This window comes from Dendrobium catenatum, unplaced genomic scaffold, assembly GCF_001605985.2.
Source record: "Dendrobium catenatum unplaced genomic scaffold, ASM160598v2 fragScaff_scaffold_231, whole genome shotgun sequence".
Classification (NCBI taxonomy): Eukaryota; Viridiplantae; Streptophyta; class Magnoliopsida; order Asparagales; family Orchidaceae; genus Dendrobium; species Dendrobium catenatum.
This window is the reverse complement of record NW_021318693.1, coordinates 3,849,289-3,921,377: the sequence shown is the minus strand read 5'-3', so window position 1 is coordinate 3,921,377 and position 72,089 is coordinate 3,849,289. Positions and strand designations below refer to the sequence as shown.

The window sequence follows — 72,089 nt, the reverse complement described above, 5'->3', positions numbered from 1 at the left end:
CCGACAAAATCAACGGCTGTAATTGGTGGCCGTTGCTTTTGGGCGGTTCAGTTCCGACTCTCCGAGTCCACTAATCCGCTAAATAACCGTTCAAACTCCACGCCGTTATATAATTTTGCTCTCTGATATGGACAGAGAAGAGAGAGCAGAGAGAAACTTGAAAAAAAAGAATGGATAGATGGTGTGATCAGAGGAACATGGAGTTCAGAAGAAGATGCAAAGCTCAAGGAACCTGGTAGAGCCAGCACGGCCCGCGTAATTGGTCAGTGATTTGCAAGGAGATCCCGGCCGCTCCGGCAAGTCGTGTCGGTTGCGTTGGTGCAAATCAGCTGAGCCCCGACGTCGAGCACCGCCGTTCAACGTGGAGGAGAACAATATATATAGCTCGGGCCCAGGAAACGCTAATGGGAACAAATGGGCGACTATCGCTCGCCTTCTACCTGTCGTACTGATAACGCATTAAAAGAATCCACTGGAACTGCACGCTGCGCCGTCTTAAGCGCACTTTCAGCTTCTTCATTATCTGATTTGGAGTAGAAGTTGATGAGAAAAAAAGAGCGCGAGGGAAAAATGTGAATGATGGAGAAAGATCAGGATCGATAACAATTCTTTCTCTGAGTTTGCCCGGAGAGGAGGAGGAGTGGTGGTGAGTGGTTTGAAAGGGGGAGGAAGAAAAAAGATTCAGGAGATGGGTTTTTTGGACGTAGTGACGAGAAGGTAGGAGGAAAAGTTGAACTTTTTTTTTTTTTCAAATGTAAAAGTCTTTCTTTTAAATTAATTCTGGTGGTTTGACTTCTCTCTCAATTTATTTTGTGATTTTTTTTTTTGGGATTTATTTTATTGTCTTCGTAATGATGATTTTAGTAATTGGCAGGAGAAATTATTATTTTTTTAGGAGATATTTGAATAGGAAAATGTGGCTTTCATTGATTGGAAAAAAAACTCTTTTTATTGTGGTAAAGATGTATTGAAGGACAAAATTAACAATATTAATGGATATTATTGGATTTAATATTCAATTTTCACCTCTTTTTCTTACTTGGGCGCCATTTTTTCTTTATAAATGTCATAAAAAACTTTAGTTTGATAAAATATTTTTCAACTTCGAGAGAGAAATTGGGTTTATCGAGGGGTTCTCTGCTACGGTTTCGCATCCTGGCCGTCTTTCATGCTTTCCTCGTCGACCACCTTCAGGATCTCTTAGTTCGTCATCTTCGTGCTTCTCAGTAAATTAAGTTATCTAAACTTCTTGCGGTTGGTTAATTTCTCTTTCAAGTTGGTCAGTAGCAGCTGGTTGCTTTGTTTGCTGTGGTATTTACAATTTTGGGATTTTTTTTCCTCATTTCTTGATTTTTGTCGAAGTGATGGCTACCTTCCCTAGCTCTTAAGAGATCTAATCTAGGTTTTCTTGATGGTACCTCAAACTCTAAGAGAGGCTCTCGCTAGATCCTCTTCTTCTTCTACTTTTCTGGACTAAAAGCAACCACTCATCATGGTTATTGTCTTCTCTCGGATTTCCGAAAGAGTAAGTTCAAGCTTTGGCAATTTCTCTTGTTAGAAAAAGTTCCCTTTTCGCCGTCCTCTCTGGATGCAATTTGAAAACTTTTTTACTTAAAATTATCTAGGGATTTATCTATAACTTCTTTTTACCCTAAACATGTGTAATCAAGCTATTAAACGATATAGATACAGTTAATTTTTTCTCATTGGGCTTATTATGTTCAATTGCTACATGAAGCCTTATTAAATGTTTCACTAATAACTGTCGATATCTCTATTTTAGTAATCTCATATCATACCCATTTGTCTATCTTTTTTCTGAACCTTAGACCATATTTCTTTTTCACAATGTATATTCATATGTTTGGATTTCTCTTTAGCAGGTCTCCTTTATATTGAACAACAACTGTGCTGGGTCCAGACCCATCAGTTGCATGCTCGTATTCTTATGAAACTTAAGTATAAAAAAAAAAAAAAATTCAGTGTGGCTTGGACCAAGAGAATTCAAACATGTTTCAAAAAAGTTATTATAATGTTTCCCTTAATCTCTGAGCACTGTAAAAACTATTGGAGCATGATAAGGCAGACAATTGAGAAAACCTAATATTAGATTGATAAAGGTAAAAATATTACTAATAATGAAAAGTATCTTCTATTAATACTCCCTTCCACATGAATGTTTCAAACTTTGAACAATCCCCTAGTTCTAAAGAGCAATTTTGATGGGCTTCACCTAATATTCACGATTCCCTGGTGAATTCTTCTAGTGGAATTAATTGAATGAGAATGAGATTTGAGTGGAGCGAATGCGTATGAAAAATGAGCATACATGCTGAGCTTTCTGGGTTGTATTCCTTTAGGTTGGCAATGCGACTCCCTTTATCTTCAATTAAGGATAATCAGGCACTCATATCTGCTCATAGCCGCAAGTGAGAGCCTCCTAAAATTTAAACTAGATAGGAAGGGGAGGTTCACTCTGATGTGGATCAAAATATATTGTTTTCAAAGAACAGATCTTAACTTTCGAATATTTGTTCATGTAAATCCCTCTAATTATTGGTGATTTGTAAAAAGTTCTTTACTTGCTCTCTTTTATTTTTTTTGATGTGTCAGTAGGTTCTTTATCCTTTCCTGAATACAATGTAAAACCACATTAATAAGCACATGAGCCCAACAAGTAACTTAAAATCAATGCAAGATAAAAGGGATAATATGCTATAATATCATGTGAAAAAAATATATGTATCAATTGTTTATACTGGGTTATTTGTATCAATTTAGCTTTCTATAGTTTCAATCACATCTCAATCTTATTAACATCATCAGTTAGTCTAGTAGTAACACTAAATAATACTAACAATAATATTCAAATGAATATAACAAAAATATATTATCGTTAGTCACAATATTCATAAATTATCGATAATCAGAGTATTTATATATTCAATAAGCATATCTTAATTAGTATCTTTCTCCTGCACTAAGTGACTCTCAATGAAACTTCCCTTATAACTCCCAATTAAATACTTCTTTTTACTCCCATTGAATCATACGATATGTTTGCCCAACTCCTTATAACTCATATTCAATCTCCAACTCCTTATGACTCACAACTGATGAAATCACATGAATTAATAGGGCATCACGTGGTGTTACTATATCATGTATCTGAAATCATTCATTTTTCATCAAAATCTTGATTCAAATGATTTTAAATATATAATAATACAAACTTGTACAGTGATATATGAATAAAATAAAATCAGCAATAGGAATGATGCTAAATATGTGGGCAAATTTTTTAAAATAATTACTCAGTTAATCATAATAAACTAACTTAGCACACTAAGCAATAAAAAAATTAAATTTACAACTAGGCAAGGTCGTCCATTGATGGCGACTGTTAAGTTTCTAAAATATTAAAAAAAAGATTTTCGAGAAGTAACGTTGAGAAAGCGAATTAACTAAAAAGTGTATGAGAAATATAAAGTAGGAGAATATTCATGTATGTTAGAAGTAGTTACAAATGTTTAAATGTAAATATTTTTTTTCTTATTTTTAATAAATATTTAGAATGAATTTTTTTATGAGTTATTATGTGTAAAAAAAATTCACAATTTAATTTATCATAATCAATTTAAAAATACATATTTTTATGTGTTTTTTATTCATAATGTATCATTATTATTTTTTAAATTTATCTTATTTAAGGAAATAATATTTTATATAATATTTATCTTATTTTTTCATTTGTTAATAAATGAATAATTCATATACTATCTTTATAGACTAAAATATAGTTTAATAAATATAACGTAATTTTTTAGTAAAATTTTATTTTTAAAAAAGATAAATATTTATTTAAATATATTTAATTTCTTCAATACAGTAATATAAAAAAAATAATTACTATGACATACTTATGAATAAAACACTAATTTTTTTTTATAAATTATTTATTAAAAATAAAAAATTTATTGTGCATTTAAGATTTTAATTAAAATAAAAAAATTCTAATGTACCTCCTCTCCAACCAACACATAAAAAGAAGGAGAAGTTTTGAATTTTTTTATTTTATTTCTCTCTATGTCAACATTCAATTTATTCTCTTTAGTTCTTATTTCCTCTCTCTTACTTTCTCTCTCCTTTTTTTTTTAATTTTTATTTAAAGTTGAGCGCAAGTCGGCCCATTGAATGGGACGACTTTGCCCTATTTCTAAAATTTGACTGTTTGTTTGGTGGTTTAATACCTAATTAAATTATAATAATGATAATTGTATGTTTAAATTATCCAATATTCAATTTTAATTAATAAAAGGAAAAATTAAAAAGTATCTTTGTAAATTAAGTATTATTCATGAATGCAAAGAAAAAATTTCCGATCAACATTAGACTTTGTTTTGGGATGGCTTTTTTACTGCTTTCTCAAAGTATTTTTTTAGTATAAAATTTTTTAATTTAAGAAGCATGTAAAAAATTTGTCACACAATGAAGCTTAAGTGAAATAATTATTTTCTTGTCTTTTTAATTGTTAGATTGGGGAAGAGTAAAAAGCTAAGTGTATGGCCAAGATTATGAATAAACCAAACTATTGATGAATTTGTAATTTTTTACCTTTTTTTTTTTCTTTTTTCTTTTCACTTATATTCATGACATTCAAATAGAGCTTATGATGAACTTAATTATTAATGTTGTCCTATTTGATTAAACATCCATATTAATTTCAACCAATTCAATGAATCATAAATGTGGACAATAAAGGGTTAACATATTCTAAATGCAAATTTAGGCTTCATTTGGAATACTTTGTAAATTGTTTTAAAAAGTGCTTTTTAGTATAATTTATATACAAATTATATTTTGTACTAGAACTGCTTTAAGAAGCAGCAAAAAGCTATTCATCAAACTAAACTTTAATTCAAAATAAATTTTATAGCCATATAAAATTTATGTTGAGATAATATATACTGTTGATTAATTATAATAGAATAGGCCTCATCTAAAATATATTTAAATAACTATAATGTATCTTGATAAATTGAAATAATGGGATATCAGCTAAAATTGAGTGATAAAAATTCTCTATTTTAGGCTTCGTTTTGGGACGATTTTCTTACTTCTTTTTTAAAAATAGCTATTTGGTTACTAAAAATTTTAATTTTTATCTAAAAAACTGCTAGTTAAAAAAGCAATAAAAAAGTGCGTCTCAAACGAAGCCTTAAATCAACTCAATTATTAACTATTAGAAATTTTTTTTACTTACTTTTTGTATCAGTATATCTCGACATAATTAAACACTTTAATACTCACAATATTTTTCTATAGTAATAATAAAATTGGATTAATTATTGATATAATACCAACAAAAACAAATATCATTTAAGAATCCTTCTTTCCCTAATTCTAAACATTCTATTTTAAATATTTTCTTTATTATTTTATTTTTTAGTTAATTTTTAGCAAATAGCTAACTAATTAAATCTGTTTTTTTATATTAAAAAGCTGCTTTAAAAAGAAGTAAGGAAAAAAAAAAACTCCCAAACAAAACCTTAATATATTATTTTGAGATACTTTCTTACCGCTTTTAAAACAATTTTTTTAGTTTAAAAAAAATTAAAAAAATATTTGTTACTTCCATAAAATCAACTTGTCAAATACAAGCTATAATAAAAGGGAAATGGCCACCTTTTATTAAGATATAAAATGTATATAATTGGCAAAGCAGCCTGCTATGTAAATGTCAAAACAGGATAAACAAAGCTTGGGCTATTAAGGCCTGCCTTTAAAAGAATCAAAAGATATTACAGTCAGATCCAATCTATGGTAGGATGAAAGAAAGCTAAAAGTCAAAAGAAAAGTCCCTTGTCACTGTTAAGTAGGCCATTTAGGGACCCTAAAAGAATCTATAGCAACTCACAGGTTTTTTAAGCTGCCAGTGCCAGTAATGGTTAAGGAACTGCCTATTTGAACAGAAACGTACAAGCTTGTCCTGGAATCTCATATCATTATGTGAACTTCAGAGAGATCATCCATAGGAATTTTCAAGCCCCTGAAAATCTTTCCTGACTCAATGTGTTTCCTTCTTTCTCAATTTAACCATGAAGCAATATCTTGGACCTTGCCACCAAAAATCAACAACATCATATCAGGAATTTTGAAGGTGACTCAAGTCAATGAGGAATCATTTTCATTGGCTTGATTTCAGTCAAATCCTCTTTCTTGCTTAACATCTCTACTAGTTCCTGAATCCTGCTCTGCCTGGATATATCAGGGTCTTGCTATGAAGAACATGACTGAAGCAGAATAATTGTGGTTGTCTTGACCTTTGGCTTTGTCTTTGTTCTTACCTTTCCCCCTTCCGAGTCATGGACGTCGAAGGCCTACCGATTCTTGGTGTGGAATTCTTGAGGCTGCAGTCTCTGTTGTATCCCCTTACGTCCCGGTCTCTCTCGCTTCCGCTTTCCTTTTGCGCAGCCGCTCGCTAAAGAACTTCAAGACCTGGGAAGTTCGCGCCACGAGGACGCAAATGTATTGGCGCAACAACATCATCAAGCAACACTTCCCTTCTTTTTAATGTGATTTGAATCCAGGGTTTCTTCGTTGCTGCAATGGATGTTCTATGGAGGATTTATTGATGGTGCCAGCATATGGAAGATTTACATGAGCATCCACCCCTCTGGCAATCTGTAGGCTTAAATGGGATGTGCATTGGTAAAGTTCAGCGTTCATTCTACTAAAAGTTGCACAAATCATATTCCCTTAAACTATAAAAACAAACTATTCAACAGTTTCAAAAAACAGAAAAAGATTGTAGAACTGCCAAATTTGTGAAAACAAAAAGAAGGCTCACGCAATCAGCAGGAAGGTCTGTAACGTTCAGAATGGCCACTTAATGAGAAGATGCAAGAAAGGAAGAATGTCCCTGAAACAGGCTCATGAAAGCAACTAAATACCCGTTCTCTCGAAACTTCTTACATCGTTGTTAATGTTCCGTTTAATGAAAGCCAGAGGCAGCATGTCTGCGAAATTTGTCCAATTCTGCTTCAGAAAGCACGTAGACCCCAGCAAAGACTGTCTTGGCCAAAGCAACAATGTTACCATAAATAAAAAAAATAACTATATTATCGTGAAACAATAGCATAATCTCATTCCCAATATAAATCAGCTAAAATAGCTCTTTTGTTTAGTAGATCTAGAAAAATGATGTCAATTTCCAAGAAAAAGACTACCTTTTTCATGAATTAAAAGGGCCAAAGTGCATATTTCAGAAAGGGTATGGGAAACCAGGAGTGAAAACATTTGAAGTTTTCTGAGAAGGAAATGAAGGTATAAATCATGAATAATCATATCTTAACTCTGACCGTGAAAATGTATAACACAAGAAGAATATATCTCTATATCATCTGATGATGTACACACAATCTTATACCTCTCAATCAAGACAAATACAGCGAAAACGACTTTAACATAGAAATCCAGGTGCGGATATCCGTGAAGTTCCCTGAAAATAGATCAGGTGGCACTTTTTATTTTCATTTGCGGGGATTTGTGGAAATAGCTCGAAAGGAGTTGTGGCGGTTGGATAGAGGCAGATGTTGAAGCAAAATATGAAGTACTCTGTTTTAGGCAATAAGTAGTCACATCTTCTCAGAGGAAGTTGAAAGGGAGAATAAAAAACTCAAGGTATAAGCAACCACACAGAGTTTTGAAGAAAAGCAATACGAACAACATACAAAGCACGGATTTTTCTGAAAGAAGTCCATAATAGGTCAATATTTTTCCAATGTCAGGAGACCAGAGCACACATGAAAAGGGGAAACCATGTACAGCATTTTCTAATAAATTCCTAATCGTTGGAGTGCCTCTCATTTATTTATCCTCCCAAGAAGTTTGGAATTTGGTAAAAAAATATCTCAAGAAATGAAATGTTCCATAGTAATTAAGCAAGAGTTCCTATGATAGAATTGAAAAGCCGTGATGGAGAAAATTATGAAGATGATACAAATCTTGAGCAAATTTGGAAATATGCTTTCCAACCGTGTAGAACCAATAAATGACTAGGAAAGATAAATTAGTCAACTATTGTAAGTGAAATGTGCCAATGAAATTTCTATCATTTTCACAATAAATTGATATAAATCAGTACAGCAGAACTTTATTATGATGAAAATTTTTTTTTTACATATATTCTGTCATATATGCCATCCAAGTACAAAGACATATCCATTGCCAACGCTCTAAATTCCTGAAGTCAGAAAAGAGAAAAGTGTAAGATTGCAAATAACCATTGGAAGAAGAGTTACAAATGGTGTAAAAAAAATATTGCCGCACTGAGAACAATTGATAAGAAGATATAAAGTCTAGAGTAATTTAAATTTAGTAAAACATGTTCATCTCAAAATAAGCGGATGAAGTCAATGATCAAGCACATTAGGAAAGCCTACCTCTGTTGAAGTTCATTGGCATCCATAACACCCTTCCTCTAGCTTACGGAGCAGGTTTTTCCGATTAGAAAGCCTGTTAATATCAAAAAAATGTTAAAAGTATACATAATGAGAATTAAATACATCAGGGAATTGTTATTTTTTTTCCACTGAATAGTAGGCAAAGTGCGTCCTCACAGCTCACAAATGCGATCATAAAAAAATCAACTAGATTAACAATAAAAAAAAGATGATGGAAAGAAGAATTTGAATGATATATAAAAAAACTGCTGTACAAACTGAAATACATACCTGTTCTGGAGCTTCCTCCTTAGTATGTGGATGCCTTTAGTGATATCTTTCCCCTTCTCCATGAAGTCAAATCAGGCTAAAATGAGAAAGCAAGTGCAGTATTAACAATTACAAAGTTTCTACAAGAGGCAACAAACCAAAGTTTAAAAACATGAATATGAAGCAAATTTAAAAAGTTGTGATCCATTACGCTCATATTTTCCCAAACAAAACTTAATTTTTAATTTATTCCATTAATTAAATAGATTTGTATCCACTTCAAATCTTAATTGCATTAAAAAGTCTGATTTATGTGAGATTATTCAGCACACAATAACGTAATCGCTATTGAAATCTTTGTGCTTATAAATTGAAGCTAACGCAAGGAAAAAGGAACAAAGCACAAATGTTGGGCAACAAATGCCATAAACATAAATAAAATCTGCCATAAGAGAGTAAGAGAATAACAATTTGTAGTCATCAATGAAACAGGCCGCAGAACAACAAAAATAAAATACTGTAACCATAAACCATCCATAAATGAATGCCATATTGGAAATTAGTCATCCTAAAATTTTATAAAAGCTTTATGCCAAAGGAATGTATTGTGTTTGCATTACAATGTTGTTAGAATCGGTCTGGAGGGACTACACCCCTTAATTTTATAATGGAGGCGGACCCATTCTGCCTCAGAACTCCCGCCCCCTTTGGGTGGGGTTCAGCAAGCATTTGGAAGGAGCAATTAAGGCTGGATTAGGAGGGAAAATTCAAGGAAAGGCTGTTTTGGGATTTACATATTGTTTGTTTTAGAGTAGGTTGTTTCCCCTAGGATAGGGTTATGTGTATTTTGCTAAAACTAGATTGTTCTTAAGGCCAGCTAGAGATTTGGGAGAGTCGGATCTTCCTCTCTCCAATGAAGATCCATTGTATCTTATTTGTTTTCTTCAACATGCATCAATTTTTAAAAGGGGTTTTCTTTGATTATTCCTTCTTAAGTTCTTCTTGGGGGATTGTTTTGGGCTGCTTCGAAATTAAATGTCAGCAAAGGAATAGCATAGTTTCTACGAGGACCTTCCATATCAAATTGGTTTAAAAAGCTTTGTCTTTGCGGGAAAAAAAAGATTCATTGCTGATTTATGTTGGCGTTTTGGCCGCCTTCGTATTGATAATTTTTTGTTGTTTGAAACAAACCAGAAATCCGCTATTTTTTAGACGTTTTTGTTGTTTGGAGCCTAGATTCAGGTACCAGATGGCCGGAAGAAAGGTAGAAGTGTTGGAACGGGAGAATCGGAATTTTGAAATCTGAAATTTTCGGATCTCCAAACTTAATTTTAGATTTCAAAAGTCAAATTGTTCACGCCTTTCCATGAGAAAATCTATGGGAAATTTTCCACCCCATCATGGACGAAATGTTGAAGAAGTTGCTTGAGGGCCAACGTCCAAAAGTGATGTGAATGCAAAGTGATTGTTTACCACAATGATTATAAAGAAAATTAAATTTCAGCTTTACAATTTAACTCAAATATAACGTAATTTTTAGTAAAATTTTATTTTTAAAAAAGATAAATATTTATTTAAAATATAATTTTCTTCAAAACAAGATAAATTTAAAATAATAATAATACATTATGAATAAAAACACATAATTTTTTTTTGTAAATTATTTATTAAAAATAAAAAAAATTATTTGAAATTTAAGATTTTAATAAAAATAAAAAAAAATTCTGATGTACCTCCTCTCCAACACAACACTAAAAAAAGAAGTTTTGAATTTTTTTATTTATCTCTCCTATTTTATTTCTCTATGTCAACATTCAACTTATTCTCTTTAGTTTATTTCTCTCTCTTACTTTCTCTCTCCTAAACTTTTTTTTTTTTTTTTAATTCCATATTTATTGGCTTCTTGTTCTGCTGCCAAAATTTGGAACTCAAATAGAGATCAATAATGGACTTTGCTGCAATACAAGTTTTATAAAGTCATTTAGGATGTTTCATTTCAATTTTATATTTTGTTCTTATTTTCAGTCAGTACATCTCTTGTTGTTAATGTTGAAACCTATGTTATGTTTGATCTTGTTATGAATATTTATACCATAAAATAAAATATCTGTAATATTTAGCTATGCATCAAACATGGGAAGCTAACATCTTAATGAATGATGAATATAGATGGTGTAGGAGCTATGATGTGAGAGTGTTCAAAGACTAACTCTCTTTCATGTACATAACTAACTTGGAAGGAGAAGGAAAAACTGTTAAATTACGTGCGCATAATAAGGTAAGACATAAATGCGAATATATGATGAAAACTCAAGAAAAAAGTCTTCATGTTCTATGATTGAGCAAAGACGAGAGAAATAAAAAAGATTATAGGGTTTTGTTGACTGGTGTAGTAGATTGTGTTCGGTTTCTATCAGACCAAGAGTTATCATTTCATGGGAATGATGAGTCATCCAGATTTGAGAATCGAGGAAATTATTTGGAGCTATTTCATTTTCTTGATAATCATAATGATGAAATTAAGAACATTTTATCCGCACATTATTCAAGCTCATATTTGAAGTTATCTTCACCGAAGGTCCAAGAAGAAATTTGTTCAGCTGGAGCTGCAGAAACTTTGATATCAATCATGAAAGATATTGGTGACTCCTACTATGCCATTTTGGTTGATGAGTCTCGTGATATTTCAACAAATGAACAACTGGTTGTTGCAGTGAGATATATGGATAGTTTATGTCAAGTTGTTGAAAGGTTTTTAGGCATTAAACATGTCGCATCGACTAATGCAATTGCCTTAAAAACTGCCATGGAAGATATGCTTGAATTTTGTTATAAATATATATTTTATCTTTTTATAATTTTGCCCTCCTAAGAATTAAGGCTAACAACGCCCTATTTTTTTTAATTCTTAACATGAACAATATAATATGATTTTGATTGTCTGAGTGTGGCTCCATTATATATATCAATATTATACATAAACTTGTTTCTTATTTTTCATCTAATTTTAACCATTATATTTAAAAAATAATATAAGTTATATGCCTATTGATTATATATAAATTATTTATAAATATGTAAATATTGCATGAAATATTTATATATTATTTAATATTATTTATATACAATGTAACGACTTAATTTTATATTTAATTATATCATTTTTTAGTTTAATTTTTTTATTAACGTGCAATATAAAATATTTCGTTGGCCAAGCAACTTAATAAATGTCGGAGGCCTATAAATAAAAGGCACCGGCCACCGGCACCTCCAAATTCCAACCAAACCAAAGTCGAAGCTACTAGATAGCCCTCCGTCAACTACTGCCCAATGGCAACCGCCAAGCGAGTTCTTTGGCACAGCAAATCGTCCATTTAAGAGCTTTTTCTCCGTATCTCTTCCTTTTTCCCGAGTTTTCTCTTCCGTGAATTCTGATAGAAGGAATCGAGGAAGGCAGCCTTTCTCCATCGCTCAACCACCGCAATCTTCTCTGGCTCATATTTCTTCTTTGGCTTCGTTTGAGGATGAGGGGATCGAACTCGAAGCCACGGGCGTCGGAGAACGGGAACGGCGAGGCTGCGGACTGGGAGCTGAGGCCCGGAGGGATGCTGGTGCAGAAGAGGGAAGATGAGTTTGACTCTGCGGTTCCATTGATCAGGATTAAGGTCTATCATGACTCGTATCAGCATGACGTTACCGTCCCGGCCCAATCCACTTTCGGTAATTTCTCATTTCTCTCGAAGCCTCAGGCCTTGTCGTTCTTCAAGTCAACCAAGCGAGTTGTTGTGTTTTGATTACGGTTTCATTGTGAATCGCGTGTATCGGGCGATTCGATTGAGGTTGTTAAAAATGGCCAAAAGACGGTATATAATATAAACTGTCTTTGGACTTTGAAGACTTTAGGTTTTCCTTTTCGTTGGCCAACTTCTTAATCTGATTTTATAATTGAGAAATTAGGTTTTCCTTTCTTGTTAGTATGTATTTGGGCTGAAAATTGTGTGGCGGGCATGGTTTGTTTATGTTTCCATTTCTTTGTTATTTTATGTTTTCTTTGTAGATACATGCTTGATTTTGTGTGATGGAATGTGTTTTTTTGCCTTGTGAATGGATTAACTAGAAGTTAATTAGTGCGATTTGTGTGATCTAAAGGGGAACTGAAGAGAGTTCTTGGTCAAGTGACTGGTCTCGCACCTGAAGAGCAGAGGCTACTTTTCCGGGGGAAGGAGAAGGAAGATCATGAGTACTTGCACATGGCTGGAGTTAAGGACATGTCGAAGGTGGTTCTATTGGAGGATCCTGCAAGCAGGGAGAGGAAGATTGAACAGATGCAACGGAATCAAGGAATTGCTAAGGCATGTGAAGCTGTTGCAGTTGTAAGGGATGAAGTGGACAAGCTTATTGAGAAGGTGTACACCTTCTGTTGATTTTTAAAAGAAGAGCTATTACATATCACTTGTAATTTTATTTAATGTGATTTTTTTTTTTTCCTTTTGGTGCAGGTTAATGCCTTGGAATCTTCTTTGCGCAGGGGTACAAAGGTACCAGACCAAGAGTTTGTGGTTTTAACCGAGTTACTTATGAGGCAGTTGCTCAAATTGGACAGCATTGAGGCAGAGGGTGAAGCCAGAGTGCAAAGGAGAAGTGAGGTATGCTATTTTTATTGTAGGAAAAAACCAATTTCATTTTATTTCTTAAAATTGTGGATCCTGATATTATTAAATAATATCACATGTATTGAGTAAGTAATATTTTTATATCCTGCAGCTATTAGATAACAACATTTTTTTTTTCAAAATGAATCTACATTTTGGTTCAGAAAATGGATCGCTTAAATGTCAAAATAGTGGATTAGAATACTTTTATTTATATGATTGCATATATTCGTTGTTAGCATGTGTTGTGAGTATTATGATGACTTGGGCTTTCATAACGAAAACAATATGAAATGAAGCAAACAAGGACGACAGGTGACTTTTTTTTATGAATGAACTATAATGATGCTCATATTTGAAACGGCTGAATATAGGCTCATAAGTTACTTTCCTTTATATTCCTTTCTTCATAATACACCCGCTTACTAATTCTATCCTCTAAATATTCTTGATTGATACTTTGCTATGCCATTCAATTGCATGATTATTTATTCTGTCTGATCCTATTATTCTCTCTATTTAAATCATGATTGGATCTAGCTTTATCTTCTACCTCGTAATTCTAGTTTCAAGGTGCCTTTCCAAAGTTTCCATATCCAACAAGCTCCAAAAGGAATTCTTTTTTTTAATCAATCTTTATTTAGAAAGTATATATATATATATATTATATATTTATATATATATATATATATATTTATATATTATATATAATAATTCTAATGATACTTTTGCATCCTATCCTACAATTTGATTCAGCATTTTATAGCAAAGAGTACGAAGGATGGATATTGTTTGTACTTTGTACTAATGGAGAACCATAGATTATTCAGGTCTAATGATTCAACTACATGCAGGAGGATAAGTATGAAAAGAAATTTGATACTTACATGTATTATTCTAGTTGAGGGATCAAAGGCACATGTTGAGGTTTTTTTTTGTTTGTGGGGGGGGGGGGGGGGGGGGGGGTGGGGATTGAGCATAGTGGGAATTTGAAAAGCAAATCAAAATGATCAAACATTACACTAACTAGATAATGTTGTGTATATGGGTGATCAAGCAATTAATACTTACCAAGTGATTTATCAAGCTCTAAGGAGAATGATGAAGACCTCACTCGACAATACTATCATAATAAACTTATATGCGTAATATGCAACCTACAGTGCACAAGAAACTACAGTGTTAATAAAAGATAAGCTATTTATGAGTAATGTGATTAAGTAATCATGAATATATTTAATATTAATCAAATTAGTTATGATTATCATTCAATTAATCACTCACAACAATTGTTTACAAGATATTTAATTGTGAGATAGGAGATGTACAATGTGTGAGAGAGATTATAATAATGCAAAACAAATATATAAGTATATGTGCATAATTTGTGATAATGATGGAACACATAATGCTAAGAATGTGTGTGATAATCTAAAAGCTAATCTAAATATAAACTTTAGACTTAGGCAAGTGATCACATTCATTAACATATTTAAGTCATATAAGCATATAAATTGAATAAATGTGAAGTATATGTAAACTATACTAAGTGAAATAAACAAATACATGTAAATTTTTCTATAGAGGAAAGAGAGAATGATTTTTGTGTATTCAACCAACTCCTACGTCTGCACTCATGCCACAGCATTGTTTAAGGATTCAATAAACCACAAACACAGATGAAGAATGGTCAAGGTTAAACAATTGGCTAAATAAGCCTCGAGGTATTTTCATCCGTTAGGCGAGCGTAAGCCTCGGGCGGTGTGAGGCCGTAAGCCTCACGGCGAGGTTGCTATAAATGAGAATTTAAGGGTTTATGCAGTTAAATAATAGTAAATTTTTATCATATAATAAAAATATTAAATGACAAGTTGATAATTTAAGTGGAAAGTAAGGAAATAGTTGCAATAAAATCTTGTCCCAAAGTACAGAACCACATAATAAAGTCTATCAAACACTCCCAAAGAGTACAGATAAGAAAGAAATATTAAAAAATCATTCCCATTCACTAAAGGATCTTTCAAGGAAATCTTCTTCTTCAATTATATATAGGAATGTTATATCTTCCATCATCTTCCAATGTTACTCACTTTTTTCTTCCTATTCAATAAGAGATGATTATTGTCATGTTAATTGCCACTTGATATGTATAATATATTATATATAATATATATATAATTATATTATAGTATAATCGTAATATGCATCTAAGAAGTTATGGAATACCTTTAGTTGCTTGTTGTGCTGCAGAACTAGTGGATGTGCCCACTTGATCTACTTCGCCCCTCAAGACGTCCACACTTAGATCTTCTAGTTACAGGTCTAATAATGACAAATCTGTCTGAATATGGTACTCTTTTTCAAAGAAGCTGTAATTTCCTCCTTCACCTTATTCGGAACATTCGCACAATGTGCTACATTCTTATATGAGCCGGATAAGTGTTCCTTCATGCAAGTTACTCCTCCCTTCACCACATTATCACAAAAATTATATTTTAAATACACGTCTTCTCGCCGCCTCTTATATCAAATTGCACACTGTATTTTCGAAAAGGGTCACGTCGCAATGACGTATTTGTCTTTTCCTTGCCCCATAACCATGTTTCCTAAAACACAAATGCAAAATAAAATACAAAAACATAAAAATAATAAACATGAATATGAAATAATATTGTCCAAGAGACAAGAATTCACATTTAAAGTCCTCACCCCTTCCTCCTCTCCTATAGAGTCCAATGTCTCCCAATCAAAGCATGCACTCATGAAGTAGTAGACTAACACTAACAACTATTACTAAAGATGATGAATACAATAATATGCTGGGCTGCCGGGGGTCCAAGGGGGCGCTGCCCCCTGGCGGGGTTCGACCTAGTGGTACCGAGCATGTATGGAAAATTCGTAAGTACTTTGTATGGAAAGATACCTAACGGTACCGAGCATGTACCTAGCGGTAACGAGCATGTACATAGCAGTATCAAGAACTATGACCCTAGCTTTCCTATAAGTTGAAAAATCAAACCCTAAACTTAAAAAAAAAAAAAATCCTAAGAACACTTGAAGAAGTGATGTAGAGGGCGGCCGGAAACAAAGGACTCACCGGCGAGAGGCGACGCCGGTGGGAGAGGCGGCGGAAACATGCAGGAGAGCCGGATTGGGCATCTGCATGCTTCCTGCGCGGCTTTGGTTGACGTCTTCGGTCAGGTAAGTGGGTCTTCAGTCGGGTAAGTGGGTATAAGGAAGAATTTAAGAGGTTTTTAAGTAAGTGGGCCCCCATATTAGAGGCGTACGCCTCAAAGGAAATTGCGCAATAACTCTAGTGAGGCGCGCCTCACTCCACCTGAGGCATACGCCTCATGATGCCTGAGAATTGCCTAGGCTTTGAGGCTATTTTGGAGCAAATTGCGCAAAGGCGCGCCTTGGATTGCGCAATTTTAAACTATAGAAGAAGTATAGAAAGATCAATTTGAATATTATTTATTTCACATGCTAAATTTCTAAAATTTTGCAAAGATTAATTGGTATTCCGTATTCTTCTTGATGTATATATTTTTTTATTTATATTTATTTATTATTATTATTTTATTCTTCTTGATACATATTAGTTAAGTTAAAGATACTTAGGTTTATTGTTTAAATTAATTGATTTTTGGTTCATCTAAAATTAAACCAAATTGATCAAACTAAAGATTGGTTTTGTTTAATTTAGTTTAAAAAAAATAGTTTGTTTGGTTTTGTTTTATGAGTTTTAAAACCATTTGGTTTAGCTAAGTCGTCAACTAAACTAACTGAACCATCAAAAACAACCAAATGCACACTCTTCCTTACGAGGAACAGTTATAGTGTAGTCTTAATGTAGATGTTATGACATAGGTCTTGCAGGTGACTATTGTGATGCTGGTCTTGCAAGTAATGACTGCAATGTAAGCCCTATATGGTACAACTATGACACATCTTTTGTTCGATCACTATTGTGCAAGTCATGTTGTGCTGCAAAACTTGTTGCAACACAAATCTTATTGTAGTGCAAGTCTTGTTGCATTGCAAGTGGGGGCTGCTCGGAGGCTTTAACATAGAATCCATACAACCTTCTAATACTAAAAAATTACCCTAAGATAATTGAATGATGGTCATTTATAATTTTTATGAAGGCCTTCTTAATATTTGTCCGAAATATTCACATAGTTATTAATAATAAATGGCGTAGATCATCATGATATTTACCCTTTGGCTGACTTGACCGGCATACTCCTAAACTAAGGCTAATTCTAGTGGCTAGTAATGGTCTAGTGGAGATTATCGCACTAGTATCTCCAATCTCAATTATGAATAAACGATATCATAAATTTCATTGCTATGAGCTCATAGGTGGGTGATAGGTTGAACTTTTGATTGTCGGATTGGCAAGGATTTTTACAAAATTCATCGCCTTTAATTTTGGGTTGCCAGAAAATGGTGACAATGCCCTACTATTTGATAATAAGCTCTATTAAAAGGTGATATTAAGCTCTATTAAAAGGTTGGCATGAAATTTGATTGTGTTAGGGCTAAAGAAACCATCGTGGCATGGAGTTTGTTGGAGCATGAATCTCAACATTCTTGATCATACAAGCAAGATTAATCCATAGGTGTTAGTTTTGAAGAACACATCAATTGAAACATAATTTTTTGATATTTTATAAAAAGTTCAAATACTTCCTTTTTCAAATAAGAATTATAATGTATCATATTTGCAAGATTCGGGGAGATTGAAATAGTGTCCAATGTGAACCACTCAACCACAACTACTATCTATCTAGGATGTTCCTCTTGGAATTGTGGGTTGAGTGGCCTTAAATTAACCCCTTTTTCTATATGGCAATTCACCAAATTTTGAGCTAATAAAAAAAGTCTTGCAATGATTTGATAATTTTGAAAGCCCAAATGGTGTTGATAAATGATTTCAACCAGCTTTCTTTACGTGGATCTACATAAAGGATGACCTAAATGCTATTTTAAAGCTCTAAAATGATCTCGTGATGACTTTTATTTAGTTAGGAATTAAAATTTATTTCAATGTCATGATTTGGCCTATCTAAACTATTTAAAATAGCTTAGGAAAAGTTTTGGACCTATCTTGGCCCAAGCCTACAAGGTTGGGCTCACTCGGCTTAAATTTTATCACATATAAGAGATTAAGGACCAGGTATGTCTCCTTTAAAAGGCAAGTTTTTGGCTCCTTCCACAACCAATTCATCATGGCTTATTGCTGAAGACATTAAATGGGTTAATCCAATTGGAGGCGAGCCCTAGACTTACTCTAATTGGAGGCACAACATACCATCTCTATGAGCTATTTCTACCATGTAATACCCCAATTAGAGGTACTAAACACGATTTAGAGGTGGTTGTAAATACCTGATAAGCCTGGTACTTATAATTTTCATTTTGTCTAATGACTCCAAAATCCAAAACAATAATAATATTTTAATATATACTATATAATACATTTAAGTTATATATATATATATATATATATTTAAGTATATATATATATATATATATATTGATCAAGGCCCTTCTTCCACTTCATTTTTTTGCACTTACATCTAGTCATCCATTGAATGAAGCCAACTCTAGCCATGAACTTCTCTCAATTGACATTGCCTCTAGCTCCAATCATTGGCCACTATTACAAATCATCAGTAGCTCTCCATCCATGCCACTAAACTTCTATGTCCATGAAGACAACTCTAACCATGAACTCCTCTCCATTGACATTGCATCTAGCTCCAATCGTTGGCCACTACCACAAACCATCAGTAGCTCTCCAACCATGCCACTAAACTTCTCTGTCCTTGATCTCCTTCTGGCACCACTTTGATGCCTGCCTGCCTCCATTAAGAACTCAGTTTTGTCATTGACCACTTCAAATCATGCAGGGAAGCTTCCTTCCATTTTCCCCACCAATCTCCAGCTTTGTTTGCCTGCTCACACGCAACTGGCCTCCTGTGATGATTGTCATCAATCATCTCCTCTTGAACTGAAAGAGGCACTTCTTAACCCTAGATCAGTTACATTAGCAATAGTTTCAATATGGTAATATGGTATTATAGATGGAGATGTGGTGGTTAGTGTGATTTAGCTTAGGTGTGAATTTGATTAACTTGTTTTAGCAAATTTTTTTGCTCTAGTTTTGAATAATATTTGTGCTAGGGGTGTGCATTTGTTTGATAAATCTGAAAATTTAGTTATTGGTTTTAAATTTTGACATTTTTTTATTTTTTCAGATTTTGCTTTTCTAAAACCGATCAAACCAAAAAATGAATTATATTATTTTCAAATATTTAATCAATAAAGTCATATAAATAAACAATTGACAAAGATCAATGTAGATACTATTTATTCCACTTTCCAAACTATAAATTTAACCAGATTACTTAGTATTCTTCATAATATACGTTATTTAAATTAAAGATAGTCATGCTCATTTCTGAAGTTAAATACATTTTGATTCATTTAAAGCCAAATTTAACTATTCTAACTAAAGTTCCGTTCAATTTATTTTTGTTTGAAAAATAATTTGGTTGGTTTAATTTTTTAAATTTACAACCCAAAACAATTCGTTTTGCTAATTAGTAAATCAAATAATCCAAATCAATCAAATGCATACTCTTAAGTTGTATCAAAATCTCTTTCTCTTCCAAATTTTATCAAAGACTTAAGGATATTGTATCTTGACTTTGAAGTCAAATTATAGGGGGAATTAAAGATCCATATCTAATACATCGAAGGCTTACATTACAACTCACTCTCAAGACTTGTGTTGTAGCTACCTCTCTTAAGCATTATTGCCCTGCAGGTAGCAAGAGCCACACTGCAACTCTGAATACTCTCCAACTCCTATAGTATTTACAACCAATTAGCTTGAGGGGCGGCTTGGTGTTGACTTTTTTTTTTGTCCATGGCATCTTGTATGAAAGTCCATGGCATTTTGTCCATGGTGTTGATATTTAGGTCAATTAAGACAAACTCACACACATCACATACGTGAGACTCGAACTAAAGACCTCTTGGTTGATAGCCAAAGCTCCCAACTAACAAACCAAAATGAGTTGCATGCACAACGATTTTTCACTGTAGTGTTCTGAACGGTTTTTCACTGCGGTGTTCTATTGAAGTTGGTCATAACACATCTAATGTCATCACCACCAGCCTTTCAATAACATTGAGAGTACAAAAATCGTAGAGTGTGCATTTATGCTCAATAAAGTTGTTATTTATGATACATCGACACTTTTTTAAGGAGGTATGTAATGTTCGACCCGTGTTGGATGCAGACATGAATCTGACACAACACTAACATGTGTTAGACATGATGAAAATACTCAATGCGCAATGTCATCTCAACATGATGCATGTTTGATGCCATCTCAACATTGATAATCAACACCATCTCAATATTTATGTGCAACATAATCTTAACATTGACACCCTACGCCTTTAATATCTATCCCCACAATTACACCCCTATACCATCTCGAAATCTTATATTTGTCCAATGTCATCTCAACATTGACGCCTAGCGACATCTTGACCGCAATGCCCAATGAACGATATCAACCACCACTATCGATAGTGTTGTCGTCTCCTCTCTTGACTTCTGGCTCTCAACATCTTAATCTTAATCATTTAAAGCACAAATTTTAGTTAAATGACTTAAAATTTCTTTATTATTTTTAATATTCAGCTTATTTAATTTTCACGCACTATTTTTATGATATAAAAATTACAATACCGTGCCATACCTGTTTGTCCTATATTTTCAATAATTGTCATGTCACATATTCGTGCCCTGTCTTGTAATTAGGATATACTGATCTAATTTTAATTATAATAATTTTAAAAAGTTAATCTGTCAAAATTTTATTATATTTAATATAAATATCTTAACATTTTCTTATTTTATGGTACATTTCAGAGTGAAGATCTATAATATATTCAAATGTGATTTAATTTTCCTCTGGACTGTAAAATTCGTGCCGACTCATTTTTATGCATTACAAATTGTCATCAGGTTCGCCGCATACAGCATTACGTGGAGTTGCTTGATGCGCTAAAAGTGGCAGCCCGAAATCCAAATCCCTTAAGCAACAGCAGCAATGGAACCACAGTTACCAAACAATGGCAGACATTCGACTCAGGTATGGGGAGCCTAACTCCACCCGCAGCTAATCCATTTACCCAAATAAATAATGAATGGGAAAAGTTCGAGTAGAACAAACAAAGCATATCAGTAGAGAGATTATTCTGTGCGGCGTCCGAACGCGTCCGGAAGTCAATCCGGACTCATCATATCATCCAATACACCGTGTATTGAATGACGTGGCGCGTCCGGACGCCGCACCTAATAATTTTTCGTATCAGTGACATGAATGCTACCAGCCTTTCTTTCTAAGTTTTCGTATAGAGTAACCTATCCTTTTGAGAGCCCCCAGTGCTACTTGTATATTATGTTGGCCTTATCGAACTATTAGTTATCCTTAAACAATTTTATCATAACATGACTGAATATTTCAGTATGTTACAGAGAAGTTAGCTCTCTTTTTCAGTTTTTGATTGTGCATCTTATGATGTGTTGTTGTCTAAGGATTCATTTAGGATGATTGTAGCTTTTTATAAAAATGATTGTAAAGCTATTGTGAAAGCTGCTATAGAAAGCAACTTTTTAGTATAAAATTTTTTTGAAATTATTGAAAAAGTAATGATCAAATTAAAATTTTAGTTGCAGCTTGAAAAGCAAAAGAATGAAAAAGCTGTTACAAATGAAGCCTAAATTGATAATTATCTGCACTTATGATCCATTAGCCTTAAAAAAAAAGAAAAAAAAAAAAAAAATCCATTAGCCTTTGTGACTTGGACAGCTTCATTCCAGCTTACAGTAAGTTAAGGGTCTGCTAAATTCATTTTGTTTTATGAAAATTTAAGGTTAATGAAATTATATGTGAAAATTTTAAAATGTCTTTAATGAAAGAATTACTGAGGACTTTTTGTCAAGCTAGAAAACCCTTTTCTTGCAAAAGGGTATATAATCTAGTTTAAATTTTGAAGCGTTGGGGCATCTCTAACCGAAAATCTCATTTTTCACTTCAAAATGTCGTGAAACTAAAAAATGCCATAATTTATCTCCAATCGAACGTCATTTTTTTTTCTGTAATAGTCATTATCTTCTTTCGCGCGTTTCTTCGGCAAGTTCAGTAGAGATCAAAAAATGATGAAGATGAACAGTGCAACGTTAATATTGGCGTCGCACTGTTCATCCACGATAAAATGATGTAAGAATTATCACTCTGTTGGAACGACAAGCCGTTCCATTGGAGATGTTCTTACGAACTATATTAGCTAATAATTGTAATCTGAGAATGTCGTCAATTTTTTGCAAATCATATAACAAAATAAATAAATATTACTAGTAAATGAATATTTTATTTAAAATATGCTCCTAATTTTTTTATTTTATTAAATATATTAGTCTGCAATCAAAAATTTTTCGATCTGCTCGATGTACATATATATGAGGATAGATATAATTTTGTAGTAAATTAATACGTTAGAGATATTATTCTGAGTCATATTATTATTAACCCCAGCTCTACAAAAATTTGAAAATAAATTTTTTCTAAATTTTTATTAAATTAATTTTAAACTTAATCTTAAAATTAAATCCTAATACCCCACCGGGCTTAGGTGGGTTGGTGGGCGTGCTTGGTTGGGAACCCCCCATCCCAAGTTTAAATTTCCTCTCATACGGCACGACTCCGTAAGTGGAGAGAAAAGAACTGTGCCCTGCACCTGTGGGGTTGGTTACTGGTAAACTCGCCGAGAGATTAGTGGACATCGCCAAGTGCTTCAAAAGCTGACATAGCAGCAGGCCGATATCCCCGTTCAAAAAAAAAAATCCTAATCTCAATCTAATATAGAAATTTATTTATCAATAATATGCAGGTGAAACAAATTGAGCCTTCTAAATTTAAATTTTTTATCAAAGGCTCAAAGCCAATATTCATAAAGGTTGATAATAAACTTTTTCCAAATCTATCACATAATCACATGTTACATTAATTATCTTAGCTTATTAAAAAAAAAAAAAGCAGCTCAAATTTAATTGAAGTAAAATATATTCAATCTCAAAATTTTAAAAACTATGCAGCTAAGCAAACTGATGTCTACTGAATTTACTTGGATATTACAAAACGTAGCAGATGGTGTCACAGAGATGCATGGAATTTTTAATCTTGCCTTTCAACCTTACAAATTTGACTGAAACTTAAATGGTTAAGCAGTTCAGAATCCAAATTCATTATATATGCATATATATGTACCAAAATATAAATTTAGGCTTTGTTTGGGACGGCTTCTTATTGCTTTTTAAAGCAGCTTATTAGTATAAAAATTAAAATTTTTGTACTAAAAAATTGCTTTAAGCAGAAGTAAGAAAGACATCCCAAACAAAATCTTAAGCTTCATTTAAAACAACTTTCTTATAACTTAAAATAGCTTTCTAATATAAAAATTTTACTTTTTATATAAAAAACTGCTTTAAGTAGTAAGAAATCCGTCACAAATAAAACCTTAATGTAAATGTGATAAAAATTAATCAAATGTTACAAGCAAGGCAATCATCCTTTAAAAAATACCTGCCTTTAGAGACTTGCTGCAACATTATGGTAATTCCAGAACCAAACATCTCAATAAGTTATCAAACCATAAATATATGATGTCATTATCTGTCACTAATTAATGTAAATGATATAAATATTTCCTAACCCATTACAAGAAAAAAGATTAAAATTTCATGCATAAATGGCCACAACTCAGTTCTAAAAAAACCTGCAACTCCCTCTACAAACAGAATAACAGAAACAAAATTGCACCCTGGGGCTTAAGTGAAGGCTAAACAAAGTATAGTTGGCTTTGTTGATGGTGTATTTCAGGAAGACTCATTGTCAGAGAGTTTCAATGCTTCTCTATAAACTTCAAAATCATCAGAGCTCCACCTGCAAATGAGATGGAGATGAAAAGTAGCCATTTTGATCCCAAGCAACCTCTGCAAACAAAAAAATGCCTTTAGATTCAAGAAAAATTATTATGTGCGGAGACCGGACGCAGAACGCTGTCTGGAGACCAATTAGAATGCGTCATGTCAGCAGTACTGAGCCGCGGTACCGAGCAAGGAGTAACGTGGCGCATTCTAATTGGTCTCCGGACGGCATTCGGCATCTGCACAGAATAATAAGTCCAGTAATTGTGGTGTGTGTTTTATGATGACAATTGCGCTCAACTAAGAAAATACAATGTCCCAAACATGGTGAAAATTAAAAATTAAACCTATGGCTTCAATTGTCATCTAAAATAGTTATTGTAGTGGGCAAGCAATTTGAACATTGATGGATAAAGAACAAGAAAGGAAATAACTACAAAATCTCAAAATTTTCATCTAAAGTTTCGTTTGGGACGGCTTTCTTACTGCTTCTTATAGCAGTTTTTTAGTAAAAAATAAGCAATAAGAAAGCCGTCTCAAACGAAGCCTAAAATAGCTCCATGAGTAAGAGTGTAAGGGGCGAGCAATTTAAAAATTGATGGATAAAAAAAACTAAGGAATAGATAAATTCATGCACCCTCATCAAATGCAGAAATATAATTTTAAGTGAGAGAAGGCAAAAGAGCTTCTCTCAAGTTTAGAGAAAGCAAAACTTCTATAATATGCATAATTGAAGGAAATTTTAAATGTAAAACTTTACAATTATATAATTATGTAGCCCTTCTTGATTCCATCACTGCCCCTTAGCTCTAAATAGTGGCCAAATTAGAATTAGGGAGGGGGTTGAGTACAACCATTGCTCCCTTCAATTTGGGACAAATCTTTTTTATAATCATAGAAGGCATAGAAGCTATGCCCATAAATCTTTTTAGAGCAATTAATGGTATGGAAACTTCGCACTCTCTCAATTTAGTAAAAATCTTTTTACCCTTTCTCATTTTAAATCTTGGCTTCATGAAGCAAAATAAAGATATAAAAACAAAAATCTTAAACATAGAGCCATTGATATCTTGGCCATCGACATACCAATGTACGAGCAGATTCAGGAGATAAGTGCTGCCCTTCTTCACAAACAATGTAGTCAGAAACCAATTCTATAACTCCTGCAATTTAATTATTTATGAGGGCTTCTACTTCAATAAGTGAAAAACTTGTACCTCAGAAAGAAGATTGGTACAAAAAAATGTTGAAAGTTCAGAGTTCAGACCTTTGTTCAAGCGAATTGGCAGACCTAGTTTTCTAAGAAATGGTTCCATCTCATGACTGAAATGCTCCAAAGGACCCTCTTTCAGTTCCACCTGAAAGAAACAAATAAAAATACACAACACTAGAAATTAACAACGAGATGGAAATTACATGCAGAACACGGCTGTCATAATTTTCATTAAAGTTTCATTTGGGACTTTTCTCATTACTTCTTAAAGCAATTTTCTAGTACAAAAATTTTAATTTTTATACTAAAAAACTGCTTTAATAATCAGCAAGAAAGCCGTCCCAAACGAAGCTTAAATTAAGTGCAAAGTTCAAAGTAGGTTAGAATTATTACTAGCTCTAGAAGAGGTGAAGGGTATCTCAGAATAATTCTTCTCCATGCTTCTACAACATTCTTATTGTTGATTGCATACATGGTTAAACGTTTTACTTGTAAAGAACCACAATATTTAGCCCAACACTGTACTTACTTGGCTTGACACAATTGAGCAAGCACAGAATGTTATGTCTTATCTTCAAATTCATGAGATTAATTAAATTGGAGATTCTCTTCTAATGAATGCATAAACGTCAATGTAAACTGCTAAATAAAAGAGTTTACTGGTCAAAATTGGAGGTTCTCTTTGATGAATGAATAAACGTCAATGTAAACTGCTAAATAAAAAATGTTTACTGGTCAAGATATTAGCACTCCCAAGATTGGTTCTTGAGGGATAACAGCATATCTACAACCTTCAACGTCACAAGAATTCACCCTAGCATGAGCAAGAAAATGTTCAAGGCTTCAAGGATGACCCTTCTTCAACTTGGGAAAATTTTTTTGTAATTTAGAAGTGTTACCTGCAAAATTTTCATCATTGTAAAAAAATTATTTTTAAGATTTTTCTATAGGGTAGTTATAGTGGAGTCCTGAACTCTGCCACGATTGATAAATCAAAGCTCCAATATCATTATCTGCAGCCTAACTAGGGGCTGTGCAACAATTTCAACAAGCGAGAAAACACTTGGTGATAATGGAAGGGGCTGCTATGTTTACCAAGAACTATATGAAATCCACATCCAATTGTTTGGGTGTTCCTGTTTCTTTTTTCCATCTTCATTGCAAGATTCTTGAAGATCTACATTTGTTTAGAAGGGAAAGTGTCTTTCTCGGGTGGCTAGTAGATAGAGAGCCATAACATGGAAGAACAACAAAAATTGAAAGGAAATAACAGTTGCTCTAGTGTTGTTTTTTTTTTTTTTTTTTTTATTGAAGAAAGCACGATTGAAGAGAAGCACGATAATAGAAAAAATTGATGCAACGGGACTTATGAAGGATCGACAGTGCAGGAAACCCTTCAAGACTGCAATCTTCTTAAGCCAAGAAAAATTTATCATTAGATTCTTTGTCATCTTATTTTCTTTATTAGTTTTCCTATTTTCTTAAGCAATGATCCACCGACCTTTTCTTCATGAATTTCACTGCAGGCTACTGGAAACTCTGACAAACCTCTGAATATTGGCAACAACCATATGGAAGTCGATGGCAGAAGCTTGCAACCACAATCATGAAGCTCTCAAGCAAGGAGCTAGTGTGTAGGGAGAGGTTCTATCAAGTTGTGCATTCGTTGACATTTCCTTGGCATTCTCCCTTAAGCTTGAACACTAGAAGGACAACTAGAACAATACAAAAAGGAAAATTGACCAACCAATTTTTGGCAAAAAATTCAATTCCAGTTGGAAAAATTATATGGGAAAGGTGGGGTTCCTGAACTAGTTATTTCTTTTCAAAGTTTTTGGTAATCTTTATTTCATTATTTGGCCTAAGTCAATTAGTTTCTTAAGGTTCTTGGAGACATTTAGTCTTGTCAAGTTTAATTAATTATAAAGTGTCTTGAATATCACTTAGTGACATCTAAAAGCGGGAGTATAGAATGGATTATGTAGATCATGACTTGCAAAAAGTTGCTAAATCAAATCCCAATGAAAAAGAGAGCAATTTGAAACTAAATTAATCATAAAATAAAACCTTTTCAGTTGCAATGCTGCCTGCCCTAGAAAAGTCATGCTCTTCAAATTGTTTAAACAACCTGAAAATGGCAGAAAAGGTAATAAGCAACAAGGTACACAAATTGGAGCATACATGAAGTTAAAAAATAGTTAGCTGGCAGAATTTCAATGTAACCTACATGCAAACATTTCAACAATAACTTACAAGCACATTTTAAAAATAGCACATGCTCTCCCATAAAATTTTTCATCCTACCAAATGCCCTCAATGTAAACAAAAGAAACAGTTTAAAAAATTTTGGTCTTCTAAATTAGAAATTTGTCCCATTACATCCTATGAATTATTTATCCAATAATCTGAAACCTTCCCAATAAATTCTTCATTCAGAAGGCCCCACTTTAGTGAACCATAGAAATACAAGTTAACATATTGAATTTCAACTGCAAGTTAAAAAGGTAATAAGTAGTTTGAATTTAAAATAAGGATGGTACGTAAAATTATTCAAATTGGAAGCCAACGAGATGAATTTCAAATTCTATTTGAGTTCTACAGTAAGGGATAAAAGAAGAGAATGAATAAGTCTAGGAAAATTTTGAAAAAATGGGCCTATGAATTATTATCAATTGTCATTGCAAGGAATATTTTCTATTTACTTGTACTATTGATTTTGATTTGATGAGGCCGATGATAATGATGAATTGCAATTCACTAAAAAAGGGGCAAATGAACAAGCAGGTAAAAAGCCTTTAAGACAGGGCTTATGGAAGCCAACAATACAAAGAAAGTCCTCGGATAATCCAAAATGGCTTATTTGTATTAACATTTGCTTATCCTTTTTGTTCTGCTCATGTGTAGTCCAAAAAGTTTAATAAAAAATAAATTTATATCACTCAGTCTAAATAGCACACTTAAAGCATGCTTGAGATTGGTGCTATTAATGACATTGAAGGATAAGAAGCAATGAAGCACTGACATATAATAGACAAAAGGAAAGAGAGGATTTGGTATCACTCAAGGCAGACTTAGAATGCCTGAAATATTCCAAAAGAAGGGGCAGTGCATGTAAGCCTACTTTTCTATATAAGAGAGCAGTTGAAATAGTTCTCACAATCACCTTAAATAATACACTGAAGAGAGCACAATAAAATCCGTAGGGTAATCTGTAACATCTCCCTTGACAATGAGACTCCTTGATTAACTCCATTGATTTAATCCACTTTTAGAAGTTGATTCTTCAATGTTTTATCAAGCTAAAAAAATACAATATATATATATATATATAAAAGGCTAAAAAATGCGTTAAAAAAAAACTAAAAAAATGCACCTTATAAATGAGTATCACAAACAACATGGACACTAAGGAAGGATTTACACAGCCTTATCCATCATTCATATGACCTCCAGATTATAATGATCAGACTTTTATTTTGATAAATTTCATGTTCTGGAAAATATTTTGATTATTATTATGTTTTTTTAGTTAGTAATTGTTAACTTCATGCTAAAAGGAATGTTGTTATCCGTTATCATTGACTTAGTTCCAAATTGCAAAGCAAGCTCTTATTCTTAGTAGCATATTTAATTACTCACTTGATTTCATATTCATATATGCCTATTAGTTTTTGCTTGTTTTAGTTCTCACTTATTTAAAAACTTCTAATTTTATTCCTGAAAAATGAAAATTCAATTAAATTTAATGATAAACAAATTTTGATTTTAAGTAGCATACGAGTTAAATTGTGCATATTTTATATTATGTAAGCATACTATTTTTTTGTTTGTTTCTCATTTAATTAGAAATATTTGATTTAATTAATGAATGATGCTTTATTTAATTTTGAGGACCATCTGATGCACATTCAGTGTAAACAAACTTATGTAACTTGGGCTGACCCCATGAGCCCTCTCCAATGGCTTGTGATCATAATTGATATAAGATCTTATTCAGGCTAATTAGAGATGTGTTAGGCGATCACTGGCTCTTGTTATTCAGTTTGACATTTATACATAGTTGTTGCTCGTAGTATGTCTAGCTCAAGTTAGAAACTTTGATTCATGCTTTGTCTATAAATTTTTACTTGATATAAATTGTTAAATAGGCATCATGATTACATTTACATGATAAGATTAACATGTTTTTTTTTTTCAATTGGTTTCTTGATTTAGAATTTAATCTAAAAAAATATTGGTTTAAGATTTTAACGGTCAACAATTGAATTTCTTATTTTGATATTAGTGATAAGATTCTTATGTCAAACATACTTTCATTAAATTATTTTATCTTTTACATGCTATTTTTTAGGAATATTAAATTTAAGGGGAGATTAGTCACTATTTTGTTGATATAACTAATCATTGAATTCAATGTGAACTCTTTTGATGATATCAGAATGAGAAAATTATTGAGTTAGCATATATAACAAGTGCAGTAGGGTAAACACATGAATTTAAGGGGAGGAATAGAATATATTTTACGCATCTAAAGATAAGAAGTTCAGTTTCAATAGTAAGTTTTTATCCTTGCACTCCAAAATCAATTGGCATCATAAAATAGGATGCATTGTTTACTCATGAAGCCATGGCTTGAGATATTAGAGATTGATTGTAAAATTTAATAGGCGTTGGCCATTTAGTCCCCACTAAAGTGTTACTTCCCTTTGGTTTGATATTTTTTACCTTGAATTTGGTTTGGGGTTGCCTAGCCTGCCAAGTTTAGGTGTTCGGATGTACTCGCCTATTAAAGAAAGTGTGTATGTTGTGAATGTTTATGCACTTAATCATAAGAGAAAGTTGTTGGGCTTGTGCTAGTAAATTGATTTAGTGAAACACTAATCTAGAAGGGTATTAGATGTAGAATGGTTGAGTGTTGAACTATATTAAAAATCTATTGTGCACTATTTGACATATTTGTTTATAGCTTAGATTTATTTCCTTGAATATCTGCTTAAATGCTTGGACTTAGAATGTTTTAGTGGCGAAGGATATTCATTTTCTTATGCTCGTGTATGACAGCTTAATTAACATTATGCTCTCACATTGCATAAATCAATTTACTTCACCATATTTCTATTGTGGACAAATGTTTTGTGGCTTTTCTGATTAGCATATTAATAAATTTTACTTTTGTTGTCAATTCATATTAATCAAACTAGTTTTAATACTCACTTATTATATTTATTAATTATTATACAAAATAATTCACTTGTGTGGTGTTACACATTTAGGCTGTTTTGATTGAAATGTGCGTGCTAATACATTTGAGTGTAATATTATTTAAATTATAGTTAACACTTAAACACTCATTGTATTGGCTAATTACATCTTGTATATCTTACTTCCAACAATTATACACATGTTTATGTATTTATATAATACAACTAATTGTTAAATTATTGCTTCAGAGTGAACTTATTTATGAGGTTTTTGAATTGGAGAATTTTGAAAGAAGTTCAAAAGAGCCCATACACATCCAATGCTCCTCCCCCTGGTGTGACACTGTGACCTACCCCAAAACTTCGAATGCAGCATTAACAATGAAGTAGCATTCATGTTTTACAAATTACAGATAAATTCGGACTTTTTCCTAGACCTTTGAACATCAAAATCAAGGTTTTTCTCTTGCCCACATTGCAAAGAAAGATAGGATTTGGTAGAAATAGAAATAGCAAGATCTCTATTGAATGATTCACTTATTACGATAAATCAAAAAGCAAACAATGAGATACCCACTAACAGCATTTAAATTATCATAGTACTTGTAAGTTCTGGTAGCAAAATACAGTTAGGTAAATTTCCTGAGAAGGGCGTAGAACTTAAAATTGAGCAAGTTTTACAGTAATAACTTTAAAAAACAACAATAAGCATCCCTAGATATATACTAAAACCTGAATGTATAAGGCATCATCAAGCACCAAAGCAATACCTCTCAACCTCCTCCTTTGGAAGCTTAGTAAAAAACAGTCCAGAATCACCATGGAGGAACTGTTGAAAACAGTAAAAGATAAGTCGATTATCAATAGAGAAAAATATTGGCAGAAGGACAGGATTGTTCTACACCTTGGCAAGCTTGTGAATGCCAGGCTTAACCTCATCAGCTGCAGAGCGGCCCAAAGAAACTTGCATGACTTTGTTGGATCCAAGAAAAAATCTGCCAAAGCATGGCATTCAGCTGCCATTATGTAATCGGTTCCAACACAATTAACAGAGAAAAATAATTTTAATTTGAACCTGCTGCTTGGCTTGAGCTGTTCCCTGAGCTCCTTCAACTTCTGATTCCTCATATTCTCAAAGCTGAAGACGTAAGCGGAGCTATAACCTTCCAGAGCTTGTCTTATGGAATTCACGATGACTTCCTTGTGTTCTCTCCCCTTCTTCTTGGTTTTTGAAAGAGTCACTGCATTCATTTAACGCAGTCGTGGATTATTTCGGGGTTTCCGGGGTTTAAGCAAGATTTGATAGGGAAAAAATGGAAGGTTTCCATGAGAACTCACCGGGACGGTTGCGCTTTGACTTAGGCATCTTGCTAGCGTAGGAATTAAATCGTTTACGATGGGATCGCCGGAGCCACGGCAGCTCTCAAACCGCCGTCATCTCGGCTGAGTTTCGGGCTTTTTGCGAGGACGAAGCCAATGCTGAATAAACCCTTGGTGGGAAAGATGGAGGCCGTTTGATCCATTGAGCCGATCTCAACCGTGTCTTTAAGTTTAGGGCTCAGAGTGACTCTCTACCGTTGGATTGGAAAATAGCTCAAATAGGACGGGTCAAAAAACCAAAGGGCTCAGATTTATTTTTAATTGAATTGGGCACGTGTCAGATTAAGCTGACTCAGTAATATCAGCTAAGATTTTATTTGGGACAATTTTTTTTACTGCTTCAAGAACTTATTTAAATCATTTTATGACATATTAATGTTATTAAGATAAACCTCATTAGTTATTTGACCCCAACTATCATAAAATCCTGAAGCATGACCCATTTTAATATAACCCATCTCATTGACCTAATGGATTTATAGAGGCCCAAGAGGAACTTGGGTGATTTAGCCAAGTCAATTTTATAATTACCCCAAGTCAATGTGACCGATCTTCGTCAAACTAGGTTAACCTATCTAATGTTTTGTACTATTGGCCCAAGGGAGGACTCATTAGGACCTTGGAATCTCCTTAAAACCTGCATGCCCAACTCTACTTAGCCTAATTAACCTTGATATCTCTCAAACTTGATTAACATAGTGCAATGTTAACCCAAGCATAACCCTTAACCTATAAGTAGATCAAATTAGAATCCCAAGCCTAAAAGAGGCATATAAGACAAAGATAAAGCCAAGCTTAGGCAATATAAACCCTAAGTGACCCAATTTGAAGACTTAATCACCTTAGGTCATTAATGATCCATATCACTCAACTTAGTTGACCAAGAACATCCTAATTGTCTAAACAGGATCAAACTCCCACTAATTAGCATTATTCATAAACTATTTTCTTAAGTTAACCTAAACTAGCTTAATAAACCTACTTGACCCATTTTGGTGTAACTGGACTAATTGAGCCGAATTTCCACCTAAATTATCTTAGCATTGATCATTTTTTGTCATTGGAGCTTACATTGAACTTCAATTTAATTACTTGATGCATTGTGCCCAATTGAACACAAAATTAGACCCAGTTAATCTAATTGGTTTAATTAGGTGCATTTGCACTAGCTAAACCCAAATTCCTAAATCCCCTTGGATGAGCACTATTAGACATAAGAGTATGATCTAACCTCACTTTGGTCAATTGATTCACTTATCTCAAATGAACCCAAGTTGAACTATGTAAACCAATAGGGTTCCAATGACACAGAGAATCCCAAATTTAAGTTAATTAGTGACCATGGCTGCATTTTGCCTCGCTTAGGCCAAGTATGGCTAAGTCACACTTAAACGAAGTCATGCCCAACTAGATCCAATTGAGCCTACTTGATTGGGGCTTTGAATTGAGCCCATGGGTGGTTACTTAACTTCTTCTTTGGACCCAGTACTGATGCAACCCTTGAACCAGTAGCTATCCTAGTAAGCCAACTATAGCTTATCAAATTAAATATCAATGTTAATGAATGCCAAAATTCTTTGGTAACGATTGTGAGATTGCTTTTGTTTTCGCCCAAACTTGAGTTAGAGCCCCAAGCCAACCTAGCTTACTACTATTTGCCCCCTGATCAATCTCAACAAGAGGGAGAAGATGTAATAATCCAGTCAAAAAAAAAAAAAATTTCAACAGTCATTATAACTCAAATTTGTAAATCGTCTACGCCATAAGATAGATATTATGGTGATTTACTATAACGACCCAAGATCCGTGTAGCGAAAAGATTCCTCTGATCGATCGTTCATTTCTTTTTTTTTTTCTTTTCAGTTTCTTTATCCGTTGTTCGTATTAATACATACATCCAGAGCCAGAGATAATTACATTACAGAAAAGAAACAGCAGCAGATACAATAATTCACATATAGTACAATCAGAGAACAGACCAAAAGAGTCCAAAAGAAACATCCACACTAGCCATACAGGCTACAAAAGAAAGCCTACCTAAGGCTACAAAACAAAAAGCTGAACTCGACAGAAAGATCTTCAGACACATGTCTGTACATGTGAGAATTTTGGCATCGTTAGGCGTGTTTTGCAAACTAATTTCATTACTATTTTCTAAATAAAATAATTTACGTTATGGATATTTTTTATAATTTTTGAAGTCCCAAAAAGATTTCTATGAACTTTATACTTAAAATTAATTAAATTATATTATTATATTAATATTTTATTATAAATATCTTAAATCTCTTAAGAGAATCCATTAAAATCTTTTTTTATCACTTCATTTGATAGTTAATAAATTAGAAATTTTCATAGAGAAAGAAAAAAGAGAAAAGAAAAGTTAGAATTTGAAGGTTGTAGAGAGATTTTCGACAGTCGGCCCAGCTAGGAGATTTACTTGTCTCGCAGTAAAAAATATATTCCCCCATTTTTCATTTCAATAATTTTGTATTTTTGATATTTTTCCGATCAAATTTGTATTTTCGTCATGAAAAATGAGGATAATTTTGTATTGGTAAAAGTTTCACCGCGTAACTTTTATATGCAATACAAATTGAGATTATGAATATTTTTAATATTTATTTGAGATTTTTCGTCAGTCATTATAAAAATATAGTGATTTTTGTCAACTTAAAAATTTATTTTGACTTCTAAAAATAATGATTTAATTAGTTTAACTAAAGCTTTAGGATATTGTTTTGTTTAATATATGAATTAAATCCTGAAAATGTGAATTTTTCCTCAGTATAATTTTTGTTGTCTATCGATAGAATATTTTGACATTTTCTGAATTAAGTTCAATTATGCTTTATTTGTTGTAATATATTGGAAATGAATGTGAATATTGATGTTTGGACCAATAGTTGTTGTCTACCGATATGATATTTTGATATTTTCTGAATTAAGCTCAATTATGCTTTATTTATTATAATATATTTAAAATGAATGTGAATATTAATCTTTCAACCAGTGGTTGTTTCTGTTGATATTTATTTTTATAGATGAAATTAAATAGTTCTGATTGTTGTTTATTAAAAAGTTAAAAGAATCATTTTTCTAAATTAAATTATGGGACTTCACATAAGTAATGAAATGTTAAGGGTTAGAGATGTCAACCTTCACATATTTTTATAAAGACCCAATCAAAAACATCGAAAACTCAATAGCACTTCTAAAGAGCTCCCCAACTTTTCTTTTCTTTCCCTTATCCCTTTGAGCATGGGATTGATGAGCTCTAATAAACCTATAATGAACATCGATCGAGACATCCATACAAAGGGAGGTAGATCAAAGCCTCCCAACAAGCATTTTTATATGTTTAATCATTTTTCAATGCATAGGCTACCATTTTCTTGATTTTAATACCAATATCTTTGTCTTGATTCCACAATCAATAATGACCACCCCTATATCACTAGAATTTGTTTAAGGATCCCAAGAGATCAATGGAGGAGAAAAAAAAAGGCTCTACTTTAGGGGAAATTATTGGGTCTGGTCATCGGACATAGCTTACGTTCAGTATTCACAGTACTGAGCAGTATTGAGCTCCGTACTGTGAAGTACTGAGTATTGGAGGTAGGGGAAGAAATAACCGCATTTCATTTGTTATTTAAAGAGATATGTGACTCGGATTTAATTGAGCAACAATCAAACCCTAGATCCTTCGTATATAATCTCGAATTAAGTAAAATTTATCTTCTCATTTTATACTCCAAACTTCATGGTTCCAACTCCAGCTAATCGATTATCACCGTGCTTAAAGGGTATTCTATTGAGCAATACAAGTTGGATACTTCATTTTAAGGTTATTAAGAATTTCAAGGGTTTTAGAAATTTATAGAACTTTAATCTTAGGTTTAAAAATTTTAAAATAAAATTCTAAAAATCCTTTAGGTTTTTCTCTCTCTATAATATTTGAATGCCTCACGAATATCCTCAAGAGTCCTTTCAAAATCAGAACATCACACTTCTTGATTTTTCTAAAGCCAAAACTCCTTCAAAAATAAAAGCTCTCAATCTTATTATTCTTATCATCTTATCCCTCATCACACTTTATATGCAAATATGATGCAAAAGTTAATAATAAAAGAGATCGAGTATCAAAAAGAAGATCCGGATGATCCTATCCACATTAGAGGAGCAACATAAATATACAAAAGAAAAGAAACATAACAAAATATTCTTCCCCGAATTAAAATATATCAAATATCAACACAAAACGAAGCCACAATTCTCTCAAGCCAAATAAAAAAAGTGACTTAGATTTCGTATGGGACAACTTTTTTACTACTTCTTAAAACCCGCTTTAAGAAGCAGTAAAAAAGCCTTCCCAAACGAAGCCTAACACACGGAAACTAATAAACAATAAATATTCACTAATATAAAAAAAAAAAATCACACTTCAAATATTCCTCACTAGAACACCTCAAATATCTATAGAATCAACACATAATATCTGAAGCAATCATACTTTTGGATTCATGGAGATAATTCTCCATGATTATTGAAAAGAAAATTTCTTCAATTTTCACCTCTTTATTATTAAAATAACTACAAATCAACCAGCTTCTATACTTACAAACTCTAAGCACGCTTCTTTAGCCGCAGCTAATTTATTTAGGTTTTGTTTGGGGCAATTTTTTTTTGCTGTTTTGTAAAACCGCTTTCTTGTAAAAAAAATTCTTGAAAGTAGAAAAAATCAGTGGTCTAAAGTTATCCCGAAGATTTCCTTGATTAATCCCAACCAAAAGAAAAGGCAAATTTCTACATAAGCAAATCATTCCAAATGGTTCTAGCTGCCATTGCACCAATGCACATGCACACAAATGCTCACATGCATGGCCAGAGTCTCTCCTATTTATAGAATAGTATGGCCATTGATAGAAAAAAATATATATTTGGAGAGATTAAACATGCTTGATTTTAGGCATTAAAAGATAATATTAAATTCCTTTAAGATGTTTTAATGCAATTTAGAGGAAATTATATACATGTTATTTATAAAAAAAGGGAAATTTACATAAATGCCACTTTATTTCATGTTATTTACATATCTAACACCCAAAACATTAATATTACATATCTACCACTCTTATACAACTTTAATATCAAATATATCACTTCTATAATTCATTTTTACCATTCATACCATCTTATAAACTTTAATATTTCATTTCATACATCTAAAAAAAAAACTTTGTAATAAAGAGTAAAGAATAGATTGAGGAGGACAAATTGCCTAAAGAATCATATAATAAGGAATTTCATTATTTTTTTAGATTGTGGGTGGGGGGGTGGGGTGTGTGCAAAAGTAGGATCCGCACCTGTCCATGGGCTAGTTCAATAGCTCGATATTGAGGGACAAGGTTGAGTTAACCTTGGACAACTTATTTGAGATTTAGGCTTCGTTTGTGACAACTTTCAATTTGTGTACTAAAATGCTGCTTTAAGAAACAGTAAGAAAACTGTCATCTTTTTATAATTTTTTAAAGTAACTTTTTAGTATAAAAAGTTTGATTTCAAGAATTCTTTTTACTAAAAAATTATTTTAGAAAATAATAAGAAAACTATCACAAATAAAATCATAATTACGAGTGACTTAATGCATTGGATAACTTAAAACATGGTGAGTTCTAAGTTATGGGTGGTTCAAACCGATTCTCAATCAATGACTTCTTGAACTTATTTTAGCCGACACTCGATGAACTTCAAGCGATACATAAAATAATAAAATATCTCTAAAATTGCACTTTCAATTCATGAATGTGAGTAAACATCAGATCATTCAAAGAATCGTAAATTTATGCCATTCATTCTTGCAAAGAGTAAAAAACACTATAACGTGGCTCTTTTTGTCCTTTTTCAATGAGAATCATAAATGCCCAGCTGGAGGAAAAGCTGGCGTGGAATAAAATCACCTGAACGAATCAAACAGCATGGAGGAACTCAGTTACAAATAATTGATTGGTTCAGGCGGCATGATCTGGATTTGAAAAAAATATTCTGCACATGACGATTTTTTGAGATCATTTAGGATGTGTCACATCATTTTTTTTACTTGATACCGATGCTCAGTACATTATTGAATAACGTGACATTCTGGTTGATCTCCGGACTGTCCGATGTCCGCACAGAATAAGTTCTCGTGGATTTGATCTCATTTTATTTTAATTTTTACATTTTTATAAATTCATCAATTTATTAATTTGATTATATATATAATCAAAATTTATGTTTGAGTTTAGTTCTCCCACATATACAAACTTGAAAAAAAAAAACTAATTAGGTTTCGTTTGGATAGGTTTTTTAACTGATTTTAAAACAGCTTTTTAGTTCGAAAGTTAAAAATTTTGTACTAAAAATTTGTTTTAAGAAGCAATAAGAAAACCGTCTCAAGCCTTAACTATTTGAAAATAAAGTAGATTAATTGAACTATAAACACACATGAACATCATATGATAACAATAATAGCATGCCTATACAAGATTTTCTAAATTATAGGGAGGGAGAGCAAGAGCCACCCCTGCTCCTCTCCTTCAATCACTCCTACTAAGCAAACTATAACTTCTCTAAGCGAACTATTCTTCTCAATGACACACTTAGTCAATCACCGATCCAATGCGGCGAAATTCACCGAACCCACGGCCGTTGTCGACTTCTCGCGCATATGCAACCCACCCATCACATCATCTTCAAATTCCTCCTTCCGCCGCCGTCGAAACCGGCGAAGATAGACATAAAAGAGAAGACATAGGAGAAAGATAGCGAAAATTGACACAATTACAAACAACATGATCTCTCCATGAACAGTATATCCTTTGTCTTGAGTCTGGCTGATGGCATCCAACGAGGAAGGGATGGAGACTGAGTCATTTGTCATTGCCATAGAGAAGAAAGAAAAGGAGATCGAACAGAAAAGAAGGATCAACCTCAACTTCAAAATCTCCATCTTTATCAATCTCTATATAGCTACAGGAAGATAAAAGGCCAGCGCTTGTGATGGAGCTGAGGGACAATGATTGCTTGAGAAAGAGGACTAACTGTTTCTTTTTCAGAGGCAGACAGCCAAATATTCTGTGTGATGTATTATTGTACTAAGTTCACATTTCTTGCAGGAGAAAAGTTGGAGTGTTCAGTAATTAAAGGAAAAAGGTTAAGTGAAGAGAGGAAAGGGTGCTGTAGTTTTATGGCTTAGGATATATCACATTCTGTTTGGATGAGGGAATGTGATTGAAAAGAAAGTAAAAAAATAAAAATCTTACATAAAAGTTAAATTATTAATATTCAATTTATTTCATTTTCATAACTTTCATATGGTTCAAAACTTCAAATAGAATCCAAGGCTTCGTTTGAGACAACTTTCTTATTTCTTTTTAAACTAGCTTTCAAGTACAAAAATTTATAGTTTAAAAAAGTTTTATACTATAAAACTGCTTTAAAAAACAGTAAAAAAAGTTGTTCCAAATGAAGCCTGAATGATCATATGAGAAAGAAAGGATAGCTTAAGAGCAAGTTGATAAATTTTATGGTTGCACTGTTGTGGAGCTATGTGCATCAGGTTTGCAATTTGGGTGGAATGTAAGAAATATCAAAAGTTAAGTTTGTGAAAGAAAAAAAATCACATAAATCATATATATATATATATATGTGTGCGCGCGCACGCACACTCGTGGGCTTTTGCTAGAAGATTTGTGGTGATATGAGAGAACTTAATGTCTTAGCAATGTACAAAGATCCAATACATGCATACATATTAAAAAAGGCTGCAAAAAATATCATAGTTTTTACGTGGAAAATCTAAAGAATGAAAAAACCCACCTAATCTAGCTTAGTTGAAATGATTCTACTAGTGTTTCTCATTAGTTACAAATAATATCTTATGACTAGGGGATGTATTGATTTAATATATCATACAAAAATTATGTATAACGAAATTTCATCGATGCTAATAGAGACGGCGAGCAACAAAGTCAATAGGCATCAGCGTATTCATGCAATAATGTTTAGGAAAATGTAGTAGGGTGATAGTGGTTAGGATATCATAGTTTGATGATAACGGTTAAGAGATTGTAATTGGACTATAATGATTAGAAGATCATAATCAGACTATAGTGGTGGTTGGAGAACCAAAGTCAGATGACGATGGACGAAGAATCATAATCGGGTGATTGTGTTCCAAGGACCATGATTAAGTGGCGATGGTCGGATGAGCGTAATCGTGCAACAGTGGTAAACGGATTGTAGTTAAGTGACAATAGTTGGAAACTAGAGTCAAGCAATGATGTTTCAGAGATCCTAATCGAGCAATGATGGACGAAAGATAAGAGTTAGGTGTTGATGATGAGAAGATCACTGTTGCACAACGATTTTCGAAAGACTCATTAGTCTTGCTAGAAGTTGTTTGACTAGTAGTTTAATATACATATACTATTAAGAACGTTGATCAATCACTTGTATTAGAGTTTACACATTGAGCTGAATTTGCGTTTGAGGTAGAGACTTAGGCTTCGTTTGGGACGGCTTTTTAATTGCTTTCTAAAACGGAGTTTTAGTACAAAATTAAAAAATTTGTACTAAAACTCCGTTTTAGAAAGCAATAAAAAAGCCGTCCCAAACGAAGTCTTAGGCTTTGTTTGTGACGGCTTTTTTACTGCTTTCTAAAACGGAGTTTCAATACAAAAATAAAAAAATTTGTACTAAAACTCCGTTTTAGAAAGCAATAAAAAAGCCGTCCCAAACTTGTAAATAGTCTCGTAATTAAATCTACTTATCCTTTAAGCTAAATTTATCGATGTTTATTTTAATAATCAAACCATATTTGATAAACCCTAAACCATTTAGAACTATTAATTTCTAGATTTGACACTAATATTTGATATATTTTTTTATAAAAAAAGAAAAATTCTCACCACTCGAATGATCATTAGAAAGCGACTTGAGATGAGCCATGTTCCTATCACATGGAAATTAATTGATATAAATAATTGTTACCTAATCTTTATTGATATGTCATTTTATATCTAATCAAAAAATTTCTATGCCTATGGCTAGTAATTGACAGTGCACTATTGCTTCTACTAATCACGTAGCCTTGATTTTTTCCACCCTTGATGCTGCTGATTTTTTTCTCTTATTTTTTTGTATTGAGTATTGATGCAAATAATATAAAGATGAAATAAAAAAAATCATAAATAAAAAAGAATTGAAGACGGCAAAATAATTAAAATACTTATTTTGAAAAAAAAAATCTGAATGAGAGCAATTACACAACCCAAGCTCCATTACATTTGGAACAGTTTTCTTACTGTTTTGTAAGTAAATTTTTAGTAAAAAAAATTGTTAATTAAAAATTTTTATACTAAAATGTTAGTTAAGAAAATAATAAGAAAGCTATCCCAAACGGTGCACAATTTCACTTTTGAAAAGCAAAATAAAAAATAAAAAAAAAAATAAAGTCTTTTGGATGGCCGAAGTTAAGTGTAAAAATTGAACTAAGAATTTTATAGAAGTTATTTTATTTGTCATCATTTTAGTTTATGTTTTCAAATAGGGAAATTTACATACATACCATTTTATACTATCCTATTTACATATCTAACACCTAAAATTTTAATATTACATACATACCACTCTATTATTTTAATATCAAATATGCCACTCATATTTTCTTCCAATCACTCATATATTTCATTTTTACCACTCATATTTGATATGAAAATGAACTAAGAATGGTATATATGTAATATTAAAGTTTTAGGTGTTAAATATGTAAATAGAGTATTATATGGTGGTATGTATGTAAATCTCCCTTTCAAATATTTTTTTTTAGAAAGTAAATTAAGATAAAAGACGGTACAAATAATTCTTAATTTTCTAACCGACTGTTTTCTTCCACAAAATAGAATAAAAAAGAAATAAAACTAAGCTTACATTTAATTTTATTTCTTTTTATTTTCTATTTTAATTTTTGTTTTGGCCTTTCCAATTAGCCTAAATTAAGGATTTTTACTTTTATAACTTTATTTAACTCATTTTCTTAAATTTAGCCTAACTCATATATTCATTCCATTACATTTAAAAAGTATTATTTGCCAGTTGATTAATTAAGGTTAATTAAACTTTTTTTACTTTATATTAAGTTAATTAAGCTCTCTTTTTTTTCTTTTCCATTGTTTTGTGGGATTCTTTTACTCGATTTTACTCCTTTTCAAGCTCTTCCTATGCTTTATTATTATTTGATTAGCATACAAATAAATAATTCAATCTTATTTAGCCCATTATTTATTTATTGTCCACTCTAATTCGAATAAGGCTAACACGGACATTATCACGAAAAAATTTAAATTCAATGCAAATATACATATATTAATAAGAGCTAAACAATAATACAAGCAACTCTAATCTTTTACACCCCAACCCATCTATTTTAAAATTCTTAATCTATGAATAATCAAACAATCTTAAGCATTTTTAAGATCAATCGTTTTATAATCCTGAAAAAAAATTGAATTATTTTGATATTTCATGTGATGGACATAAAAAAAATGTGTATCGATAGAGATTATTCATATCATGATGTTCCTCATTATTTTATTTTTTTTGGAAGTATTTAGACAAATCGAACATGGAACATGGATCGCATGATATGAAAGCCAACACTGCATCATTAAGTTGCATACCAATAGTGCTCCAGGTGGATTTATAAAATTCAAATGCGTAATCGTCTAGGCCAGGCGCGCAGAACAAGAGGGAGCAGAGAAGATAATACCTTTAATTTTTCCATAATTAAAGGAGGCACGAGCGAGGATAACATATGAGTGAAAAATTATTCTATAAAGACGTCGAACGCCATCCGGAGACCAACCAGAATGCGCCACATCACAAGAAGAGTGGCAGTTAGAGAGCTTAAAGGTTAATATTCTTCAAGGCAACATTCAACTCAGGATCTACCGGATGGTTTTGAATTGGGGAGAGGAAAAAGAGTTTTACAGAGAAAAAAGCTTCTCTAATTAGCTCTTATATAAGATCTAAATCCTTAAATCTTATATAAGAGCATCAAAAGACTCGTACTACCATTAACTATGATAATCAACATATTAAAAACAAAGTCTATAATAATAGAGAAATATTAGTTAGGAATACATATAAAAAAATTTGTCAACATATCATGATACAAAACATTAAAACACATTAGAATGGACTTCAAAGTCTTTGGATTTATGTTGATATTACCGTCATTCTGAATATCATAAACAATACTAATCTTAACGCAAATCTAAATCTAATGACCTTAAAGATCAAAATGATGGGTTATGTATAAAGATATTCTAATATAATTTGTTTTCTAATAAATATGAAAAACTAAATGATTGATGAATCATTGATGATGAATTGATAACAATGGTAGAATGATGACGGTTTGGCTGTCACCTTCACCAAAGTTTTGCCAGTCCCTTGTTAGGTATGGCAATTTTATTATTTCACATCATACAATATAAAGAAAATTCAAAAATTCTTAAGGAAAGGTCATACCCCTTTCCCCAAAGATATCTACCTCTGCTTGCTAGCAACTGGGCATCAGTCATTCAACATCATCGATCAATAACCCACTTTTGATAAATGCCAATAGTTTCACTGCCAAAACTAGTGATGAAATGGAAGAGGTAGGGCTGCAAATGAACCAAGCCGAATCGAGTATGTGAGTGTTCATGTTTGAGTTCGTTTATTATTATTAGCTTGTTCAAGTTCGGTTCGTGTTTAATTCGAGATTTATTGTTTGTGTTTATGTTTGGGTTCGTTTAAATTAATGGTGTCCATGTTTGGTTCATTTTCGATTCGTTTAGTGCTTATCGAGCTTTAAAAAAACAAGCCTTAACGAGCTATGTTTGTGAACATATTTAGCGAATTTTTTTACGCTGTCAAACAAGCACGATCATGAACAAACCTAATGAGTATTCTTGAGATATCAAATGAGCAATATCATGAATATATGTATAACTAGTATTTCCGAGCTAACAAATGAGCTCATTCATGAACAAATGATCTATTATTCATTTTATATTTATTCATGAACATCTTAAACAAACAATCTAGCAAATATTGACAAATGTGAAATATCTCTTATTCATGAACAAATTCATTATATTGAAGGTATAAAATAAAATTTATAATAAAAGTTGTTGTCTATTTAAAATAAAAATATGATTAATCTATACGAATACATTTATTGAGTCTATTCACAAGTTCTAAATCAAACACAAATCGAGCTTTTATCGAACTTGTTCACGAGCTTCAAAAGATGTTGTTCATGAACATAAACGGACCGAACACATTAGTGTTCAAGCTTGTTTATTTAAGATCGAGTTTTAAAAATATTGTTCAAGTTTGTTTGTTTAGTTAGTTAAACAATCACAAACGAGCTTTAATCGAACCGAGCAACGAGTAGCTCGTCGAACGTTTGGTTCGCTTGCAGCCCTAGGAAGAGGAGTTTGATAGGCTCTAAAGTTTCTTTGAGAAAAATCCTATATAAATATGTATCATATGCACTGTTTAGTGGCCTTTGTTAGAGGAAAGACAAATCATTGTCATTCATAAATTTTTAATACATTATTATTTTTCATAACAAAATCATATTGCAGAAAACTCATAAAAATTTCCCTCTAGAGAAAGTACTGTTGGAAACTTAAGCTAAAGATGCCCAAATTAATACCTTGGGTGTAGTTTACCTTACTTGGGAAGGGATCAGTAGGGTACAATTTGTTAAACCAACAGCAAATTCTGATCAACCAGCACATTAAAGCAGGCTCACAGCTTTACTGGCGTGCTGAAAGAGCAGATATCCAATCTATCCAGTTAACCAGAGCACCTCTAACAGACAAGTAAGAAAATAAGTATATTCAAATTTACATCTGAATTTATGGATGCCAATGAATTACAGCACTTGCATTAAATTAGTTCATAGAATATCTTTAAATTAAAAAAGAAATTTAACATTTCTATTTCAGAACAAAGGGGAAGAAAACCGCTACAGGTGTAGAAGAAATCACAACAATCCTGTATTCAATTTTACAGGAAAAAAATGTAATTTATCTTACCAGGTTTATGAACTCCTGAAGGAAAGCACAGGATTCATCCAATTTGGAGAACTATTTCCAAAGATTCTGGATCAGAAAACAATAGCACCAACAACAAAAGATGTTAACGGAACAGTTAAGTTGTCATCAAGCTGTGAACTGATTGGCAGCGACTCCACAATTGCAGAAGCTACTGATACAAGAAAGAAAGCCAAGACCAAGCTCCAGCTTTCTACAATATATCCAAATGAAGCGAGGAAATGCATGCACCTGGAATGAAATAGAAGAGATGATAATATTTTTACTGGAATTTGTTTGGTTGATAGAGATATATCGTTTACAGATTGTGCTTACAAAATAGATGCTAAGAAACCTGAAGCTGCCATGGCAATGGTTCCAGCATATGACTTGCTAGGATTGTAAGGCAACTTTTGCTTTCCATACCGTCTTCCCACTATGTCGGCAAAGCCTGAAAGAAGGTATAAATGAAGGTGCTAAGAGAGTTGGAAGAAAGAACAATTTTGCAGCTATGGATATGGCATTTTATGAATACTTGGTATGACAATTCTTGAAAATTATGACAGATATACAAGGATTGAAAAAAAATTATATTCTTTAAAAAAATCTCAGTAAGAAGTATATAATATTATGTGAAATCAAATATCATAAATAGTTGATATATAATTAAAAATCTATCAACCAAATATGAATCTTGATGTATATTTGTGAATTAGAAGGTTTCATGGTCGACTTTAGAACCATCTAACTTCAGTTTTCAACAAACTTATAGTTGTGGTTAACGTTTCTATGAGAAAAATCAACGAAACCAAAATTGAATTAATCCCAATCCAAATTAGCCTAAATCAAGGTTCAAAGCATAATTGAAAATTTCGTGACCCTATTTGATGAATGGGAGAATGTGTAAATTGGGGAGAACATAATAATCTGAAAAAATTCTAGAGCACTTCCAAACAATCACCACTAACAACTTTCATCTCCCCATTATCATCACCTGACCTAATCATTGTTGTTTGATCGTTGTTACCTAATCATCGTTGCCTAACCGTCATTGTCCAACTACCTTTACCCAACTATCATTATCTCCTCTAACCAAAGCCAACATTGGCAGTCTCCTAGCCGCTAAATGACGCTAATGTCTATCATGTTTTATTGCTTCTCTAATATTTACCACCACATTCACAAGAAGCCAAGCCGACCATTCAGATATTGCAATCTCAGCTTTTTTATTACAGAGACGAGCAACCTTTTATAATCTCCAAATACATGATGCATTATTTTATTTGAATCATACTCATGATTTTTTTTTTAGATTTTCAACTTAAAAGCCCTTGTGTCTGTTTTTGTGTGCATGGATTTTTGTGCAATACTATGGAATAAAATAATCACTCTACCGCCGTAAAATTTATTGATACGTAACAATTTGACACCATTTGTGAGAACAATCCCATCATTCTACAAAAACTTATCCAAAGAGCGACAAGCATAAAGCCAACAACAATGATGATGATAGGACTTGATGATCAAAACAACACACAACAATATAAAAAACACCAACTTACTCCAAATAGATCAAGAAATAACACAAAGAGATGTTTTTACAAATTTCCAAGCAAAACAAGACAAGATACAAGTTGATTCACTGTTCGAGAGGTGAATCATCTCTACCACAATTCCTAGCAGCTACTAGGAACCCAAAACCTCACAAAAACTCCTGCAGAAATTCAAAGCATAACATAAAACCCCAACCCACCATAATTTCCTCTCTTAAACAGCTCAGATCCCCCCTAATAAATGCCCCTTACATCTTTTCCAAAGAGTTTTCTCCTTTCCCAAAAAGTTTCCTCCAAAAGCCTCTTCTCCTATAGGTGATAAAAGAGGTCTTGGGCCCCACCTGGGCAGCTAAACTGCTGCTACCAGCTGTATCAATACTCCCCTCACAAAAAGTCACATTGTCCTCAAGGTGAAAAAAGGGAAATTACTTCTAAATAGTACTGTATGGCTCCCATGTTGCCTCATATTCTAATAAATCCTTCCACTTGATCAACATCTCCTTGATCCCCTTATCTCCTTGGCGAACCCCTTTCACCTCCAATGGTTCTAATATCACCTCCATATCCTCTGACAATGTGGCAAGTAGTGCGAGCGAGGGTGTGTGGTTTCCAATGACTTGCCTTAGTTGTGATACATGAAATACGGGATGAATGACTGAGATTGGTGGCAATCGTAGGCAATATGCTACTGAGCCAATGCGCTCCATTACCTCGTAGGGCCCAAAGTAGTGGTGGAGAGCTTCTCATTCCTTCGTCGAGCCAAAATCCTGTCTGTAAGGTCGAATCTTCAAATAAATCATGTCAACCTTAAACTGCACATCTCTCCTATGTTCATCTACCTGCTTCTTTATTATTTGTTGTGCTCTCTGTAGATGTTCCTTCAATTCTGTCAAAATCTGATCTCTTTCTCTCAAATATTGCTCCACTGATGACACTGGTGTGTTGCCCTGCCCATAATGTATCATATGAGGTGAATCCCTCCCATATATTTTAAATGGTGTTGTCTGGGCTACTGTATGATATGAAGTGTTGTACCAATATTCCACCTAGGCTAACCATTTGGCCCACATCTTTGGTGTATCTGATACAAAGCAATGAAGATAAGTCACAATGCGATTCACCACCTCCGTCTAACCATCCATCTGGGGGTGGTAAGTTGTACTCCTCTTCAGGATAGTCCTCTGCATCTTGAATAACTCCCTTCAGAAGTGGCTCAAAAAGACCTTATCCCGATCAGACACAATGAACTCGGGTATGCCATGCAAACGAATCACCTCTCTAATGAATGCGGTTGCCACTGACACCGCGGTGTAAGGGTGGCGTAAGGGAATGAAATGAGCATATTTGCTCAATCTGTCCACTACCACTAGAATCACAATAAACATGTCTAATCTAGGTAGTCCCTCAATGAAGTTCATAGTCACCTCTTCCCATGCCTTCTTGGGTAAAGCTAACGGCTGTAGAAGACCACCTGGAGCCATAGCTAGATATTTGTGTCTCTGACACAAATCACAACTGGCCACCAACTCGTCTACATCCTTCCGCATGCCCACCAAGTATAACTCTGCTGTCAGTCTATGATATGTCTTCTTAACTCATGAATGCCCCCAATAGCTGTACCATGAAACTCCTGCAACAAATGAGGAATGTATAGCGATTTTCGCGAAAGTACAAATCGTCCCTGGTATAGCAGCTTCTGACCAATCAAAGAATAACTAGGATGGCTATCCTTGTCCTGCAACAAGTTCCCTATGATCTTACTCAGCTCCTCATCCTGCTCGCACTCATGCTTCAAGGCCTCACAATCCACCACCATGGGAATAGATAAAGCCATAACCTGAGGGTCTTCACTACGCCTGGAGAGAGCATCTGCTACTTTATTTTCTAACCCAAGCTTTTACAGAATCTCGAAGTCATAACCCAACTTGGAAAGTCACCGGTGATCTCCTCTATCATCCTCTGCTCTAACAGGAACTTCAAACTTCTTTGGCCGGTCTTGACTATGAAGTGTCACTAAGAACTCGTAGTGGCCTTCATGAGTCCTAAAAGCAGTCTTTTGGATGTCAACGGGCCACATTCTAATCTGATGATATCCCGATTTCATATCAATCTTGGAGAACATCATCGCTCCATATAATTCATCCAACAACTCATTAATGACCGGTATAGGAAACTTATCCAACATTTTTTCCTTCAGAGCCCGCTAATCTACAAAAAACCTTCAACTATCATCCTTCTTCACCAACAACACCGGACTAGAGAAGGGACTAACACTAGGACGAATGATCTAGGTCTCCAACATTTCTTTGATCAGTCTCTCAATTTCATCTTTTTGAACCTGTGGGTACCGATAGTGTCGAACACTAATAGGGGATACTCCCTCCTTCAGGATGATGGCAATGTCATGCTCCCTTAGAGGAGGTAGGCCTTGAGGCAGCTGAAACACATCACTAAATTATTGTAGGAGTAGCTGGACTATCTTTGGAACCTCCTCCTCTTTCCTCATACTTTCTCCTCCCTCGAGGCTCTGGAACTCCACCAAGAATCCCATCCCAGCTCCCTGGATTGCCCTCACTATGGTCTTGAGAGAAACATTAGTTTTGGACAGACTAGGATCCCCTTTGATTCTCACCTTCCTCCCTCTCACCATGAATTTCATAGTCAATGCTTTATAGTCCACCTTAGTTTCCCCCAATGTCTGTAACCACGTCATGCCCAAAATTACATCTGTGCTCCCTAAATCCAAGAGAAGAAAATCCTCCTTCACCTGAATCTCAAGCAGAGTCACCATTAACTCTAGGCATCTGCCTTTACTCTTCTCCATCTTCCTTGTTCCTATCATCACCCCAAAACAACTAGTGTCAACTAGCTTCAGCCCCAATCGGTCCACCACTTGGTTGGAAATGAAGTTGTGGATTGCCCCACTATCCACCAGAACTATCACTGATTCTCCTCCTATCTATCCCCTCAACTTTATTGTGTGATTTGAGATACCCCACCACTGAGTTTAGGGAGACCTCCGCCACATCTAGGAGCAAATGATCCTCGTCAACCACCTTCTCCTTAAGAGTCTCCTCCTCATCACAGACTGTAAGTACCTGGAGTGAACGATCCTTGCAGCGGTGGCCCAACACAAATTTCTCTTCACAACAGAAACACAATACCCTAGCACGCTTCTCTTGAACTTCTGCCTCAGTCAGCCGCTTGAAATTTTCCCCTGGTCGTGTTCCCAATCTCCTATCCTTGGGTACTTCTCTTTGAATGGGCATAGGTTGTACCTTTGGTGCCAAAAAAGTAGTCGTCGTCCGATATGAAGCTCCCAAATTATTGTCTTTGTTGTTTCTCTCAAGTGAGTTTTTGTCCTCCACCAATAGGGCTAGCTCCATAGCCTCTCCCAACCCTCGTAGTCTCAATAACCGAATAGAAACCCTGATTTCTGGCTAAAGTCCCTTCATGAAATTCCCTTCCAACACTGTCTCAGAAAGCCTCCCCAATCGGCTAGAAAGATACTCAAACCTCTCTTGATAATCCATTATTGTCCCTTCCCGAACAAGAGCAAAGAACTGCTCGTAAAAGTCTCCTTCCCGATTGGTTCGGAAACGTTCTAATAAACTATCTCTGAACTCCCTCCACGATCAAATTGGTTCTCTCATGTCTCTCCACTTATGCCAAGACAAGGCCTTCCCCTCCAAGCATAAAGCCGCCACCGTGAGTCTCTCTTCCTCCGTCGGCCCATTCACTGCAAAGTATCTCTCCACCCTATATATCCATCCATGAGCATCTTCAATTTTCTCACTCTCAGATCCCCTCCGCTCCAACTTCCTCTTCAACCTCCTACTCCTCCCATGTAGCGATTGTTGTGATATCTTCATTGTTCTCTCCCACCTCTCCTCCTTTCATATATATCCTCTTCCTTAAAATCAACCCTCCTTACTTCTCCCTCCCCATTTCTCCTCATGCTATATCCTTCACCTATTTCCCTCCTAGTTATTAGTTCAAGAGATGGAATATTTTTCCTATCGCCCAACATTTCTACCTCTCAATCATCTCTTAATTGTGCCGATATTGGGGTTTCCCCCACTTCCTTGGCCACCAACCAGTCCCCTCGCCTCTGATGTTGTCGATTGGGTGTTAAGGTCAAATATTTTCTTCATCATATCATCTAGATTAGAAAACCTTACTTCCATGAATGAAATCATTTCCTCAACTTCAGATTTGAATTAATCAACTTCTCCTTCTAGTTTCTCTTCCAAAACATCCACTTTCTTCGACGTCATAGGTCCTGAATCTTGCTCTGATACCAAATTGATATGACTTGATGATCAAAACAGCACACAACAATATAAAAAACAGCAACTTACTCCAAATAGATCAAGAAATAACACAAAGAGATATTTTTACTAATTTTTAAGCAAAACAAGATAAGATACAAGTTGATTCACTGCTCGAGAGGTGAATCGTCTCTCCCATAATTCCTAGCAGCTACTAGGAACCCAAAACCTCATAAAAACTCCTGTAGAAATTCAAAACATAACATAAAAACCCCAACCCACCATAATCTCCTCCCTTAAACAACTCAAATCCCCCCTAATAAATGTCTCTTACATCTTTTTCAAAAAGTCCCCTGCTTTACCAAAGAGTTTCCTCCCAAAGCCTCTTCTCCCATAGGTGACAAAAGAGGTCTTGGGCCCCACCTGGGCAGCTAAACTGTTGTTGCCAGCTGTATCAAATGACTCACACTTTAACACTCAACAATTTGGAAACCAATCCAACACAACATAATAAAGCTCAAACCTGGTCACTCTCAAGAGGTTGTATTTGCAAAATGGAGAAGTACCAAGCTCAAACCCTCCAATTCTTACAAGAGGTTGGCCAACAAATAATACCAACATAGCACGACTGAGTTCTACTAGCATCAAATCAATAGCAAGTCAGGGCTAGTCAATTTGAGGGGCACCCGTGCAAGGTCCCCTCACAGCAATGCTCTACACCACAAATTAACCAAGAACTCATCAATCCTGCCAATTCGACTCATCCTTTTCAAGTTGTCCGACCAACTAATAATCCCCTAACAACCTTGGTGAACTAGACCCCTAGTGTCATCATACGAGAAGAGTAATGATCTGTTGTTTAAGAAGAATTTTCTTTAAGGGATAAAAAGCAGCTCTCTTGTCACCGTGAATTTTAGGAATCTTCACCTATTACTGATGTTATAATTCAAAATCACATACGAGTGGGATTCAAGTTGCCCATTATCGATCTCTATAATGAGTCTTTTGATCCTAACGAGCACATCAACTATTATAGAACTATCATGCATACTCAACAAGTCTCTGATGCACTCCTCTGTCATATCTTCCTGGTCACTCTCAAGAGTCAAGCTTGCAATTGCTCCCGAGTAGACCTATCCACCCCTTTGCCAACCTCGTAGGCTTTTCATCGAGAAATTTATTACAAATCCGATGAGTATCAATGATTTTTCCCATCTTTTTAGGATTTGTCAAAATGAGAAAAAAAAAAACTCTTGAAGAATACTTCTAAAGATTCTCCTCAGAGTCTTATCAAAGACCCTTAAAAAGTTACTTCATAATATTTATGTAATCTTAACATTATTCAAATAACAAAATTCTTATCAAAATTGCTATGTGATCAAATTTTATTTTCCCTAAACAAGGTCACAATCATAACCTTAAGGGTAATAATGTTCTAAAGCCAAACCAACTCGCCCATTTGATTTGAGAAATACTCAACTATTGTTGCATCCAAAATCCAAATCAATGCATAGCCAGTTCAACAGGATTCGATTCGACCTCTAATAGCCGTTAATCATTCGAGCTCGATTGTAGGCTCGAGCTCGAGCTCGAAGCTCGATAAGCTCGGCTCGCGAGCTCGTTAACAAGTCGAGTTCGAGCCGGCTCACGAGCTGGCTCGGCTCACTTACATCCCTAACCTCTATTATGTTGAAGCATCGAGCAACACTATCACAATCTTACCCAACATAACTTATGCATTATAATATGTTATATAAGATCAAATACGAGAAAAGAATTTTGTGGAGAAAAAAAATTCGCCCAAAATCTACTTAAAAGAAATTTCTTATTGTCATTTAAATTTATAACTCAGATCCACTAAATCATCAATGTACTACGATTCACCGACATAGCCACAACAACGTGAACACGAAACAGACACTAGACGTGTCAATTATTGAAAATATAAGACATATATAAATTAGACACGATATTATAATTTTTATATATTAAAAATAATATATATAAATTAAATAAGCAGTGTAAAAATGGTTTTGAAACATTGATGTTGTGACGACATTGGAAGCCAATGTTGAGATGACATCAAACATTATTATGAATTCCAAGTCGCAATATGCCAGAAAGAAATGAAAATTGGAATATTGAGTGAATAGGGTACTGACTACATTAGATTGATTTGGAGCTGCATAAAGAAAATAAGAAATTATTTTTTATTTTATTTACAAATAAATTTTGAAATGGAAGAAATTATAAAATATTTATGGCAAGTATTGGACACACGCGTTCAATTTATTTTTAATATTTTTAATTAGATACATCTTTGACATGTCCGATACATTGAGACGAATGTTGTGTCCACTACATGTCGGACGCATGTCATGTCTAATACGTATCAGACACAACATATCTTTTTAAAAGGAAGTATTGGTGCATCATAACAATGTATAGAATAATACACAATTCAAAATTTACACACACACACACACACATATATATATATATATATATAAGAACTACTTACATCCCCAATAATGATTTTAAAATAACTACAATAAAATATGTTTTTCTCATAATTACAAAATAATTCATCTATAATAAAGAAAACATCATATAATAACGAATGAGCAAACAATCCATTATGTTACACAAAAATTATAACTGTATTCAATATATGAAAAATAAAATATTATGTATGCTATCAATCAGTTAATCATAAAAATTAATGTATTAAATAAATAAATCTCTATAATACTCCTAATCAAGTATCATATACAGTACAATCATGATAAAGATTGTCATTTTAAAATCATATGTCGTATAGGGCATCATATCACATCATAAGGTTTAAACAATTGAATTCATCATGTATAGCAACATATCATAAAATATATCAAGCAAGTTCTATGTTATGCCTAATCATATCATTTCAAGTGATTTTTTTTTTTTGAATCAAACATAAAAGTTAGGTAAAATATCATATCACATTATATAAATAAGAACATTTATGTAATATAGTACATGCGAGTCGTCACTCCAAGCCCATCGGCACTCAAAATATATCACATTCTCCTTTATATAACGCATCTTGTATCACGTTCACACCACTAACTCATATTTAAAAAAAAAAAAAAATCCATAGATCCACCCTGCTAAGCAGGGCATCATGACTTCACCATCATGAATCATAACAACCACCATCTCTGGCATACACACATTACATAACACAACATAATTATCATTTTAAATCATACTCACTAAAGCTCATTGTATCATTTGCAATTCATATAAAAATGACATGTAAATAAAAAATAATTGAGTTTATAGGATAACTCTTATTTTATATGTAAACTCCTAACAAATCAATTATAATATGCATATCATTCTTCTAGTATTAACCTGACATGACAACCATTTATCAAATTTTCTTAATTTATTTATCTTACTCAATTTAGGGCCACAATATATAAAAATATACAAATAATAATTCAATATGATCATATCAACATATACAAAATGATTAGAACAATAACATATTAAAAATTACACTGCAAAAGTTTGTTAAAATTTTGAAATATTAAAATTTTTGTTAGTTCTAGTTAAATTAAATTTAGAAAAAATAAAATAAGAAAAATGACCAAAATTATAGGCAAGATATCGGGTGCCCGCCGCAAGCCAAAAATTTTTCTAAACTAGGTTTTCAAGCAAAAACAGCTCTAAGACCTCCAAACCTTCATGTTCTCTCGCCTCTCCCTCCCTTTCTTACCTTTAACCCTTCTTATTTGTTTAGAAGGAAATCAGAATGAAATGGTCGTGTTTGGTTTCCTAGAAGTGGAAGGGGATATGAAGGGTTAATGATGAGGGTTCAATTTGTAATTACATGAACTATTGAATTTCTAACATAAAATTCATATAAATCTATATATTTTTATCATTAAATCTAGAGATCTAAAAATTATGATAAAATAACTATAAAATAGTAAATCATGTTTAAAATGCTTTGTTGAAAATAGCTTGCAAAACGAACACCAGTCGATTTCAAAAAATTTGCTTATACTAACATTAGTCAATCTTTTTAAAGAGTTTCAAATAAATAAAAAATATATTATTTTCATATATAAAATACACATAAAAATATGAAAAATAGCTATAGATAAAGTACAACATTATCTATAGTGTGATGAAGATAGTTTGCAAATCAAACTTATAAAGAGTTCTGATATATAATTTGTAGATTACATATTAAAATATTCAATATAAAATTTTAAAGAGTCATACTTCTATTTCTAATTCGAACAATCATAAAAATTTTTAAAGATTAAAAAAATTTTGAAATTTTATTTTAATAATTATTTTAAAGCATCATATAAACTAAACTTTCATTAACATAAATATTTTTAAAAAGCAAACATATAAGAGTCATGTAGTTGTTTCTAGATCAAAATCAAACATGTGGGTATTACAAACATTATTTAGATAAATAAAAAAACATTGATGAATTTCTCTCAATATTTAGAGTGACGCCCTAAATTAATAATTTAGGGGTTGTTTGGTTTGATGAAAAGTGAGTGTTAAGTATTCTAAATACAAGGGTTTTAAGAATTTTAATATTTGGTTTAATGAAAAAGGAATGAGATATGGGGGGGGGCAACCAGCTCAACATGCCAGTCCAGCAAAAGCCGAACCAGTCGAACCAAGCAAATGGGGCAGGAATAGCAGGGAATTTGGCCCCCTTGTGGGGACCATCAAACCTATAATTACATATGTGAGGAGAAGGATTAGGAAAGGAATTAATGAGAGGATTAGAATTCAAAATAAAAGGGGGAATTAAGTAAGGCAAGAGGGTTGTTTTGGGGGAATCAAGAGAGCTTATTTAAGAATTATTCTAGGATTTATGGGGATTATGTGAAATTTGATTTTTGTTGTAGTTTTTTTTTTTCTTTGAGGGACTCCTAATGATGTCTAGGTGGTTTGGGAGAGTCGAACTACCTCTTTAATTGTAGATCATTGTATCTTGCTTTTATTTTGAAGTATTAATCCAAAAAATCAGCCATCGTTTCTCAATCCCTTGCAGTTTTTATTCTAATTTCTCGCTGATTTTACTTCCAATGCATATCAAATTGGTTTTAGAGCGAGGTAAATGACAGCCAAGAAGATGGATGCACTGCAAGGTGAGATGGAACAAACTAGGGCCGAGATGGACGAGAAATATTCTGTAATGGAGGAAAAATACTTCCTATCACATTCACAAGAGTCCAAGCTGGTTATTCATATATTATAATCTCGCCTTCTCCAATTAGGTAGACTTTTGTAATCTCCTACTACATAGTGGATTATTTAAACTGGACCAAACCAAGTGAATTTTCCCTCATCTAGAGTTTTCCATGTAAAAACTGACATCACTTGTGAGATTCTCTTATCTGTGTGCATATGAATCTTTAAAATACTTACTATACCACCATTATTTTTCTAGCACGCTACAATAGTACAAGTAAAATTATAGTTTTTACATTATAGGATTACTAAGTTATCAAAAGAATATTGATGGTTTTTCTTGTTGATGTATTATAGTCTGTGAATGACATAAATCCAATATATGTTCATAATGTGCAAAGGGGTGTTCAAGAAGCATCATATTTTTTAATAGAAATAAGAGAAATTTTTAGCCACACTAAATGGCATGTTCAACACAATTTCTTGTAGCATTCAAGTATCAAAATGTTGAATCGTAAGGAACAGTGTCCCATTCTTCATAGACCCGTGATTTGGACACTAATGAAAAAGACCCAAATAGCATGGCATGGTCCAACATATCATAAGAATGCTAAACATGCGCCCATTTCTATCCCCTGCTACACTAATCTTTTGTTTCGCAAACTGTCCCAAACTAAGTTAATTGTTAGAACCAATCTCAATTTGAGATTAATCAATTTGGCTAACAAAAGCATTTTCACCATAGATTATTGATTTTCAAGATTCTATTATAATAGAAAATACCATCTCCTGCACACAGATTGCAGATGGCGGATATTGCAATGGGAGATGTTCGCCAAAAGATTGTGGTAGCCAGTGTAATGGTGCAAGCATAATATAATGGCCCCTTCAGAAGTTCCCTAGGAAGTCAGAGGCAAAATTGTAGTGAGCTAATGTAGAACAATGTTATCATCAATTATTAATCAACTAATCATATATATTTAGGATTATTTGCAAAAACAAGCTATTAATGCATGGATTTCCGGAAACCTGTAGTCTCCTTGTCTGCTCATTGACTTGACTATGGCTTCATTTTTCCAAATTCCAAGCCCCAAGAGCAACATGCGTATAATATTGACACCTGGAGCTAGAGCCGCAAGAAATGGTGCCAGGTTGCTAGAACTGCAACGCGGAAAGAACTAACGCATATATATAATAGAAGGATAGCTGTTATACAACACCTCACCTGAATAGAGGCCAAAAAAGTATGAACACCAACCCAACACTTGTATGCACCAGCTTCCGGTTCATTTTCTAAAAAAGAAGTAAATGCTTGTCATTTTTTTTTTTTTTTTGAAGAAAATTTTTGCCTAGTTGCTTGGTTAAAGAATTATTATTTTGTCCTTTGCAGGAGAAGAAAATTTATTATACTGCATGGTTAAAGCAATATTAAGAATAATTGCGCACATTGCCTGTTTGCATTTTTTTAGGGAGAGTTATATCAGGACAGCATTTATAAGTGCCAAGTTACCACTGATATAATTTTAACTAAGTGGTACGCTTAGATAACAATAAGACAAACTAGTTGCCATATAATAAAAGCTGTATCAGTTGCCTAGAGTGAACTAGCAATAATGGAGTTACGAAAGTATTTTTTGCTGCATCACTTAAAAATGGGTGACTGAAGCAATGTTTTGGATAACCAAGTTGTTGATTATTGAAGAGGAAAATAAAGGCAAAGCTAAAGAGTACAATATAAAGAATCTGATATAGTTTCTTCATAATTTTTTTGTCAAGAAACAGATAATGAACATCACATAGATGGTTCCTAAAATCCTAATTCCAAATTACCTCTCTGGTATCATAAAACATGCTAACAGCCTAACAGGAGCCTACCCAAAATAGAAAAGAGAGTTGTGGCGAGTATGCTTCAAGGGTTTTCTAATGAACAACACAACACCAACAACAACAAGCCTTTATCCCACTATGTGGAGTCGGCTACAAGAATTCTTTTTCTCCGTTGTGTCCTCTTAAGAATCAAATTACAATCTAAATCTAATAAATAAGTGTCATTTCTAATATTTTCTAGCCAAGGGTTTTCTAATGAAAAGTTCTTAAAATTCAAGATAAGTGAATATTTTTCCATGTACAAGAAGCAAAAAAAAAAACAGAAAACGAAACTCCATGGAAGCGTACATAATTTTTTTTTCTTTCGCTATGTTAACATATCTTGCAACCATTAAGATTTACAGAGATAATTAAGGAAGTCAAACAACGATATGATATTAATTGAATTCATCATTTAAAAAGTTGCAGTCACTATGGACAACTAAATAAATTGAGGATGCAACATCATCATTTGATTTATTAGCAAACCGAAACAAGGCTCTACAGAAATTGGGAGGAGAGGACAATAATGCCAACATGCATTCAAGGCTGTTTTGATTACTTCTGCCTAATACCTAATGTCAATAATGAACCTGCAGAATCGTAAAGATCTGTGGATGTACTAATTAATAAAACCAGTAAACCGACTGTAAACATAGCAAAGGATCTGGACCTAACACCGTTCTTGCTAATAGCTTTTGGTAGGAAAAATACGTCTATGTGATGTCCGCCTAATTGCTTCAGTGATGTGAAATTTTGTTCTCCATAAGAAGGGTGTAGATTCAAAGCCAATACTTACAAACTTTCTGCACAATATTTCCCAAAAACATACATCAATGTATAGTCCAGGATGTTGTCATAACTCAAATCTGATACCTTAAACAAAGCAACAACCTGCAGAACTGAAAGCATTTATGGCGTGCTGGCCCCTGAACTGATAGTGGACAAGATATGACAGACAGGATCTACATTTATGATAGTGAACCTATACTTCAAGCTCCTATTCTAATTCGAGTTTCATGGACTGACTTCTTTGCTCATATTTGTATATTTGTCCATGAAGTGGGAATCATTGCTTATTTATCATTGCACCTAGGTGCTAGTGCAACCTTTCCATACTTTTCCTTGTATACATGTCATACAATGCATCACTTTCAAGGAATGCCTAGCATTAACTTAATGTATTAAAAGATTCATGTCATGATTATTCGACAAATGTATGCATGTCATGATTGTTAGCAAAGCTTTGCTTTTTTCATCGAGGGCTTGGGACCCACCCAAGAGTTCACTCACCCTAGTACTACTCCCACTCAAGAACAATTAATTGCGGAGTTCTAATAGAATCAAGAGTACTAATTTTAGAAATAATATAATTTAAACAATATTTACATAAAAATTATATCTAAAATATATAATGTTATTAAAGCTTAATTTCATCTAAATAAAATGATTGATATGTTTAATTAAATATATAATAGAATTTGAGTTTTAAATAAATAAGTTATTAGCTAATTAGCGTAGAAACCAATTGAAACAATAAATTTAGAATATGAGGATAAAAAAATTCTATTTAAAAATAGAAACTAGTTAAGTATAAAGCATACATGTTTTTAATAAGAGAATGTACATACATATATAGAGAGAGAGAGCATATTCAATTATATAAATAAAATGATTATATAAGATTTTAATTATATAACGAACAAATTAATTTTCTATTATGTTAATTAATAACTTAGATCTGTAAGAGAAAACACTTGAAGAAACAATTTATGAGTTATTGATAATTTTTAAAATAAAAAATATATAAATTATGATGATAAGAATATCTTATGTGTAATTACAAAGATGTTACACTAACGTGACAGAGTAAGGATTAAAGTGGTTCACCAAGTATTTTGAAATTGACATGGATAATCATACTTCTAATTTATAGTTTTGATTTTGGTTCTTCTAACTATAATGCATTATTTCTAATTGATATTTATCCACTTATTATTACTACAAATTATTTATGATTTATCTATGTTATAGATAATCAATCATGTTGAATTGAATGACATGAATTTTCTATCATATTTTATCATTTATCATAAATCATATAATGCTTACTATACAAACTACAAAGATATGAAATGATATGGATAATACAAATGAAATAATTTATGTAGAAATACTTGTATGTGCATGTTGATTAATAGAGTATACCCTTTTATGATGCTGGCTTGAGATGAAATATACCCCGTGCACGAAAATTAGAAAAGGTTATAAAAAAAAATAATGAAGTACCTTAACTAGTACTCATACTATTTAGATGATGGCTCTAATAAAGAATTTCCAAGCCAAGTCGTGACAAGGTAACAATAGCTATACAGCAATTTGTATTTATATATAGTGATCTTACTCATGTGTCCTTAAACAAGGTGAAGACAGCTAAGAAGCAGCAACCCAAAAAAAAAAGGAGGGGAGCCTTCGATTTATGAATGAGAGGAGATTAAAGAATCAACGATTTGCCTCACTCAGTTTTAGAGTCACTAACTGAATGTAAGAGGAATCTATCACCTTCTACGGATAAAATGAGCTGAAAGATTACAAGGCACGAGCTGCCGTTAGAAACATCTTCAAACACAAATATGCATGACTCCATAAACTAGCCAATTGATCCCTTTTTAGATACTAGAAGCCTGAGTAAGTGAGCAGTAAAGGAAGACTTTCAGAGACATAGCTAAGCGTTCCAGTGGCTCCACAGTCAATGTCCACAGGGCAGCAGTTAGCACAGCGTGGATAAGGAGGGCACAATGACAAATCCATTAATGATCACGTATCATGCATGGTGAACTTATTTTACATTGATTATAGCAACAACCAAACTCGTAAAAAATAAAGCAATTGAAAAAATGAATCAGAGGTAGCTGAGAGTTCCAATGGTTCCACACTCAATGTACGAAATAATCTCATCTCAACCAAAGGGCAGCGATCAGGTCAGCCAAGGTAAGGTAGACAAGACAACACTATCCATTTATAATCATGTTTCAGGAAAGGAAACTTGATTTCATATTGCTTACGGAAACAACTAATATGATAGCAGATAAATTTATTGACAAAATGCCTCAGAGGCTCATGTTCATATAATATGGTAGGTTTGAACTACTTCAAACTTTTGAGAGAAAAATCTTTGTAACCTCCAGATTCATAAATTTAGATTTATCTTTCCATTCGAAAATATTGTACCATGAGATTCATAAATTTAGACAGTTATATAAGCCACAGGACAACAATAGAAATTGTTGTGCCATTAGCAGATTTAAATTTAAAAAATCTATGGAAAAAAAACATGAAAAGAGATATACTTATAAATTGATCTCAATTTTCTTTAAAAAAAAAAAACTAACATCTTCCACCTGCTTTTGATCACACAATCAAATCCCAACAACATGACGCCCAGAGAACACGAGAAGGAGAACAAACCTGCTCAAAAACCCCTCTCTTCGCCATCTCCTCCCAGAACCGTAGAATCGCAAGGGCCACTCCCGAGGCCAAAGCCGACGCTAAGGTATCCTGCAAAAGCGTTCCGCTTCCCATCGACATTGCAGCCTTCGGCGCCACCAGCCGAAACTGTCTTTCGATGGCGCTCCGATTTCCGATATTTCGGCCAAGTTGGAAGCAGACGCTGGGTTGCGAGGCTAGCTGACCGAGGCGGTGAGGTTGTCGCCTGAGTAAGCCTCGCACTGGAGCCGAGGAAAAGCAGCAGAAGAGCAAGGCGGTCATTTTAAGAAGACGATCAACTCCAAGTCTCCAACAGTCCTAGGATTTTTACTCATTTATCTAAAAAATAAAAAAGGGATTTACTACCTACTACTTTATATTATATTATTTAAATATCTAATCCTTAAAATTTTAATATTTCATATTTACCCTCAGATACAACTTTGATATTTTATTCCTATCACTTATGTCACTCTATAAGGCTATAAACTTTAGTATTTTATTATCTATATCAATATTTGACTTATAATGATAGACATAAAATATTAATTTTTTTAATATTAAATATGAAAATAATAAGATATAAAATGATATGTAAATAAATCCCTCAATAAATTATTACACATTTAATTACTATTTTATTAATTTACATTAATAAAAACAAATTATGTTTGGGCAATTAAAAATTAGCAATTTCATAAAAGATAATTATAACCTTTTATATATTAAATTAAAAATATTGAGCAAAGAGTAAACGGATTATGCAAATCTAATTACAATATTAAAAATTATGAGTCATTATGTTTAGATCACACGTGCTACAGTGTTAGCAGGATGTGACAAGCACAAATTTTGATTTTTTTTTATTTTATTTATTATTTTTATTTTATTAAAATGAGTAGAAAAACTGAAATAAAAAAATGAGATGTAAGACTTTATTTCATGATATTTATATATATTCTATTTTGTTTTATATTCTTATTTGCATGAAAAAAAAGGAAAATATATATGCATTCACCATTTTCATCTTGAGCTTTATTAAACATAAAATGGTAATAAGAATTATCTTTATACTTTTTTATAATATAATTATTGATATGGCTTAAAAAAAAAATTTTGATCATCAAAAAATTTGATATTATGTTACAAATTTTAAAAATTAAATTCAAAATCATGTGAAGTTCGTTTTTAGAAAAGTTATAGCAAAATCAAACGTCGTGATAAGACAAACTAAATGAAATAAGAAGTGATCGTGTCATAATCTAAATGAGCCCAAATCAAGCACTTGAATATGATAAAAAGTTTTAGAATATTAATTGGAGGACCCAGTTGTAATTTTGCATGCTTATAATTAAAACAAGCGGCTCGACAAGACGAATCTAACAAATCCTTATAATGACGTTAAAATGCTTAAATATTACATAAACGGTCTATGATCAAAGGACTTGATATGAGCCGTCTGATGGAATAGAATGTTCTGAAATTTTGATTAAGGCTTCATTCGGGACGATTTTTTTATTGGTTCTTAAAATTGCTTTCTAGGAAGCAGTAAGAAAGCCGTCCCATACGAAACCTAAATCTATCAAAAAATCTACTCTAAAAATATTATAAATAAACCCTCTTTTTTTTACATTAAAAGAAATTTGATGTCAATGACATTATTGGAAAGTACTAATCTCTTGCTCTTCTTTATAATAAAGTTTTGTTAAAACATGGTAACAGTGCAAAATAATAATAATAATAAAGCATTTTTATAATTTAACATGTAAGATAACTGAATAAAAAAGAAGTGGAAATCACTTGAGCAGGCCACGAATATGAACAAATTGACCTGAATATTCAGATTTCTTCTATATGCCGAGCAGATTTATAAGGAAATTTCAATTATACTTCCTGTAAAGCAATTATAACAAACACAAAAGACAAAGATCTGCTTTGTTTTCATTGTTTTCTGGATGGTCTGAAAGGAAACGTTAAAACACTTCATTGGAACTTTCTTTTCAATGGCTGGAGCAAGGTTTCTATAAAGTAAACCATTCCATGCATTCTGGAAGTGTATTTGTGCCTGTATAAATTATAAGTGGCCTCAGTTTTTTACTGTGAGAGCTGGGAATCTCCTAGTTTTGCTGCTCTCACAGGCCTTAAGGGCGGATAAATTATTCTGCGCGGACATCGAACGTTGTCCGAAGACCAGCCATAATGCGCCACGTCACCCTTTCACTCGGAATCTCGGCTCAATACCGCTGACGTCGCATATTCTGGTTTGTCTCCGAACGACATTCTGCGTCCGGTCTCCACACATAATAATTTCTCGTAAGGGTGATGACGGCGATCTTTACTTCAGTCTGGATCATTGTTCATGTGCAACTTAGAAACAGAGACTTGCCTAATGCCTTTTCGATAGATTTTTGTGTTGGAGCCCTACATGGCTTTTTGGTGGGTGTTGTAATGATCTTTTACTTTCTTTCATATATGTTTGTCTTTTAAATGGAGCTAGCGTCATTCCCCCCTTTCTGAAATCACATTTGTAATATTTTTTTTACTATGATGGAATGGACTTAGGACTTAGCTCTCCTTTACTCATTTCCAAAAAACAAACGTCAAATATCTTCATGAAATCCTTTGAAATAATAGCGGATAATTTGGTCACATTTGTGAGATTCAACTTCGAAGGTCACATTTGTGATATCGATTGGGATGGCTTTCTTTCTGCTTCTTAAAACAGCTTCCTAATACAAAAATTAAATTTTTTGTACTAAAAAGTTGTTTTAAGAAGCAATATAAAAGCCGTCTCAAACGAAGTCTAAGTTTAGGATCTGTCAGAGACAACTTTCTAATTGTTTTGTTTTTCATGTAGCGATCAGAATTTCATTTGGCTATTGTTTTCTTATTGCTTTCTTACTATTTTTGTTTTAATTTCTACAGTGAAAAGCAATTTTTCGTAAAATATCGTAATGAAGTTGTTTTCGCCACAGCAACTTTATAAAATACAACAATTGTCCTAAACAAAATCTTTAATTATTGCGGCAATCAGGTGGCCAATATACTTAAGACCTTCAAAAGCAATCAGATGTATAAAAAAGTGACTGCAGATATATGGAAGCAAATGAAAAAGCCTTAAATGTAAAGGCTACTAACATTTAAAGTGATAGCAATTGAAGAACCGTCTTCTTCTGTTGGTGAAGAAGACAAGTTGGCTCCTATCCCATTCTCAAAGGTGAGAATTGATGGCTCTATTCATTTTCCTTGTGACAAGCCAAGCTATTAGCATTTAAGTTAGTGAATATGACCGCTCTGCTCCTTTTCCTTATCACGTGTAAAGTGAAGAGGGCTTGGGTGTTAATGAATATGAATATGTCATATTTAGTACTTTATAAATTTGATTTTTATTGCAAAAAATTTTTTATAAACAATGAAAAAATAGTGATAAAAAGCTATCTCAAATAAAACCTTAAACTTATATATATAAACAAAATAAAAAATCCCTTTTATAAAATTACATATTTATCATCATCAACAAATTAATCTCAAAATTACCCTTCTCATATATAAGAATAAATTTTGTGGGTGGGCCCACCTATAGAGGGTTCCGCACATGGATGCATGCGTCAAATGTTTATGAATTGAGACAAATTCATTGGACCCGCAGGATAAGCGGTCGATGTTGTTGGTTGATTTTTCATTTTTACTTTTATATTGAACTTCCTAACATAATTTTCACTAAAAAAATTATACCCAATATTTTTAAAAAGATTAGATTGCATCACATTTTGATAGCATAATCCTCTCCTATCACAATACAAATATTTTATATCCATATTACAAATTATTAAAGAGCACTTAACATATAATTTTAAACAACAAAGCCAAACATTTCATATCAAACAATCCAACTATCATGAAAATCAAAACATTAAAAAAAAATGTAGCATAATCATAAATGTAAAAATATTTGTTTCATCTCACTCTCTCTCAATCGAAAAATTATTTCGTCAGTTTACCTGACGTAGAGCTACATCAGGTAGCTTATAATATGTCGTCACGTGCACTTACCCTTTACCGCGCGGCCCGACGACCTGATTCGGACCAAATTCGGGATTACTATGTTCGCGTATTGCTCAGTATTTGCTCGGTATTGCTAGGTATTACTCAGTATTGTTTGGCAATAAAGAGAAATACCGCTCTGTGAAGATCAATACCGAGTAATACCTAAAAGAACTCAGTATTGCTCGGTATTCGTCTTCACATAATAGTATTTTTCGTTTTTGTCGAGCAAAATCGACCAATACATAGCAATACCGAGCTACGCAAACTCTCGGGTCCGTTCCGGGTTGGATCGTCGGGCCGCGCGGTAAAGAGTAAGTGCACGTTGCGACATATTATAGACTACCTGATGTAGCTCTCAATCGCTCTCCTTACTTGCTTTCTCTCTGTCTCTTCCACCTCATCTTGTGTTAATGATTGTTGTTGACACTTCTATTGTTATATAGCTTATATTCTTCAATGATCTAATGTGAGCAATTATTTAGCTTCATATTTTAAGAATCTTTCATTATTCAATTCTTATTGAAGCTCGTCTTCTATGGTACTACTTTAAATTCATTTTTACTTTCAAGTTTTCTTCTATTTTTTACTTTTATGTCCATCACAAAGTTGAATATATAATCAAAAAAATCCTTTTTTAATATGCATTATATATAAATTATGTAAGATTAAATTTATCATCCAATAAAATATATCTTAAAAATAGATTATGCTAATTACATTATGATTGATACCACAATATGGACCCTAACATCTACCAACACAGGTGAATCAATAATCTTTGATATATTGTTAATATTTTGTTATTAGGAGAGTTGAAGAGAGACTACCATTACCCTTTTCTTAGAGATTGATCAAATAAAATCTAGATAAGCAATTCTCAAAATTTTTAGAAGTATATTAAAAATTAAATATTAATATATTATTCTCTGAAGCTTTAGAACAGATGCCCACCTATGTCAAATTCACGAAGGATATTTTAAACAAGAAAATGAAGTTGGAGGAATTTGAAACTATGGAATTAACTGAACAGTGTAGTGCTATAATCCAAAAAAAACTTACTGAAAACTTAAATGCCCAGGGAGTTTTTCCATTATTTTAACTATTGAAGATAAATTCTATGGTAGAGTTTTATGTGATTTGAGATCAAGTATTAACCTCATGCCATTATTTTTAAAATACTAGATATTTGAGATGTTCAACCTACTTTTGTTACTCTTCAGTCAGCTGATAAATCTTTTGCTTACCCTAGAGGAGTGATAGAATATGTGTTAATTAAAGTTGTTAAAAATGTTTTTGTTGATTTTATTGTTCTAGGTATAGAAGAAGATAAAGAAATAAGTCTCGTTTTAGGAAGACCATTTTTAGCCACTCGAAAAGTAATGATTGATGTAAAAAAAAGGTGAATTAACTATAAGGGTTCAATATCATGAAATAAAAAATGATGTTCTTAAAACTGTAAAATTCCATCAAAAAAAGAATAAAGAATGTTTTAGGGTGGATTTTGAAGATATGATAATACAGGATCTTAAGGAAGAGTTGTTAAAAGGGGAATTTTCAAAAGAGGAAGAAGTTGAAGAAAATACAAAAATGACAGGAGAATTTGTCATAAGAAATAAAACCTAAACAATAAAAATTTGGCAACATACTCTTTCGAGAATTCATTAAAACCATGTAGTGAGAAAGCCCCTAATGCGCCTTGTCATCTTAAGTTTACTTTTTCAGGTAATAACTCCACTCTCCATGCAATATTGTTTCTGCAAAATTAAAATTACATCAAGAAAATAAGTTGATTAAGATGTTGATTAATTTAAAAGGTGCTTTTGTGTGAACGATTGATGACATTAAGGGAATTAGTCCTTCAATTTGTATGCATAGAATCTTAATGGAAGTTAATTCAATATCAAAAGTTGGTCCTTAAAGAAGACTTTAACCCTAAACTATGAAAAAATGATGCTAAAAAATATATTTTTAAATGGATGGATGCTGGGATTATTTATCCTATATTTGACGCTACATTTGATTCTTGTTTTAAGCATTTGATTGTTGTTTTGAAAGATATGTAGAAACAAATCTAGCGTTAAACTGAGAAAAGTGTCAATTTATGGTAACTGATGTATTGTCTTAGAGCAAAAAGTTTCTAAGAAGGGATTGGAAGTAGATATTGCATGGATTCATGTCATAGAAAAATTACCCCCTTCTAATTCAATTAAAGGCATTAGAAGTTTTTTTAGATCATGTAGAATTTTATAGAAGATTTATTAAAAACTTCTCTATTATTTGTAAACCCTTATGTCAACTATTAGAGAATGATGTTTCTTTTACATTTAATTATACTTATCTTGAAGCTTTTAATGCATTAAAACAACATTTAATTATTGTTCCAATGATTTTTGCTTCTAATTGGTCCATATCTATTATAGTAATATGTGATGCTAGTGCTATTGTCGTAGGTGATGTTCTAGGCCAAAATCAAGATAAGAAATTTCATGTCATTTTTTATGCTAGCAAAACTTTGAATTTTGCATAACGTAATTATACAACATAAAATTGTGATCAAAACTTTGATGTTGAATTATAGTTTTAGGCCAAAATCATTTCTATCAAAAATTTGATGTTGAATTATAGTTTTAGGCCAAAATCACTTCTAAAATTGATCCTCAAATTGTGATCAAATTTAAAAAAAAATTATTTTCTAAAGATTTGGAATGCCAAGAGTTTTAATCAATAATGAAGAAAGTCATTTCTGTAATAATAAATAGAAATAATCTTAAATAAATATGGAGTTTATTATAGAGTAACAATTGCTTATCATCCTCAAAGTAGTGGTCAGATTAAGATTAGTAATATGAAAATTAAATGAATTTTAGGAAAAAAAAGGTCAATTCAAATAAAAAAGATTGGGCAATTAAGTTAGACGATGCATTATGAGCTTATAGAACTGCTTATAAGACTCCAATTGACAGAACTCCATATAAATCAATTTATGAAAAAGCTTGTCACCTTCCTGTGGAATTAGAACATAAAATGATAGAACATTATGGACAATCAAAGAATTGAATTATAATTTTAAAATGGCAAAAGAAAAAAAGAAAAAAGATTGATGCAGCTGAGTGAATAAGAAAAAAATAGAAATCAAGCTTATGAAAATGCAAGGATTTATAAAAAAAAAGGTTAAGAAATGGCATGAAAAAAACTTCTTAGGAAAGAATTCACTCATGTACATGAAGTTTTACTATTTAATTCCATACTTAAATTTTTTTCTGAAAAATTAAAATCAAGATGGTCTGGGCCATTCACTGCGGTAAAAATATTTCATTATGAAGCTGTGGAAATTAAGGATAAAAAAAGTATAAATAATTTTAAAGTGAATGACCATAGACTGAAATCTTATGTAGAGGGAGACATTGATCGAGTGCAAAATATAACTAAATTGGTTCATCTTGAAGTAAAATAATTGGATAGTCTGATATAAGACTTCAAACTTACCACTTATAGGAGTCAACCCACGAACTTTTATTACATCCAGTGAACGTACGCTCCTCTACGTTCGGTTTTAGACCAAAACAGTGCAATACCGAGTTTTTTTAAAAAACTCGGTACTCGGTATTGCGCTTTTTTTGCCTAGATCCGAACGTAGAGGAGCGTACGTTCACTGGATAAAATAAAAGTTCGTCAACCCACTTGATATGCTATGCATGATGCTTGGTACACTAGTTATCATATAATCAATATTATATTATTATGTTATATTTTGTTATATTTCTATTAACACATATTTTATGCATCTTTTATCATTTATATGAAAGAATGTATATGATTAAATGTTGTTTATGTTTCTTTTATTTACATTTCATTAAAATTATCCTCATGTTTATTATATTATTTTTGTATATTTTGATTACTTAATTAACCTTAAAATAAATGATTATTAAAAAATTATACAAAACTAGAATAATAATAAAATACTAGATCATAGTTTAAATGAACACTATTTATATTTCAAAGAGTGGAAAAAAAAAACTAATAATTATCTAACTTACATAATTTAAATTACTTCTTTAATTTAAAATTATAAGTTATATATTTATTTATTAATTTTTGAAAGAAATATAAATAGTTAGAATTAAAGATTTAATATGAGTAAATTAAAATTAAAAATCATAAGCAATCCGAATTTATAATTGGTAATCTTAAATCCTTATATTAAACTCATTAAGATTATAAAAAATATTCGAAGCAAAAAATTGATATTCAAAACTATTAATTATGTACTCCATAAATTAAAGATAAAAAGAACTCTTAAAGGAATAAAGATAATTTGTGTAATTAGCGCCAAAGTCTTTGTTGGACAGCACCGCGGCTTCAAAAGTTAAACTTTACAGTGCCATGTTCTTTGTCGTTTAGCACCGCAATGTCACACTCTATAATGCATCGACGCCTAAATTACTTTTCTGGCATCATAGCGTTTGAAAGTCGGCATCGCCGTGGCGTAGCAGTCGTAACTTCCCAAATGCACGACCTATCAGCGAAGGGACGCGCCAAGTAACTGATCTACGCCAACTAGTGCTGTAGTGGAACCATATCAGTGGTGTCGCGCAGCATTAGTTCATTTGTTGGGCGTAGTAGTGCCGATCTTTCAAGCGCCGCAGAGCTAGATGTCTACTTTATGTTTTCCTATAAATAGTCACTAAATTATGTTTGTAAGAGAGTTCAATCACTTAGATAATTTCAGTATAATTCAAAGTACTGCTTCTCTGAATTTCTCTTAAGGTGACAACTAAAGAAATTTAGAAAAGTATTTGATATCATCATTAGAGTGTTTGGCTTGTATTTGTGAAAGTAAATCTGTAAGTAAAGAGGAGTGTAGAGGAGATCCATTGAATCATTCTGATGATATCTATCTCTTCTATTTTCTTTCTGTTATATTATTAATGAAAATGAGTTTGCTTCAATTGTATTCCATGTCTGACTAAATTCTTTTATTTTGGATTGATGATATAAATATCATATGTAGTATTAATGAATTCTCTTATTGCTTAAATGATTAAAATGATGTTTTCAATATTATCATATTTTAATTTAATGCACATAATGACCATGTGGAATTAAAATCAGGTTTAATGTGGAGCCTTGACGGAGGAAAACTGACATAATAAGGAATATTGAATTAGTATGTGTTTCATAAATAGCATAGGGTATGAAGTATATTAAATTCTTAAGGAGATTATATAACTGTAGGAAGTCGATGTACATCATTTGTTCCTACAAGCTCGACAGAGATCTACGAATATATATGCTCTAAATAACATTGCAATTAAAAGAGTATCATTAAGAAAATATGTTATTTATATTCATCACTCACAAATATTATATCCATATAGTGTATTCATTATATTTATCTAATTTTATTTAAGTAATTTAACATCATCTATTTTTATTGAGTATGATAATTATTGTAATTAGAATAAACATTAGCTGTTGATTACTAAAAAAAGCATACTTCCTCGTAGGTTCGACACTCTACTCTATTACTTTATTACTTAATTTGGGCATTCGACGCATATACTTACGTATATTAAGTGGAGTTTACTCATTTATATTAAATAAAATCTAAGCATTATTTAGTGGAGATGGAACCTTAAGCATTCATTGTTATAATTCAAATTTATATTTACCCACAACCCCCATTAAATTTACACTATATATGTATAGAGAGAGAAAGAGATAGAGAGAGATAATTACATTTTATTTTTCTCATTTTTTTTATTTTCATTTTTATATTTAATAATTTTTTATTTGTTTTAAGATTCAATTCAAGTTCAAGAATTCTCAATTATTCAATTTTGGAAACACGATTTTTTTTTTCTTCACATTTTCTTATTTTTTTTATAATAATAATAATATTGGAAGAGAGGTGGATGTTGGAGTGTAGAGTTGTGATTTGATGAGGTCGGGTAGCAGACTAGGGAGTTTGTTATCGTAGATAGTTGTTTGGTGATGGGCTTTGAGGAAGCAGCTGCAAAGAGGAGTTTGAGAGGTGCCGGAGGAAGAAAGGAGGAATTCGGTTTGTTGTAGGCTAAGAACTAGGTGAGTTCTATTAGGGGATACGAAAGAAAATCATGCAACAAACACAAAATAAAAATAGAAAGCAACGAAAATAAGAGGACGCCAGGATTTAACATGAAAATATCTGAAATCGGGAAGAAAAAAAAAAAAAAACACAGAGTCACATCACACCAAAAAATTCACTATAAAAATTGGGAGAATTTTGTACGGATCTCTCTTCTCTCGCTCTCGCCTTGCTTCTCTTCACTCTTACATCGTTCTTGAGTTGAAGAACTCGAG

General features: G+C 32.7%; 3 protein-coding genes across 6 annotated transcripts; 1 reads left to right on the top strand and 2 right to left on the bottom strand.

Annotated features, from left to right (window-relative positions):
* The first annotated feature begins 11,972 nt into the window (after window positions 1-11,972).
* On the top strand, window positions 11,973-21,959 carry LOC110098073 (BAG family molecular chaperone regulator 4). Its single transcript, XM_020824785.2, has 4 exons — window positions 11,973-12,434; window positions 12,864-13,120; window positions 13,214-13,360; window positions 21,420-21,959. Exons 1-4 carry the CDS (start codon window positions 12,239-12,241, stop codon window positions 21,618-21,620), a joined length of 801 nt encoding a protein of 266 aa, XP_020680444.1. The 5' UTR covers window positions 11,973-12,238; the 3' UTR covers window positions 21,621-21,959.
* A 2,119-nt stretch (window positions 21,960-24,078) lies between these two features.
* LOC110098079 (mRNA turnover protein 4 homolog) lies at window positions 24,079-32,250 on the bottom strand. The gene is made up of 8 exons (XM_020824795.2): window positions 32,136-32,250; window positions 31,873-32,038; window positions 31,702-31,792; window positions 31,568-31,626; window positions 27,664-27,724; window positions 25,651-25,741; window positions 25,470-25,546; window positions 24,079-24,449 (listed from the first exon to the last, which is right to left on the bottom strand). Exons 1-8 carry the CDS (start codon window positions 32,161-32,163, stop codon window positions 24,333-24,335), a joined length of 690 nt encoding a protein of 229 aa, XP_020680454.1. The 5' UTR covers window positions 32,164-32,250; the 3' UTR covers window positions 24,079-24,332.
* A 12,531-nt stretch (window positions 32,251-44,781) lies between these two features.
* Window positions 44,782-62,019, bottom strand: LOC110098089 (probable phytol kinase 2, chloroplastic). Of its 4 annotated transcripts, none has more exons than XR_002303298.2 (7): window positions 61,680-62,018; window positions 57,571-57,638; window positions 57,375-57,506; window positions 57,129-57,244; window positions 45,647-45,761; window positions 45,314-45,562; window positions 44,782-45,086 (listed from the first exon to the last, which is right to left on the bottom strand). XR_002303298.2 is itself a non-coding variant. In XM_020824809.2 (6 exons), exons 1-6 carry the CDS (start codon window positions 61,977-61,979, stop codon window positions 45,385-45,387), a joined length of 909 nt encoding a protein of 302 aa, XP_020680468.1. In that variant the 5' UTR covers window positions 61,980-62,018; the 3' UTR covers window positions 45,170-45,384. The 4 variants fall into 4 exon arrangements, 2 of the variants coding, with proteins under 2 accessions (XP_020680468.1, XP_020680473.1); XR_002303301.2 differs by having other exon boundaries at window positions 44,782-45,042; XM_020824809.2 differs by lacking the exon at window positions 44,782-45,086 and having other exon boundaries at window positions 45,170-45,562.
* Window positions 62,020-72,089: the final 10,070 nt, after the last annotated feature.

Bases quoted from the DNA above. Each gene is read 5' to 3' on its own strand.
- LOC110098089 (XM_020824809.2), bottom strand. From the start codon at position 61,979: ATGACCGCCTTGCTCTTCTGCTGCTTTTCCTCGGCTCCAGTGCGAGGC. The intron at 57,507-57,570 runs GTGAGGTGTTGT...TCCGCGTTGCAG, and splicing joins CTTTTTTGGCCTCTATTCAG to TTCTAGCAACCTGGCACCAT. The intron at 57,245-57,374 runs GTTTCCGGAAAT...CTGACTTCCTAG, and splicing joins AGCAGACAAGGAGACTACAG to GGAACTTCTGAAGGGGCCAT.
- LOC110098079 (XM_020824795.2), bottom strand. From the start codon at position 32,163: ATGCCTAAGTCAAAGCGCAACCGTCCCG. The intron at 27,725-31,567 runs GTATTGCTTTGG...TGCCATTTTCAG, and splicing joins CCAAAGGAGGAGGTTGAGAG to GTTGTTTAAACAATTTGAAG. The intron at 24,450-25,469 runs GTATGTCGATGG...TTTTGTTTGCAG, and splicing joins CTGAATCTGCTCGTACATTG to AGGTTGCTTGGGATCAAAAT.
- LOC110098073 (XM_020824785.2), top strand. From the start codon at position 12,239: ATGAGGGGATCGAACTCGAAGCCACGGGCGTCGGAGAACGGGAACGGC. The intron at 12,435-12,863 runs GTAATTTCTCAT...TGTGATCTAAAG, and splicing joins CCCGGCCCAATCCACTTTCG to GGGAACTGAAGAGAGTTCTT. The intron at 13,361-21,419 runs GTATGCTATTTT...AATTGTCATCAG, and splicing joins GAGTGCAAAGGAGAAGTGAG to GTTCGCCGCATACAGCATTA.